This window comes from Heptranchias perlo, chromosome 4 (genome assembly GCF_035084215.1).
Source record: "Heptranchias perlo isolate sHepPer1 chromosome 4, sHepPer1.hap1, whole genome shotgun sequence".
In the NCBI taxonomy this organism is placed as follows: Eukaryota; Metazoa; Chordata; class Chondrichthyes; order Hexanchiformes; family Hexanchidae; genus Heptranchias; species Heptranchias perlo.
This window is the reverse complement of record NC_090328.1, coordinates 4,363,315-4,435,403: the sequence shown is the minus strand read 5'-3', so window position 1 is coordinate 4,435,403 and position 72,089 is coordinate 4,363,315. Positions and strand designations below refer to the sequence as shown.

The following is a 72,089-nucleotide window of genomic DNA, read 5'->3' as shown; positions in this document are numbered from 1 at the left end:
ATAATCGCTCCTGTGAAGCGCCTTGGGACGTTTTACTACCTTACAGATGCTATATAAATACAAGTTGTCTTGTTGTCGAAAGAACTTGCATTTATATAGAACCTTTCGCCACTTTAGGATGTCCCAAAGCGTTTCACAGCCGATGAATTACTTTTTGAAGTGTGGTCACTGTTGTAATGTAGGAAACGCGGCAGCCAATTCGCGCACAGCAAGATCCCACAAACAGCAATGAGATAAATGACCAGATAATGTTTATTTGTGATGTTGGTTGAGAGATAAATATTGGTCAGAACACCTGGGAGAACTCCCCTGCTCTTCTTCAAATAGTTCCATGGGATCTTTTATGTCCACCTGAGAGGGCAGACGGGGGCCTCAGTTTAGCGTCTCATCCGAAAGACGGCACCTCCGACAGTATTGTACTGAAGCCTCAGCCTAGATGGACATACTCAGTCACTGTGTGTGGGGTTTGAATCCACAGCCTTCTCACCCAGAGATAAGAGTGTGGCCACTAAGCCAAATAAAATGCCTTTCCCAACCTCAAATGTCAGTGTTTGTTTCAGAACTATCCAATGTCAACACTTACTTCTGCTCAAGTTCTCCTGCATGGTTTCAAATTCTCCACCATCACTAAATCTTTCTGTTATGAAACTGATCTTACAAAGGTTTTACTGTGTTGCTGACACATGTAAGATTAAAGCAAAGGCAGAGCACGGTCCCTCCTGCCCGGTGTTCTCATGTAACCTTATATTAAAGTGAGAGATGACACACTCTGAGATTGATTTTGTTTGCAGTTGGGATTATTCACAGTCGAGAGGGGTAAAAGTAGTGATCTGAAGCCCACCCTTTGGGGGTGGCATTGCACGGTGTGATACTCTAGTCATGGTACTTTAATGTCAGGACACTCTCGCCACTGAGTCAAAAGGTCGTCAGTTCAAGCCCCACTCCAGAGAACCAAGCACATCATCCTGGCTGACGCTCCCAGTGCAGTACCGAGGGAGCGCTGCACTGTCGGAGGTGCCGTCTTTCAGATGAGACGTTAAACCGAGGCCCCGCCTGCCCTCTCGGGTGGATGTAAAAAAATCCTACGGCCACTATTTGAAGAAGAGCAGGGGAGTTCTCATTGCGTCCTGGATAACATTTCTCCCTCAGCCAATGCCACTAAAAGAGATGATCTGGTCATTTATCTCCTTGCTGTCTGTGGGATCTTGCTGTGCACAAATTGGCTGCCGCGTTTCCCTACAAAACTGATGACAGTTCAAAATTACTTCATTAGCTGTGAAGTGCTTTGGGGCGTCCTTACATCATGAGGAGCACTGTATAGTGCAAGATCTTCCTTTACTGTAATGGGGTTTGATATCAGTCAATGACTAACACTGCAGTGGGACCACAGCCCAGTGTGCATTAGAACCAAACCCTAGAAAGGGCCAGCAACTGTGGACCAAACCCCAGGGAAGGAAATTATTTATAACTGAGAACAAAAGTAAGAGATTTCTTGAGGTCCAGGAACTGCACCTTAGTGTTGGCATCTGATAAATCCACAACCAGCTTGCCAAAACAAACTATCTTTGAGTCAAAATCTTCTATAAAAACCAGACAAACTAAGCTGCCAGTTGTTAAATCTGTGTATGTCAAATTATTTACTATTAGTTATTCAGGGACTGAATCGCAACAAAGATAAAGGAAAATCTCAAAGAAACTAATGTGGTTAGATTTTAGAAATGTCACAATACCTCTTGGTGAGTCTGACCGCAAGTTAAATAGGAAGGGGTTTGGTCCCTTGGGATTCTATACACTGCGAGTGAATTGGAATAGGTTTGGTCCATTAGGTTTCTGCACAAAGGGAACGAATGGGAAGAGATTGGGTCTGTTGGTTTTCTGCACAATGGGAGTGAATGGGGAAGGGGCTTGGTCCATTAAAATTATACATAGGAATTCAATACTGATCCATTATTTATTTATGGTCCCACCAGTAAAATTAAAGTCCCTCCAAAAGTGCACGGGAGGGAAAGAGTGAGCAATCATTCTCACAACCTGTCATATTACAGATTCCCATCGCCATCTGCACTTTGATTAATGATTAATTCAAACGAGACACTAAACTGGGGTCCATAATCCTGATCAGTGATTCACAATCCAACTAGAATCATAGAATCATAGAAGTTACAACATGGAAACAGGCCCTTCGGCCCAACATGTCCATGTCGCCCAGTTTATACCACTAAGCTAGTCCCAATTGCCTGCACTTGGCCCATATCCCTCGATACCCATCTTCCCCATGTAACTGTCCAAATGCTTTTTAAAAGACAAAATTGTACCCGCCTCTACTACTGCCTCTGGCAGCTCGTTCCAGACACTCACCACCCTTTGAGTGAAAAAATTGCCCCTCTGGATCCTTTTGTATCTCTCCCCTCTCACCTTAAATCTGTGCCCCCTCGTTATAGACTCCCCTACCTTTGGGAAAAGATTTTGACTATCGACCTTATCTATGCCCCTCATTATTTTATAGACTTCTATAAGATCACCCCTTAACCTCCTACTCTCCAGGGAATAAAGTCCCAGTCTGTCTAACCTCTCCCTGTAAGTCAAACCATCAAGTCCCGGTAGCATCCTAGTAAATCTTTTCTGCACTCTTTCTAGTTTAATAATATCCTTTCTATAATAGGGTGACCAGAACTGTACACAGTACTCCAAGTGTGGCCTCACCAATGCCCTGTACAACTTCAACAAGACATCCCAACTCCTGCATTCAATGTTCTGACCAATGAAACCAAGCATGCTGAATGCCTTCTTCACCACCCTATCCACCTGTGACTCCACTTTCAAGGAGCTATGAATCTGTACTCCTAGATCTCTTTGTTCTATAACTCTCCCCAACGCCCTACCATTAACGGAGTAGGTCCTGGCCCGATTCGATCTACCAAAATGCATCACCTCACATTTATCTAAATTAAACTCCATCTGCCATTCATCGGCCCACTGGCCCAATTTATCAAGATCCCGTTGCAATCCTAGATAACCTTCTTCACTGTCCACAATGCCACCAATCTTGGTGTCATCTGCAAACTTACTAACCATGCCTCCTAAATTCTCATCCAAATCATTAATATAAATAACAAATAACAGCGGACCCAGCACCGATCCCTGAGGCACACCGCTGGACACAGGCATCCAGTTTGAAAAACAACCCTCGACAACCACCCTCTGTCTTCTGTCGTCATAGAGTGTAATAGAGTGTAATGTCAGTCAGTGATTGATAGTCCAAATATAATGGAATATAATGTTAATCAGTGATTGATAGTCCAAAAATAATGTCAGTCAGTGTTGATAGTCCAAATATAATGTCAGTCAGTGTTAATAGTCCAAATATAATGTCAGTCAGTGATTGTTAGTCCAAATATAATGTTAATCAGTGATTGTTAGTCCAAATATAATGTTAATCAGTGATTGTTAGTCCAAATATAATGTTAATCAGTGATTGTTAGTCCAAATATAATGTTAATTAGTGATTGTTAGTCCAAATATAATGTTAATCAGTGATTGTTAGTCCAAATATAATGTTAATTAGTGATTGTTAGTCCAAATGGGGTGAAATATCAGTGAACACCAATGCAAATTAGCACCAAAGGTCCTAGACCCCATGAAACCCATATCCCAGCATGAGTCAACACCTGTGGAACTGAACCCATGCACAAATCAACACCAGTAGAACTGAACCCATCATGAATTAATGCCAATGAAACCTAAACCAAGCCGAGGTCAGTATCCATGGGACTGAACACACCAGCACCTGTAGAACTCAACCATTGCACGAGTCAATACACCCAGGGAACCAAACCCCAGTGCAACTGGACCAGACACGTGGAACTGGACCAGAGCACGAGTTAGTGCCTGTGGAACAAAACTGTAGGCCGAATAAGTGCCTGTACCCCAACACAAGTCAATGTCTTCACGAGAGTAGGGAGGGAGCAAATTAAATCAAGGAAATGAAACAATGAAACTTTCACTAGTTCCTTAATTGATTCACAGGAAGTGGGAGATGTATAACTGAGAGGTATAAACTGAAAGGATCTCATTCTACTCTCCTGGGACCATAGCTGCCGTCTATGTTATATTTGTAGAATTAAATTGAACTTTCATAGGAACATAGGACCAGGAGGAGGCCATTCAGACCCTCGACCCTGTTCCACCATTCAATTAGATCATGGCAGATCTGTACAACAACTCCATTTACTCGCCTTTGCTTCATGTCCTTTGATACCCTTACCTAATAAAAATCTATCGATCTCAGTCTTGAGAGCTCCAATTGTCCCCCCAGCATCCCCAGCCTTTTAGGGAGAGAGTTCCACATTTCCACGACCCTTGAACTGGTTTTGGTGATGTCATTTGAGGGAGGAATATTGGCCACGGCACCGGGAGAACTCCCCTGTTGTTCATCCAACAGTGTCATGGGATCCTGAACGTCCACCTGAACAGACGGACAAGACATTCCATCTCCGCCCCCACCTCAGCTTATCTGCTGCTGAAACCCTCATCCGTGCCCTTGTTACCTCCAGACTCGACTATTCCAGTGCTCTCCTGGCCGGCCTCCCATTTTCCACCCTCCATAAACTTGAGCTCATCCAAAACTCTGCTGCCCGTATCCTAACTCGCACCAAGTCCCGTTCTCCCATCACCCCCTGTGCTCGCTGACCTACATTGGCTCCCGGTCTGGGAACGCCTCGATTTTAAAATTCTCATCCTTGTTTTCAAATCCCTCCACGGCCCTCGCCCCCCTCCCTATCTCTGTGACCTCCTCCAGCCCTACAACCCTCCGAGATCTCTGCGTTCCCCCAATTCTGGTCTTTTGTGCATCCCCGATTTTAATCACTCCACCATTGGCGGCCGTGCCTTCAGCTGCCTGGGCCCTAAGCTCTGGAATTCCCTCCCTAAAAACCTCTCCGCCTCTCTACCTCTCTCTCCTCCTTTAAGATGCTCCTTAAAACCTACCTTTTTGACTTAGCTTTTGGTCACCTGTCCTAATGTCTCCTTATGTGGCGGCTACTAAATGGGTGCAAGTATCTGCCAGAAAGCGACCCCATGGTGCATGGTTGTGCAACTGGCTGGGAACGGCAGGTGTTCTCACTTCCCACGCCAGCATCTTAGGGTAGGACTACCACTTAGTGCCAAAACTACGCCAGGAAGAGAAAAGAAATAAGAAACCCACAATATCTGAAACAAAAGCAGAACAGACTGGAAATGCACCTCTGACAGTGCCTCACTCCCTCAGTACTGCACTCCGGAATGTCAGGGCGCATTAATTGCTGAAGCGGGCGAGTGGGGAGCAGTGAGCAATTCAGTGCCCCAATGAGGACAGGTAGGTCAGAGTTCAAAGGTGGCCTTGTATCGGGGGCCAGTGGAGATCTGGTGACGAGTCCCACCTGAAACGTCAACCCGTCTTTTTAATCTTTCAACACCAACTGACTTGTTGTGCATTTCCAGTCTGTTCTGCTTTTGTTTCAGATATTGTGGGTTTCTTATTTCTTTTCTCTTCCTGGCGTAGTTTTGGCACTAAGCGGTAGTCCTACCCTAAGATGCTGGCGTGGGAAGTGAGAACACCTGCCGCTCCCAGCCAGTTGCACAACCATGCACCATGGGGTCGCTCTCTGGCAGGTACTTGGGCCATTTTAGTAGCCGCCAGATAAGGGGCCTTTGATCCCCATCCGGACTAAAATGGATTTGTCCCGGGAGGCGGAGGTGAAACGGCAATGGGTCTCCTCCCTGCACTTCATGGTCTGCATGGTCCTTTAAAAACCCCTTCCCCTTGTACTCCCCAGTGCTCTGAACAGAACGCACCCAATTACTAATCTGCAGACGATTGTAGGAAAGTCCCCAAATCTCATTCAGCTGGCAAAATGTCAACAACTGCCGACAGTAAAGTGAAGACTGAGTAAGCAATGGAATCCTGCTGCAAAGCACTGGGGCTGCTTTGCAGATTTACAAAGACAGCGCAAAAACCCTCTGAGCATTTTAACCCACTCCTCGTAATACAAGCTCATAAAGGAATGCGGCCTGAACTCTCAGGTCTCAAGGCCAAGACACCTGACTCCTACAGAAACAAAACTGGAATCATGGAATCTTACAGCACAGAAGGAAGCCATTCGGCCCATCTTTGAAAGAGCTATCCAATTAGTCCCATTCTTTCCCCATAGTCCTGCAAATTTTTTCCCTTCAAGTATTTATCCAATTCCCTTTTGAAAGTTACTATTGAATCTGCTTCCACCGCCCTTTCAGGCAGTGCATTCCAGATCATCATAGCTGTATAGATATCTAACTGAAAAAGGATTAGAGGTTGTAGGAGAAGTCATAGACTGAGGTGTCCAAACCACAGCCCCTGGGTCATTTTCCAGCCCTCAAGTCCTCACCATTCAGGCCATGAAACCCAAGCAATTCAGGTCTGTTTCTGCTCTTTTCTGTTCTGCCCGGGTTTTAATTCTGTGCTCGCGAGCTGGCTTTAGGTGAATTCATTCAATGGTGGTGAGACAAGACACACATAAGCAAAGTTTCACACATTCAAAGTGTGATCCTCCAAATAAGGTGAAGTACTTACAAAATCGAGACAACCTGATTCTGGGAAACGAGGTCTATTGAGGATACAGCACCTTGAACTTAAACTTCCCGGGTCGAATCCAAAGTCCTGTCACAATTCACCACTTTTTATACCTTTCTGGGCTACAAATCACTCACCTAAATGCCCTTATAAGGCTTGCAGCTACCTCTAAACTACAAGATATATGACCAATGGGTAAAGTTATACCGTTGATTGATTGACACAGGTGAAGATGACTTCATTCCCACCTTCTCAACTTCCCGACCTCTCTCTAGTGCCAGGCTGCGTTCTTTCACAGGGTAAAGATTGCTTATCTTAAAAGAGGCTTCAAGGCCTTACTACTAATGAATGGAACCTTTCTTTCTCTCTATCTCTCTCTAGCTCTGGTGCAGAGGGAGCTTTTCTGCCTGTCTGTGTGTTGAAGTTAGTAACCCTTTCTTACCCATATTCCATTGACTCCTGGAGGATTGGAACGGGCCTGCTTATTGTTCTCACTGTTGCCTCATTGGTGGATCCTAAATCCAAACAGTTGGTATCAGCAAATATATGGAATAATGCAGGAAATTCACGAGAACATGGGTAAAATTCATTGGGACCTACAGATGTCAATCTATTCAAAGGGACCAACCAAAAAGGATATCATTAAAAGGGATCTACAGGTATGGTAATCATTAAAAGGGACCTACAGTATGGAAATCACTCAAAGGGATCTACAGTATGGAAATCACTCAAAGGGATCTACAGTATGGAAATCACTCAAAGGGATCTACAGTATGGAAATCACTCAAAGGGATCTACAGTAGGAAATCACTCAAAGGGATCTACAGTAGGAAATCACTCAAAGGGATCTACAGTATGGAAATCACTCAAAGGGATCTACAGTATGGTAATCATTAAAAGGTGTCTATAGGTATGGTAATCACTCAAAGGGATCTACAGATATGGTAATCATTAAAAGGGATCTACAGATAGGGAAATCATTAAAAGGGATCTACAGTATGGAAATCATTCAAAGGGATCTACAGTATGGAAATCACTTAAAGGGATCTACAGATATGGTAATCATTAAAAGGGATCTATAGATATGGATATCATTAAAAGGGATCCACAGTAGGAAATCACTCAAAGGGATCTATAGATATGGATATCATTAAAAGGGATCTACAGATCATGGTCGCTGACCTTTCTCTCTTCCTCAGGTACGGTAGTATAGTGGTTACGTTACTGGACTAGTAATCCAGAGGCCGAGACTAATAATCGGGAGTCGGGAGTTCAAATCCTGCCATGGTAGCTGGGGAATTTAAATTCAAGTAATTAAACAAAAAACCTGGAATAAAAAAAGTACTAGTATCAGTAATGGTGGCCATGAAACTACTGGATTGTCATAAAAACCCATCTGGTTCACTAATGTCCTTTAGGGAAGGAAACCTGCCGTCCTTACCCAGTCTGGCCTATATGTGACTCCAGACCCACAGCAATGTGGTTGATTCTTAACTGTCGTCTGAAATGGCCCAGCAAGCCACTCAGTTGTAAAATCTCGCTACGAAAAGACATAATAAGAATAAAACAGGACGGACCACTAGGCACCGGAGACGACAAAGGCAAACCAAGCCCAGTCGACCCTGCAAAGTCCTCCTCACTAACATCTGGGGACTTGTGCCAAAGTTGGGAGAGTTGTCATACAGATTAGTCAAGCAACATACTCACAGACTCATACCTTTCAGCCAACGTCCCAGACTCTTCCATCACCATCCCTGGGTATGTCCTGTCCCACCGGCAGGACAGACCCACCAGAGGTGGCGGTACAGTGATATACAGTCAGGAGGGAGTGGACCTGGGAGTCCTCAACATTGACTCTGGACCCCATGAATTCTCATGGCATCAGGTCAAACATGGGCAAGGAAACCTCCTGCTGATTACCACCTACCGCCCTCCCTCAGCTGATGAATCAGTCCTCCTCCATGTTGAGCACCACTTGGAGGAAACACTGAGGGTTGCAAGGACGCAGAATGTACTCTGGGTGGGGGACTTCAATATCCATCACCAACAGTGGCTCGGTAGCACCACTACTGGCTGATTCCTGAAGGACATAGCTGCCAGACTGGGGCTGCAGCAGGTGATGAGGGAGAAACCTATTTGACCTCGTCCTCACCAATCTATCTGTCGCAAATGCATCTGTCCATGACAGTATTGGTAGGAGTGACCACCGCACAGTCCTCATCGAGACGAAGTCCCATCTTCACACTGAGGATACCATCCAACGTGTTGTGTGGCACTACCACCATGCTAAATGGGATAGATTCAGGACACATCTAGCAGCTTAAAACTGGGCATCCATGAGGCGCTGTGGGCCATCAGCAGCAGCAGAATTGTATTCCAGCACAATCTGTAACCTCATGGCCCGGCATATTCCTCACTCTACCATTACCAACAAACCAGGGGATCAACCCTGGTTCAATGAGGAGTGTAGAAGAGCATGCCAGGAGCAGCACCAGGTGTATGAGGTGCCAACCTGGTGAACCAACAGCACAGGACTACATGCATGCTAAACAGCAGAAGCAACATGCTATAGACAGAGCTAAGCAATTCTACAACCAACAGATCAGATCAAAGCTCTGCAGTCCTGCCACATCCAGTCATGAATGGTGATGGACAATTAAACAAATAACAGGAGAAGGCGGCTCTTTTTTTTAATTCATTCACGGGATGTGGGCGTCGCTGGCGAGGCCAGCATTTATTGCCCATCCCTAATTGCCCTCGAGAAGGTGGTGGTGAGCCGCCTTCTTGAACCGCTGCAGTCCGTGTGGTGATGGTTCTCCCACAGTGCTGTTAGGAAGGGAGTTCCAGGATTTTGACCCAGCGACAATGAAGGAACGGCAATATATTTCCAAGTCGGGATGGTGTGTGACTTGGAGGGGAACGTGCAGGTGGTGTTGTTCCCATGTGCCTGCTGCTCTTGTCCTTCTAGATGGTAGAGGTCGCGGGTTTGAGAGGTGCTGTCGAAGAAGCCTTGGCAAGTTGCTGCAGTGCATCCTGTGGATGGTACACACTGCAGACATCCCCATCCTCAATGATGGCGGAGTCCAGCACGTGAGTGCAAAAGACAAGGCTGAAGCGTTTGCAACAATCTTCAGCCAGAAGTGCCGAGTGGATGATCCATCTCGGCCTCCTCCCGATATCCCCACCATCACAGAAGCCAGTCTTCAGCCAATTCGATTCATTCCACATGATATCAAGAAACGGCTGAGTGCACTAGATACAGGAAAGTCTATGGTCCCTGACAACGTCCTGGCTGTAGTGCTGAAGACTTGTGCTCCAGAACTATCTGCGCCTCTAGCCAAGCTGGTCCAGTACAGCTACAACACTGGCATCCACCCGACAATGTGGAAAATTGCCCAGGTATGTCCTGGCCACAAAAAGCAGGACAAATCCAATCCGGCCAATTACTGCCCCATCAGTCTACTCTCAATCATCAGCACAGTGATGGAAGGTGTCGTCGACAGTGCTATCAAGCGGCACTCACTCACCAATAACCTGCTCACCGATGCTCAGTTTGGGTTCCGCCAGGACCACTCGGCTCCAGACCTCATTACAGCCTTGGTCCAAACATGGACAAAAGAGCTGAATTCCAGAGATGATGTGAGCGTGATTGCCCTTGACATCAAGGCAGCATTTGACCGAGTGTGGCACCAAGGAGCCCTGGTAAAATTGAAGTCAATGGGAATCAGGGGGAAAACTCTCCAGTGGCTGGAGTCATACCTAGCACAAAGGAAGATGGTAGTGGTTGTTGGAGGCCAATCATCTCAGCCCCAGGACATTGCTGCAGGAGTTCCTCAGGGCAATGTCCTAGGCCCAACCATCTTCAGCTGCTTCATCAATGACCTTCCCTCCATCATAAGGTCAGAAATGGGGGGGATGTTCGCTGATGATTGCACAGTGTTCAGTTCCATTCACAACCCCTCAGATAATGAAGCAGTCTGAGCCCGCATGCAGCAAGACATGGACAACATCCAGGCTTGGTCTCATAAGTGGCAAGTAACATTCGCACCAGATAAGTGCCAGGCAATGACCATCTCCAACAAGAGAGAGTCTAACCACCTCCCCATGACATTCAACGGCATTACCATCGCCGAATCCCCCACCATCAACATCCTGGGGGTCACCATTGACCAGAAACTTAACTGGACCAGCCATAAGAGCAGGTCAGAGGCTGGGTATTCTGCGACGAGTGACTCACCTCCTGACTCCCCAAAGCCTTTCCACCATCTACAAGGCACAGGTCAGGAGTGTGATGGAATACTCTCCACTTGCCTGGATGAGTGCAGCTCCAACAACACTCAAGAAACTCGACACCATCCAGGATAAAGCAGCCCGCTTGATTGGCACCCCATCCACCACCCTAAACATTCACTCCCTTCACCACCGGTGCACTGTGGCTGCAGTGTGTACCATCCACAGAATGCACTGCAGCAACTCGCCAAGGCTTCTTTGACAGCACCTCCCAAACCCGCAACCTCTACCACCTGGAAGGACAAGAGCAGCAGGCACATGGGAACAACACCACCTGCACATTCCCCTCCAAGTCACACACCATCCCAACTTGGAAATATATCGCCGTTCCTTCATCGTCGCTGGGTCAAAATCTTGGCACTCCCTTCCTAACAGCACTGTGGGAGAACCGTCACCACACGGACTGCAGCAGTTCAAGAAGGCGGCTCACCACCACCTTCTCAAGGGCAATTAGAGATGGGCAATAAATGCCGGCCTCGCCAGCGACGCCCACATCCCATGAACAAATAAAAAAAATATATGGAAGTCATTCAAAAGGATCTACAGATATGGAAATCATTCAAAGGGAAATAGTGGAGGGAGAGGAGTCCATGAGACGGCAGTCTCCCTCCGTGGGGAGGGACCTCAGGATCGTTACTGATGCATCACGTGTCCTACTACCACCTTCCACATCGCAGCCTCAGAAAGCGCCAATTCGTGGGGCTGCCAGCAGGAATTTCCGCCCGAGATCTGGGACCCCTGCCCCCATTTTCTTGTGGTGGGAGGGGATTGAGAGGCCAGCGGCGGTGCCCACAATGGGTCGGAAATCTGGGTCAAGGTGGGTCTCACGGCCGTAATGTTTTCTAATTTTCTGCCACCCAATTTCAACTGGGGTCACAGATGGAAACCCAGCCCCAAGAGATGAGTTGACAAGAGAAAGAAAAAGAAAGCAGAAAGACCTTGTATTTCTATCGCGCCTTTCACCACTTCAGGACATCCCAAAACACTTCACAGCCAATGAAGAACTTTTGAAGTTGTAATGTAGGAAACGCAGCAGTCAATTTGTACACAGCAAGATCCCACAAACATCAATTAAATTAATGACCAAATGACCTGATTTAGTGATGTTGGTTGAGGGTTAAAAATTGGCCAGGACACTGGGTAAAATGCCCCTCCACGTCTTCGAAATAGTGTCCAGGCATCTATTACATCCACCTGAGAGGGCAGACGGGGCCTCGGCTTATTGCCTCATCTGAAAGACGGCACCTCGGACAGTTCAGCACTCCCTCAGTACTGGTGTGTCAGCCTGGATTATGTGCTTGGGTCTCTGGAGTGGGGCTTGAACCCATGACTTTCTGACTCAGAGGTGAGAGTGCGACCTCACTGAGCCACGGCTGGCACCAGGCTTGCTGCCTATTGCGTGCCATTCGTCTTTTTATAAAAAGTATACACATACGGGGCCAAAGCTGGACACTCTAGCCTGTGGTTTGACCAATGCTACTACAGACTGTCAGTGTGGAGCTCAGGCACCAAAAGCTAAATGGCATTGGTTGGGGCTGACATTCCCAAAATGGGATTTTTGACTTCCCTATTTTGCTGCGGCTCGTGCAGCTCCAATACTGTTGCCAACTTTGGTTGGACTGGATTCTGGGAGGTTTCATCACATGACCTCCACCTCCAACTGCCCCGCCCCCCCTCCCTCGCTCCCCGCCATTGGTCGTCTAACACATCAATCAACGTGGCGCTAATGATGGCTGCAATACCCACAATCCTCTGTGCTCCGGAAACCACTCTATCCATTGCGTGGTTTTTACTGGACAGAGCGTGCGTGCGCCGAGGCAACATTGCACCTTGGACGCATCGCAGCATTACTGAGCAGGAGCGTCTGGGACATTAATCCTTCATTCCAGGAGGCTCCAGGACAAACCCGGGAGAGCTGGCAACCCGATGCTTCGATGGTTGCCAGCTGCTGGTTAGCCTGGTGTGCACCTCTTTAAACCTGCGAGTCCCTCCGTTATTTGAGGTCTTGTGCCTGACTGGTCCCAGCACGTAACGTAACAGTCCAGCCTATCAGTTATCTGGACATACACTGGCAGTAATGTTAGTTGACTCTGACACTTCAATGTAAGGCTGATGCAACACTGTGTATGGAACCAGGTCTTTGAAAGGGGCAGGACAAGTTGATAAGCACATGGGATCCTTATAGGTATTAATAGAGGCACAGAGCACAAAAGCAAGGAAGTTATGCTAAACATTTGTAAATCACTGGTTAGGCCTCACTGGAGTATTGTGTCCAATTCTGGGCACCACACTTTAGGAAGGATGTGAAGGCCTTAGAGAGGGTGCAGAAGAGATTTACTAGAATGATTCCAGGGATGAGGGGCTTCAGTTCTGTGGAGAGACTGAAGAATCTGGGATTGTTCTTCTTCGAGCAGAGACGGTTAAGGGGAGATTTGATAGAGGTGTTCAAAATCATGAAGGGTTTTGATAGAGTAAATAAGGAGAAACTGTTTCCAGTGGCAGAAGGGTCGGTAACCAGAGGACACAGATTTAAGATGATTGGCCAAAGAACCAGAGGGGGAGATGAGGAGCATTTTTTTACGCAGTGAGTTGTGATGATCTGGAATGCACTGCCTGAAAGGGCGGTGGAAGCAGATTCGATAATAACTTTCGAAAAGGAATTGGATAAATACTCGAAGGGAAAAAAATTGCAGGGCTAATGGGAAAGAGCAGGGGAGTGGGTCTAATTGGATAGATCTCTCAAAGAGCCGGCACAATGGGCCGAATGGCCTCCTTCTGCGCTGATTCTATTTTCTCTCCAGCAATCCAAGAGTTAACTGGAATGTTTTGCCTTGTTTTTTTCTCTGTTCTTACTTTCTATTCCCTTAAGGCCACTGCTACCAGAGCTGGGGAATTCCACCACCATCTGGGAAACTTCTATTGATGGACCTGACCTGCGACCTTTAGCACCAAACAAGGAAATCTCATTTAATAGATGCAAAAAATAAACACAACAGCATGGGACATACTGAACAAAATGTTCTGCAAGCTTTATAGGGAAGTTAGCCAGAGTTTTGATGATTTTGTAACTTCTTTTTTAATTCATTGACGGGATGTGGCGATATATGTCCAAGTCAGGATGGTGCGTGACTTGGAGGGGAACTTGGCGGTGGTGTTGTTCCCATGCGCCTGCTGCCCTTGTCCTAGGTGGTGGGAGCTGTGGTTTTCATGTATTGTTGCTCAATTGAATTTCACCCACCACATTGTCAACCACCATAATGATATATTGGCCGCAGATTCAGCAGAATGCCAGCAGGGCATATGAGGATAAGTTGCTTAAACTTGGTTTTGTATTCCCTTGAGTTTTGAAGGTTGACAGGTGATCAAATCGAGGTCTTTAAAATGATAAAAAGGCTCGATAGGTGAGATGCGGAGAAGCTATTGCCTCCGGTGGGGGAATCCTCTCATGCTCCGACGGTTGTTTCGGGCATGTCTGGGGAGCGACCCGGCTAATTCTGGCCAAAGTGTGTCTGAGAGAAGGTGGTAAGTCCTGTTCAGGGCCTACTGAAGGACCCAACAGTGCACAATCCAACGATAATTGATCCCCGAGGAATCGATAACCGTTCCTCAATCACCCTTCGGGAAAACAAAAAAAAAAACACTTTTCTTCAGCCCGATGCGAGACTGAGGGCTCTCCCCGTCTCGGAGCAGCAGAGTTCCACTCCGAGGTCCCACTGCCTTGGCAAGACTAGTACCTCTCTTGCCTGACTATTATTTAAAAGGCCTCGTTGCCAGGATTTGGGATGGGGTACATTTAGTACCACGGCAACAGGCGGACGTTCATCCCTGCCGAACCTCCCACGGAGTAATGGCATCCATCGGATTTCTGAGCTATCAACTCCAGGTCTGACCCAGAGTAAAAATACTCACTTTTGGATGTCATTCTGCAGCTGTCCGACGCATTAATTATCTTTAACAAGGCCTTAACAAGTTAAATTAGACTCTCTTCTCACTTTTGACTGAACACGGGGAGCTGTCTCCCAACATTCCGCCATCCTTGATCAATGTCCACCTTTTCAGTTAGATCATCAAACAAAGGAACATCAACCCACAAAAAGCAAAGGAAACGAATTATTAACTGAGAATGAAAATAAGAGTTTTCTTGATGACCTGGAGCTGCACCTTAGTGTTGGCTTCTGATAAATCCAGAATTCGTTTGCCAAAATGAACCATCTCTGAATCATTACCTGTCTAAACACAAGACAAACGAGGCTGACAGCTGTTAGATCCGTGTTTGACAAACTATTAGTTATTTGCAGACTGAATCAAAACAAAGACAAAAGAAAATCTCAAAGAGAAACTAATGCGGTTAGATTTTGGAAATAGTAAAAATCTCTTGGTAATTATCACCTTTGTTAAATGGGATGGGGGTTTGGTCCATTGGGATTCTATACAATGGGAGTGAATGGAAAGGGTTTGGTCCATTGGGATTCTATACAAGGGAAGTGAATGGGAAGGGGTTTGGTCCATTGGGATTCTATGCATTGGGAGTGAATGGGGAGGGATTTGGTCCAATGAATGTCTATAGAGTAGGAGTGAGTGTAAAGGGATTTGGTTCAGTGAGGTTCTTTACAGTGGGGACAAATAAAAGGGATTTTTCCCAATGGAATTACGTTAACTACGATTCATTAGGAGCAGTTTTGCTGATTGGAATTCAATGCTATTTCATTATACAGTTCACTGGAGGGACCGGGAATGAACAGAGCTGGAACAAGGGATCAATAGATTCATACAGACTGCTGTATTACTGGTTCCCATCAGCAGGGCACCACTGCTCTCTGAGACATTAAACAGAAGCCCTGACGGCCTGGTCAGGTGGATCATAAAGATCTCATGGCCGCTATTCAGAGGAGAGCAGGGTAATTCCCCTGGTGCTGTAGCCAACATTTCTCCTTCAACCTATGCCACCAAGAACAAATTAATTTTCCATTCACCTCATGCGGTTTGTTGGCATTTCACTGCGCGTAAATTGGCTGCGGGGGGCCTACCTACATAACCGCAGTCACTGCACTTCCGAGTCATTTACTGTGCAAAGTGATTGAAGGCTGTATAAATACAAGTATTAGCATTACTGAGCACTTCAAGAGTTAACTCTCAGCTCTTTAAAAAGTCAAGATGGGAATCGAATTCTGCCAAGTTCAATTTGCATCCTCCTGAGCACCACCATTAAAGGCAATAATACAGGCCCTGGAATGTCGCAGCAAAGAGCCGCAGAGTAAAATTTCAACCTTAGCATTCCCCGGTCAGCGCTCCCCGCGCTGGGAGCTGGTATCGGGAATTCTGGCACATGTCCCCACCATTTTCAGCCCATTCTAAATAAAGATGGAAACTTGTGAGGGGGTGGGGGAGGTGAGGAAAGGTCCAGTCCACGACATCACTCCCCCCAACACTGTGTGTGTGAACATGTGTTGGTCCTCATGGACATGTCTACCCATGTGTTGGTATGTGTGGGCATCCGTGTATATGTGCATCTGTGTGTGTTTATGAGAATGTATGACTATACATATGAGTGTGTGTATATATGTGACTGCATCTAAGTATGTGTGTGCGAGAGTATGTGCACATATGAGATTTTGTGTGTGTGTGTGTGTATGTGTATGTGCAAATGCATATGTATGTGAATGTATGTCTATGTGAGTGTATGCATCTGTACACACTCACGTGTGTGTATACGTATATGAGGGTGTTTGTGTATGGTTGAGTGTGTGTGTTTGTGTGTAAGTGTGTATGTGTACGAGTATATGTGTGTCTCAGTGTGTGTGTCTATCAGTGTGTGAGTGTGTGTGAGTGTGTGTGTATGTGAGTGTGAGTGTGTGTGTCTATCAGTGCGTGAGTGTGTGTGTATGTGAGTGTGAGTATGTGTGTGAGTGTGTGTGTATGTGACTGTGAGTGTGTGTGTGTGAGTGTGTGTGTATGTGAGTGTGAGTGTGTGTGTCTATCAGTGTGTGAGTGTGTGTGTGTGTGAGTGTGTGTATGTGAGTGTGAGTGTGTGTGTGTGAGTGTGTGTGTATGTGAGTGTGAGTGTGTGTGTCTATCAGTGTGTGAGTGTGTGTGTGTGTGTGTGAGTGTGTGTGTATGTGAGTGTGAGTGTGTGTGTGTGAGTGTGTGTGTATGTGAGTGTGAGTGTGTGTGTGTGAGTGTGTGTGTATGTGAGTGTGAGTGTGTGTGTCTATCAGTATGTGTGTGTGTGTGTGTGTGAGAGTGTATGTGTGTGTGAGTGTGTGCGTCTATCAGTATGTGTGTGTGTGTCTATGTGTGTGAGTGTGTGTGTGAGTGAGTGTGTGCATCTATCAGAATGTGTGTGTGTGTGTGAGTGTGTGTGTCTATCAGTATGTGTGTGTGTGAGTGTGTGTGTCTATCAGTATGTGCGTGTGTGTCTATGTGTGTGAGTGTGTGTGTGAGTGAGTGTGTGCATCTATCAGTATGTGTGTGTGTGTGTGAGTGTGTGTGTCTATCAATATGTGTGTGTGTGTGTGAGTGTGTGTGTCTATCAGTATGTGTGAGTGTGTGTGTGTGAGTGTGTCTATCAGTATGTGTGTGTGTGTGTGTGAGTGTGTCTATCAGTATGTGTGAGTGTGTGTGTGTGAGTGTGTCTATCAGTATGTGTGTGTGTGTGTGTGAGTGTGTCTATCAGTATGTGTGTGTGTGTGTGTGTGTGTGTGTGAGTGTCTGTCAGTATGTGTGTGTGAGTGTGTGTGTCTATCAGTATGTGTGAGTGTGTGTGAGTGTGTGTGAGTGTCTGTCAGTATGTGTGTGTGTGTGAGTGTGTGTGTCTGTCAGTATGTGTGTGTGTGTCTATGTGTGTGTGTGTGTGAGTGTGTGTGTCTATCAGTATGTGTGTGTGTGTGTGTGTGTGTGTGAGTGTCTGTCAGTATGTGTGTGTGTGAGTGTGTGTGTCTGTCAGTATGTGTGTGTGTGTCTATGTGTGTGTGTGTGTGAGTGTGTGTGTCTATCAGTATGTGTGTGTGTGTCTATGTGTGTGTGTGTGTGAGTGTGTGTGTCTATCAGTGTGTGTGTGTGTGTGTGTCTGTCAGTATGTGTGTGTGTGTCTATGTGTGTGTGTGTGAGTGTGTGTGTCTATCAGTATGTGTGTGTGTGTGTGTGTCTATCAGTATGTGTGTGTGTGTGTGTGTGTCTATCAGTATGTGTGTGTGTGTGTGAGTGTGTGTGTCTATCAGTATGTGTGTGTGAGTGTGTGTGTCTATCAGTATGTGTGTGTGTGTGTGAGTGTGTGTGTCTATCAGTATGTGTGAGTGTGTGTGTGTGTGTGTGAGTGTCTGTCAGTATGTGTATGTGTGTGAGTGTGTGTGTCTGTCAGTATGTGTGTGTGTGTCTATGTGTGTGTGTGTGTGAGTGTGTGTGTCTATCAGTATGTGTGTGTGTGTGTGTGTGTGTGAGTGTCTGTCAGTATGTGTGTGTGTGAGTGTGTGTGTCTGTCAGTATGTGTGTGTGTGTCTATGTGTGTGTGTGTGTGAGTGTGTGTGTCTATCAGTATGTGTGTGTGTGTCTATGTGTGTGTGTGTGTGAGTGTGTGTGTCTATCAGTGTGTGTGTGTGTGTGTGTCTGTCAGTATGTGTGTGTGTGTCTATGTGTGTGTGTGTGAGTGTGTGTGTCTATCAGTATGTGTGTGTGTGTGTGTGTCTATCAGTATGTGTGTGTGTGTGTGTGTGTCTATCAGTATGTGTGTGTGTGTGTCTGTCAGTATGTGTGTGTGTCTATGTGTGTGTGTGTGTGTCTATCAGTATGTGTGTGTGTGTGTGTGTCTGTCAGTATGTGTGAGTGTGTCTATCAGTATGTGTGTGTGTGTGTGTGAGTATGTGTGTCTATCAGTATGTGTGTGTGTGTCTATGTGTGTGTGTGTCTATCAGTATGTGTGTGTGTGTGTGTGTGTCTGTCAGTATGTGTGAGTGTGTATGAGAGTGTATCAGTATGTGTGTGTGTGTGTGTCTGTCAGTATGTGTGAGTGTGTGTGAGAGTGTATGTGTGTGTGAGTGTGTGCGTCTATCAGTATGTGTGTGTGTGTCTATGTGTGTGTGTGTGTGTGTCTATGTGTGTGAGTGTGTGTGTGTGTCTATGTGTGTGAGTGTATGTGTGTGTGAGTGTGTGTGTCTATCAGTATGTGTGTGTGTGTGAGAGTGTATGTGTGTGTGAGTGTGTGCGTCTATCAGTATGTGTGTGTGTGTCTATGTGTGTGAGTGTATGTGTGTGTGTCTATGTGTGTGAGTGTGTGTGTGTGTCTATGTGTGTGAGTGTGTGTGTGTGTGTCTATGTGTGTGAGTGTATGTGTGTGTGTCTATGTGTGTGAGTGTGTGTGTGTGTGTCTATGTGTGTGAGTGTATGTGTGTGTGAGTGTGTGTGTCTAGCAGTATGTGTGAATGTGTGTGAGAGTGTATGTGTGTGTGTGTGTGTGTGTGAGAGTGTATGTGTGTGTGAATGTGTGTGAGAGTGTATGTGTGTGTGTGTGTGTGAGTGTATTTGCGTTCATGTCTGTCTGTCTGTCTGAGAGAGACAGTGAACCTTATCTGGCACCACATGTGTAGAAAACTTGCTCTCATTGAAAGAGTTACTAATAATATTTCAGTACAGTCAGAACCTTACATCGCTCAGTGTGCACAAATATCTCATTGAACTATGACCTGTTATATAAATTGCTTTTGGATGGAGGACTTCTTCCTAAGCTTATGGAATGTGGTTTTTGGTTTATTGCCAATATCCCCTGGTGGTCTCATGTAAGGCTATTAAAATATCGCAGAGTCCAATCAATATGGCATCTGGATTGGATACAACATACCCTTGTTGGAACTTGTGATCCCTTTCTCCACTCTCTGTTCCAGTTCAAAGCAGAAAGGCAGTTTCTCTAAGCAGATGGTATCTCTAATGAGCCGAAACGTCCAATCTGATTAATTTTGTGAACGGGATAGCTTTGCCTACAGCACCAACAATTATCCTTTCCACAGTGCCAGAGGCCCACACATGGGCTGCTTGTCTCACCTGCTCCTGCCAACTGCAAAAGGACGGAAAGGACCAGACCAGATGGTATAGGCTAAAACTAACAGCTGGATTTATTTACGAGAAAAAATGTTTACACAGAAGCAGACGACTACAGAACGAAACCAGTGCTGTAAATACTTACAAACACACAGAGACTGAAACAGTCCACAAGAGGATAAATATTTGCTTCACAATATATTTCTCACGTCATCCAATAGTAAGACTTGAGCAGACTTCCTGGTGCACTTGTTCATAGATGAAGTGAGAGTCCTGCTCTGGGTGCATGGAGTCTGGATCTCACCGTACACACCACTGAAGAGTGACCTGATAAAGCAAGGCAAAGATGCCACGACAACAACAACAACTACTACTACTACTACTGTCACTACGACGACGACAACAACAACAACAACAATTACTACTACTACTACTACTACTACTACCATTACTTGCATTTATATAGCGCCTTTAACATAGTAAAACGTCCCATGGCCCTTCACAGGAGCGATTATCAAACAAAATTTGACACTGAGCCACACGTGGAGATTTTAGGACAGGTGAAGAGGAAGGTTTTAAGGAGCGTCTTAAAGGAGGAGAGAGAGGTAGGGAGACAGAGGGTTTAGGGAGGGAATTCCAGAGCTTAGGGCCCAGGCAGCTGAAAGCACGGCCGCCAATGGTGGAGCGATTAAAATCGGGGATGCGCAAGAGGCAAGAATTGGAGGAGCGCAGAGGTCTCGGAGGGTTGTAGGGCTGAAGGAGGTTACAGAGATGGGGAGGGACGAGGCCACGGAGGGATTTGAACATGAGGATGGGAATTTTTAAATCGAGGCGTTGCTGGACCGGGAGCCCAATGTGGGTCAGCGGGTCACCCTGATGAAAGGGATCAAAGGAGTTATTTCCCACTAGACAGAAATTAGGGTACGGTAGCACAGTGGTTATGTAACTGGACCAATAATCCAGAGACATGAGTTCAAATCCCGCCACAGCAGCTGGAGAATTTAAATTCAATTAATTAAATAAAATCTGGAATCAGTACTAGTGACCATAAAACATCCGGATTGTCATAAAAACCCATCTGGTTCACTAATGTCCTTACCTGGTCTTGGCCTATATGTGACTCCAGACCCACAGCAATGTGGTTGATTCTTAATTGCCCTCTGAAATGGCCGAGCAAGACACCCAGTTGTAAAATCTCACTACAGAAAGTCATAAAAAGAATAAAAACAGACAGACCACTAGGCACTGGACACGACAAAGGCAAACCAAGTCCAGTCGCCCTGCAAAGTCCTCCTCACTAACATCTGGCGACTTGTGCCAAAATTGGGCGAGCTGTCCCACAGACTAGTCAAGCAACACCCTGACATAGCCATACTCACAGAATCATACCTTTCAGCCAACGTCCCAGACCCCTCTATCACCATCCCACTGGCAGGACAGACCCACCAGAGGTGGCGGTACAGTGATATACAGTCAGGAGCGAGTGGCCCTGGGAGTCCTCAACATTGACTCCGGACCCCATGGCATCAGGTCAAAGATGGACAAGGAAACCTCCTACCGCCCTCCTTCAGCTGATGAATCAGTCCTCCTCCATGTTGAACACCACTTGGAGGAAGCACTGAGGGTAGCAAAGGCACAGAATGTACTCTGGGTGGGGGACTTCAATGTCCATCTTACTCACCATCAACCTGCTCACCGATGCTCAGTTTGGATTCCACCAGAACCACTCAGCTCCAGACCTAATTACAGCCTTGGTCCAAACATGGACAAAAGAGCTGAATTCCTGAGGTGAGTTTTGAGTTGACTGCCTTTGACATCAAGGCAGCATTTGACCGAGTGTGGCACCAAGGAGCCCTAGTAAAATTGAATGGGAATCAGTGCCAGGCAATGACCATCTCCAACAAAAGGGCATCTAACCACCTCCCCATGATATTCAAAAGCATTACCATCGCCGTATCCCCCACCTGGGGATCACCATTGACCAGAAACATAAATACTGTGGCTACAAGAGCAGGTCAGAGGCTGGGAATTATGCAGTGAGTAACTCATCTCCTGACTCCCCAAAGCCTTTCCACCATCTACAAGGCACAAGTCAGGAGTGTGATGGAATACTCTCCACTTGCCTGGATGAGTGCAGCTCCAACAATACTCAAGAAGCTCGACACCATCCAGGACAAAGCAGCCCGCTTGATTGGCACCCCATCCACCACCCTAAACATTCACTCCCTTCACCACCGGCGCACTGTGGCTGCAGTGTGCACCATCCACAGGATGCACTGCAGCAACTCGCCAAGGCTTCTTCGACAGCACCTCGCAAACTAGCGACCTCTACCATCTAGAAGGACAAGGGCAGCAGGCACATGGGAACAACACCACCTGCACGTTCCCCTCCAAGTCACACACCATCCCAACTTGGAAATATATCGCCGTTCCTTCATCGCTGGGTCAGAATCCTGGAACTCCCTTCCTAACAGCACTGTGGGAGAACCTTCACCACACGGACTGCAGCGGTTCAAGAAGGCGGCTCACCACCACCTTCTCAAGGGCAATAAATGCCAGCCTCGCCAGCGACGCCCACATCCCATGAATAATTTTTTTTAAATTAATTTTACTATTTAAGTTGAAGAGTGTTGGTGTTGGTGGCCTCCATTTACGTTTGACGTTTGACTTGTATGTCAAATAGTTTGGTTTCAAGAAACAACTTTGGAGTGTCAGACAAATATCTGCAAGTTTTGCATGCATTTAAAGATTTCAAACATAAGAGGGAATCGCTAAAGCAATTAATGTCAGTGGGGGGAGGGAAACACTTTGACGATCTACCCCGTTTCCACCACCGAAAGCAATAGCTGTCACTGGGCAGATTTGTGTATTATCTTATTTCTTCACAAACCCCAAAAGAAATGATTTTTAAGAATGCAGATACATATTTATTCATTGGATGCGTGCATCGCTGGCAAGGCCAGCATTTATTGCCCATTCCTAATTGCCCTTGAGAAGGCTGGTGGTGAGCCACCTCTTGAACTGCTGTAGTTTATGGGATAAACTGAGTGGCTTGCTAGGCCATTTCAGAATCAACCACATTGCTGTGGGTCTGGAGTCACACATAGGCCAGACTGGGTAAGGACGGCAGGTTTCCTTCCCTAAAGGGCATTAGTGAACAAGAGGGATTTTTACAACAATCTGGTAGTTTCCTGGCCACCATTACTGATGCTAGTATTTTAATTCTAGATTTTATTTATTTAATTGAATTTAAATTTCCCCAGCTGCTGTAGCAGGATTTGAACTCATGATTCCAGGCCTCTGGATTACTAGTCCAATAACATAACCACTATGCTACTGTACCCATACTGTAATACTGATATTATTATTATATGAGGTATGCCAGGACCCTGCTTCCATCACCTTTCAGCAAAGAAAACTGGAAAAATGAGAACCATTCAATGGCACGGTGGGTGAATGCATGACATGGTGTGGTCCTGAGCCAAAGACTTGCTGAGATAGCGCTCCTACTCTGGCATTATCTTGTTCCTTAAAAAAAACTCTCAGTCTCTCCAGCTTCGCAAACTACAGCATTATGATTCTATGATTCTGTGATTATCTCTAGCCATCTCTCACTCTCTCTCACTCTCTCACTCACACTCTCGCATTCTCTCTCTCACTCTCTCACTCACTCACTCTCTTACTCACAATCTCTCATTCTCTCTCACTCACACTCTCTCACACTCGCTCACTCACACTCTCTCACTACTACCTGTGCTGAGTTTCTCCAATCAATTTGCCAACAACAACAACTTGCATTTATATAGCGCCTTTAACGTAGTAAAACATCCCAAGGCGCATCACAGGAGTGTAATCAGACAAAAATTGGCCGTGTGGTTGATAATGAGGAGGAAAGCTGTAGACTTCAGGAAGATATCAATGGACTGGTCAGGTGGGCAGAAAAGTGGCAAATGGAATTCAATCTGGAGAAGTGTGAGGTAATGCATTTGGGGAGGGCAAACAAGGCAAGAGAATACACAATAAATGGGAGGATACTGAGAGATGCAGAGGAACAAAGGGACCTTGGAGTGCATGTCCACAGATCCCTGAAGGTAACAGGACAGGCAGATAAGGTGGTTAAGAAGGCAAACGGGATACTTTCCTTTATTAGCGGAAGAGGGAGGTTATGCTGGAACTGTATAAAACACTAGTTAGGCCACAGCTTGAGTACTGCGCACAGTTCTGGTCACCACATTATAGGAAGGATGTGATTGCACTAGAGAGGGTACAGAGGAGATTTACGAGGATGTTGCCAGGACTGGAGAATTTTAGCTATGAGGAAAGATTGGATAGGCTGGGGCTGTCTTCTTCGGAACAGAGGAGGCTGAGGGGAGATTTAATAGAGGTGTATAAAATTATGAGGGGCCTAGATAGAGTGGATAGGAAGGACCTATTTCCCTTAGCAGAGAGGTCAATAACCAGGGGGCATAGATTTAAAGTAATTGGTAGAAGGATTAGAGGGGAGCTGAGGAAATTTTTTTTCACCCAGAGGGTGGTGGGGGTCTGGAACTCACTGCCTGAAAGGGTGGTAGAGGCAGAAACCCTCAACTCATTTAAAAAAGTACTTGGATGTGCACTGGAAGTGCCGTAACCTACAGGGCTACGGACCAAGAGCTGGAAAGTGGGATTGAGCTGGATGGCTCGTTTTCGACCGGCACAGACATGACGGGCCGAATGGCCTCCTTCTGTGTCGTAAATTTTTCTGTGTTTCTATAAGGAGATAATTGGACAGGTGACAAAGAGGTTTTAAGAAGCATCTTAAAGGAGGAGAGAGAGGTTGAGAGGCGGAAAGGTCTAGGGAGGGAATTCCAGAGCCTAGGACCTAGGCAGCTGAAGGCACGGCCGCCAATGGTGGAGCGAAGGAAGTGGGGGATGCGTAAGAGTCCAGGGTTGGAGGAGCGCAGAGATATCGGCAGTTACAGAGATAGGGAGGGGAGAGGCCATGGAGGGAATTGAACACAAGGATGAGAAATTTAAAAACAGGTCAGCAGGTCACCCTGATGAAAGTCAGGCTGTGTGACTCACCAATCCTCCTTGTCCTTGTCCACCTCCCTGCTGCCTTCACCACCATCAACCACTCCCATCTCATCCTCTATGGCCCAATCCTACCTGTCCTCACACCATCACCCTCAGTGTGCCACAGGGCTCCAGTCTCAGTTCCATCCTGTTCATCATCTGTTGCTGTTCCTCAGTATCAGCATTCACAAATATCGAGTCAGCTTTAGTATGTGTGCTGTGACACCAAACTCTAACTCTTTGCCATTGATATCGACCCCAAGGCTGTTGCTTTTGGCTGCCTGTCCAATGTCAGATCTTCGATTAGTTGAGGCCCCCCCGTGTGGATACGGTGACCTGGTGGTTATGGTACTGGACTAGTAATCCAGCGGTTGCGAGTTCAAATCTCCTTCATGATAAGTTGGGAAACTGAATTTGGTAAGTCATGGTCATTTATGGCCAGGCACCAAATACAATGACTATGAAATCTGTCCATTGCTGTAAAAACCCAACTGGTTTACTAAAGTTCTTTGGTGAAGGGAACCAGCCAACTCATCTCAGCCTTTACCTCAGGACAATAAGGGATGGGTGATAAACATTGCCTTGCCACTAGTGCCCACATCCCATGAATAAATGCACCTTGACTTTGGCAAAACTGAAGCCGTCCTGCCCAGCATTGCTGAGCCTCTAGGTCTGATTCCACCAACCTGCTCAGGTCAACCCTGATGATGTGTCACCTCGTTCAGCTCTTGAGTCGACCTTTCAACTCCACATCTAGCCCTTCACCAAAAATATCCTTTTTTCCACCTCTGGAGACCCTACCTCACTCCCTGACCCCGTACCAGGGGGTCATCACCTTGACGATCAAAACCTCATCGCCTTGACCATCAATTTTCCCACCGAGTCCCAAATTTTCCATTGAAGTTCCAGATGATAAATGTATTTGATAAAATGTATCACGTGAGCTGGTGGGGGGGGGGGAGGGGTGGTTGGGGATGGGGGTCTCCTGCTCTGCAACGCAGGTCCACGCTAAACGGGGGCGAGAACCAGTCAACATTAAGCCCTCCAGCTGCATCTGTCTTTGATCCATATCCCTTGATACCCTTCCTAACGTAAACCTGATTTTTCGGAGATATTGCTGCGACAACATTCTGGACCTCTCACCCGCTCTCACTTTGAGCGTGACTTCCCTTCTGGGAGCGCAGTGTCACTGAATTTTCCCGTGTCATATAACCTCAGAGAAAAAGAAACTTAAGCGCCCTGCAACGTCCAGGAATGCCTATCAGGAACCAGGAAACTATTGGCAGGTTCGGCACGTGGGAGATTTACCTGATATCTGCATTCTTGACTGGATCTGCAACAGCTGGCTCCTTCACAATAAAACATGATGTGGAGATGCCGGTGATGGACTGGGGTTGACAATTGTAAACAATTTTACAACACCAAGTTATAGTCCAGCAATTTTATTTTAAATTCACAAGCTTTCGGAGGCTTCCCCCTTCGTCAGGTGAACGATTTTCACATCGTTCACCTGACGAAGGGGGAAGCCTCCGAAAGCTTGTGAATTTAAAATAAAATTGCTGGACTATAACTTGGTGTTGTAAAATTGTTTACAACAATAAAACATGTGTGGGAAACAGCTGTTTGAAGCCTCCAGGCATTCCCCTGACCAACAAAACATTTTGCAATCACTGAAATGTTCCTCAAAGCTGTTTCGTACTCACTAACAGCTAAATCTCCCCAACAATATCACAAAGCAGATCTGCAGAGAGCACCAGTCTGTTGAAATCTAAACACTTTGGGATATAAATTTATCTCAAGCAGCAGCTCTAGAAAGAAAGACTTGCATTTCTATAGAGCCTTTCACTCCCTCAGGACGTCCCAAAACACTTTGCACCCAATTAAGTACTTTTTGAAGAGTTGTCACTGTTGCAATGTAGGAAACACGGCAGCCAATTTATACACAGCAAGATTAACAGTTTAACGTCTCATCCGAAAGGCAGCGCCTCTGACAGTGCAGCACTCCCTCAGAACTGCACTGGGATTTTGTGCTCAAGTCTCCGGACTGGGGCTTGGATCTATGACCGTCTGACTCAGAGGCAAGAGTGCGACCACTGAACCACGGCTGATGCCTCTAAACAGGCAACACCACACCGCATTGCACTCTGTCCGGTTTGCCAGAGTGAAACACGGCCTGCCGGTTCACTATCTTCCACTTTGCGCTGCAGCCCATATTGAATTTACACCCCTCTGTCAGTAGATTCAGGAGGTGCCGTCTTTTGGACGAGATGTTGAACCGAGGTCCCGTCTGCCCTCTCAGGTGGACGTAAAAGATCACATTTGAAGAGCAGTCCTCTTGGCCAACATTCCTCCCTCAACCAACACCTAAAAACAGATTATCAGCTCATGTGTTCATTTGCTGACCTTACATTTATATAGAATCTTATCACATCCTGTAAACAAAATGGCTGCTAGATTGGCCTACAGTGACTGCACCTTTAAAAAGATACCATTAGTTGTAACGTTTTATGAGACGTTCTTAGTATGTGATAATAGTATCATAGTACGTTACAGCATAGAAAGAGGCCATTCAGTCCATCCTGCCTGTGCCGACTCTTTGAAAGAGCTGTCCAATTAGTCCCATTTCTCCCCTGCTCTTTCCCCATAGCCCCTGCAAATTTCTTCCCTTCAAGTATTTATCCAATTCCCTTTTGAAAGTTATTATTGAATCTGCTTCCACCGCCCTTTCAGGCAGAGCGTTCCAGATCATCACAACTCGCTGCATAAAAAAATGTTTCCTCATGTCCCCTCTGGTTCTTTTGCCGATCACCTTAAATCTGTGTCCTCTGGTTACCGACCCTCCTGCCACTGGAAACAGTTTCTCCTTATTTACTTTATCAAAACTGTTCATGATTTTGAACACCTCTATCAAATCTCCCCTTAACCTTCTCTGCTCTAAGGAGAACAACCCCAGCTTCTCCAGTCTCTCCACATAACTGAAGTCCCTCATCCCTGGTACCATTCTAGTAAATCTCCTCTGTACCCTCTCTAAGGCCTTGACATCCTTTCTAAAGTGTGGCACCCAGAATTGAACACAATACTCCAGCTGAGGCCTAACCAGTGTTTTATAAAGGTTTAGCATAACTTCCTTGCTTTTGTACTCTATGCCTCTATTAATAAAGCCCAGGATCCCATATGCTTTTTTAACAGCCTCCTCAACTTGTCCTGCCACCTTCAAAGATTTGAGTACATCCACCCCCAGGTCTCTCTGTTCCTGTACCCTCTTTAAAATTGTACCAGTTAGTTTATATTGCCTCTCCTCATTCTTCCTACCAAAATGTATCACTTCACACTTCTCTACATTAAATTTCATCTGCCATGTGTCTGCCCATTTCACCAGTCTTTCTCTGTCCCCCTGAAATCTGTTCCTATCCTCCACGTTGTTTACTATATTTCCGAGTTCCATGTGATCTGCAAACTTTGAAATAATACCCTGTATACCTAGATCTAGGTCATTAATATATATCAAAAAGAGCAGTGGTCCAAATACCGACCCCTGGGGAACACCACTGTATACTTCCCTCCAGTCTGAAAAACAACCATTCACCACTACTCTCTGCTTTCTGTCCCTTAGCTAATTTCATATCCATGCTGCCGCTGTCCCTTTAATCCCATGGGCTTTAATTTTGCTAACAAGTCTATTATGTGGTTCTTTATCAAATGCCTTTTGAAAGTCCATATACACAACATCAACCGCACTACCCTCACCAACCCTCTCCGTTACTTCATCAAAGAACTCAATCAAGTTAGTCAAACACAATTTTCCTTTAACAAATCCATGCTGACTTTTATTTATTAGCCCATGCTTTTCCTAGTGCCAATTAATTTTGTCCTGGATTATTGTCTCTAAAAGTTTCCTCACCACCGACATTATGCTGACTGGCCTGTAGTTGCCGGGTTTATCCCTCTCCCCTTTTTTGAACAGGGGTGTAACATTTGCAATCCTCCAGTCCTCTGACAACCATATCTAAGGAGGATTGGAAGATTGTGGCCAGAGCTTCTGCAATTTCCACCCTTTCCTCCCTCAGTAACCGAGGATGCATCCCATCCGGACCGGGCGACTTTTCTACTTTGAGTACTGCCAACCTTTTAAGTACCTCCTCTTTATCTATTTTTATCCTATCCAATATCGCTACCTCCTCCTTTACTGCTACAATGGCAACATCCTCTTCTCTAGTGAAGGCCGATGCAAAGTATTCATTTAGTACCTCAGCCACGCCCTCTGCCTCCATAAAAAGATCTCCTTTTTTGTCCCTAATCAGTCCCACGCTTCCTTTGACTGCCCTTTTACTATTTATATGTTTATAAAAGCCTTTTGGGTTCCCTTTTATGTTAGTCGCTAATCTATTCTCATACTCTTTGCCCTTCTTATTCCCTTTTTTAGATCTCCTCTGTACTTTCTGTATTCAGCCTGGTTCTCTACTGTATTATGAGTCTTACATTTGTCATAAGCCTCCTTTTTCTGTTTCATTTTAATCTCTATATCTTTAGTCATCCCGAGAGCTCTAACCTTGGATGCCCTTCCTTTCCCCCCACATAGGGATGTGTCCACTCTGCACCCGGACCATCTCCTCCTTGAAGGCCTCCCATTGTTCAATTACTGTTTTGTCTGACAATTTTTGATTCCAATCCACCTGGGCAAGGTCCATTTTTAACTCACTGAAATTAGCCCTCCTCCAGTTAAGTGTTTTCACATTCGATTGTTCCTTGTCCTTTTCCATAACTATTCTAAACCTGATGATATTATGATCACTGTTCCCTAAATGCTCCCCCACTGAAACATGCTCCACCTGCCCCATTTCATTCCTCAGAACTAGATCCAGCACTGCTTCCATCTTCTTGGGCTGGAAACACACTATTCCAGAAAGTTCTCTTGTACACATTTCAGGAATTCCTCCCCCTCTTTGCCCTTTACACTGTTACTGTCCCAGTCTGTATTGGGATAATTGAAGTCCCCCATTATCACTACTCTATAGTTCTTGCATCTTTCTATAATTTGCCTGCAAATTTGCTGCTCTATCTCCTTCCCACTATTTGGTGGCCTACAGTACACACCCAGTAGTGTAATCGCTCCTCTATTGTTCCTTACTTCTAACCAAATAGGTTTTGTCTTTGACCCCTCAACTACATCATCCCTTTCCAGAGCTATAACAGATACTTTGATCAATACTGCAACCACCCCTCCCTCTTTCTTTCCTTCCCTATCTTTCCTGAATACCTTGTAGCCAGGAATATTAAGTTCCCAATCCCCCCCTTCTTTGAGCGGGGTCTCTGTTATTACCATTAAATCATAGTCCCATGTGGTGACTTGTGTCTGCAGCTCACCGACTTTATTTACCACACTCCGTGCATTTACCCACATGCACTCCAAACCCATCTTAATCTGCCTCACATTTGCCCCCTGTCTGATCCCTCCTATTTCTGAACTATTCTTTATTCTAGTGCTATTTGTCCCTCCCAGTCCTCTGTGCACCTTGTTTCTCCTCTCCAATGTTTCATCCATGACCCATCCCCCTGCCAAATTAGTTTAAACCCTCCCCCATAGCACTAGTTAACCTCCCCAGGAGGACATTGGTCCCAGCTCTGTTGAGGTGCAGCCTGTCCATCTTGAACAGATCCCTCCTGCCCCAGAACTGGTCCCAATGCCCCAGGAATCTGAAGCCCTCCCTCCTGCACCATTTCTCCAGCCACACATTAACCTGTCTTATCCCACTATTCCTATGCTCACCAGCACGTGGCACTGGGAGTAATCCAGAGATTACTACCTTTGATCTCCTGCTTTTTAACATCCTCCCTAGCTCCTGAAACTCTGACTGCAGGACCCCGACCCTTTTCCTTCCTATGTCATTGGTTCCCACATGGACCACAACTTCTGGCTATTCCCTTTCCCCCGTCAGAATGTTCTGCCCCCTCTCAGTGATGTCCTTTACCCTGGCACTATGCACACCAACACACCATGCGGACACACCTCAGCAGTTGCAGAGACCCCTGTCTATCCCCCTGACTATCGAATCCCCGATAACAACTGCATTTCTTTAGCCCCCCCTGTGCAGCCGAGTCTCCCACGGTGCCGTGGATTTGCTCCTGACTGCCCTCCCCCGAGGTTTCAGCACTCTCACTGGTATTCAACACCAAAGACCAGTTTGTGAGTGCCGCACTCCCAGGGGACACCTGCATTTTTTTTATTCGTTCGTGGGATGTGGGCGTCGCTGGCGAGGCCGGCATTTATTGCCCATCCCTAATTGCCCTTGAGAAGGTGGTGGTGAGCCGCCTTCTTGAACCACTGCAGTCCGTGTGGTGACGGTTCTCCCACAGTGCTGTTAGGAAGGGAGTTCCAGGATTTTGACCCAGCGATGATGAAGGAACGGCGATATATTTCCAAGTCGGGATGGTGTGTGACTTGGAGGGGAACGTGCAGGTGGTGTTGATCCCATGTGCCTGCTGCCCTTGTCCTTCTAGGTGGTAGAGGTCGCGGGTTCAGGAGGTGCTGTCGAAGAAGCCTTGGCGAGTTGCTGCAGTGCATCCTGTGGATGGTACACACTGCAGCCACAGTGCGCCGGTGGTGAAGGGAGTGAATGTTTAGGGTGGTGGATGGGGTGCCAATCAAGCGGGCTGCTTTGTCCTGGATGGTGTCGACTTTCTTGAGTGTTGTTGAAGCTGCACTCATCCAAGCAAGTGGAGAGTATTCCATCGCATTCCTGACTTGTGCCTTGTAGATGGTGGAAAGGCTTTGTGGAGTCAGGAGGTGAGTCACTCGCCGCAGAATACCCAGCCTCTGACCTGCTCTTGTAGCCACAGTATTTATATGGCTGGTCCAGTTAAGTTTCTGGTCAATGGTGACCTCCAGGATGTTGATGGTGGGGGATTTGGCGATTGCCTGCCTGTTCCTCCGAGCCTGTCTGGTGGTCACCCACTCCCTCCCCTCCTGAACTCTCTGTAGCTGCGGGGTGACCACCTCCTGAAACGTGCTATCCACGAAACTCTCAGCTTCCCGTATGCACTGTAGTGACGCCAGCCGCCCCTCAAGCTCAGAAACTCTGAGCTCGAGCAGTTGGCGGCACTTCCTGCACATGTGGCTTTCCAGGACACACAAAGTGCTCTGGAGTTCCGGGATGTGCAGGCGATGGGCCCCAGCTGTCCTGCCATGTCGGCTAACGGTTATTTAAAACTGTTTGTTTTGCTTTAAGGCAATTTAACTGTTTAGCTGACACTAAAACACTAAAAGTCTAACCACTAAAAAAAACCACTAACCACTACTAAAAACACCAACCAATAAACTACCTACTTATCTGTAAGTTACTCCCACCTCTCCTCGTTGTGTGGTGCCTTAACATTTTGCTATTTCTGTCTGTTTTTGCCACTTTATAGTCTCTCCTGTGCTATATTGATGCAAACTCCTTCGTTCATTGAAGGTGATAGTTCAATGATAGTGACCATTCCCCGGGGCACCCGGTGACGTCTCATCCAAAGGGCGGTGTGAGCCTAGACAGTGAGTGTTGTTAGGCTATTCAACTGTAAGAGCCATCACGGCCAAGCCTAATCTCAACCAATGCCAAACTGAAGTGAACACTTACCAGCCGCGGCCACTGGTCGGCTATCAGGGGCGGGTTCCCCGGATCGGTTTTCCGGTACCTTGCCTTGGGCTACTGGGGTCAACGTCAGTGCCTTGTACTGCCACCCCACCTGAGAGCGGCACACTCAGCACAGAGAGGGGTTTGAACCTGGCTCCTTCCTACTCTGTACAGCTCAGTGCCAGTGTATTTACCCACTCGGTGATTGTGTGGGGAGGGGGCTCTTAATATTCATTCTGGGGATGTGGGCGTCGCTGGCGAGGCCGGCATTTATTGCCCGTCCCCTAGTTTACCCCTTGAGAAGGTGGTGGTGAGCCGCCTTCTTGAACCGCTGCAGTCCGTGTGGTGAAGGTTCTCCCACGGTGCTGTTAGGTGGGGGGAGTTCCAGAATATTGACCCAGCGACAACAAAGGTTCATTGCTGCTCTTGTCCTTCTCGGTGGTGGAGGTCACAGGGGAGGACGGTGCTGTCGAACTGAGTTGCTGCAGTTCATCCTGTAGATGGTACGCACTGCAGCCACAGTGGCCAGGAGTGGAGGGAGTGGATTCTCAGTCCATTGGCAGAGGGCACCGATCAACTGAACTGATCTGGATGGTACGCCCAGTGAGAGTCAGCACCCCAGGGGACTGTACCCCCAGTGAGAGTCAACACAACAGGGACTGTACCCCAGTGAGAGTCAACACAACAGGGACTGTACCCCAGTGAGAGTCAACACAACAGGGACTGTACCCCAGTGAGAGTCAGCACCCAGGGGACTGTACCCCAGTGAGAGTCAGCACCCCAGGAGACTGTACGCCCAGTGAGAGTCAGCACCCCAGGGGACTGTACCCCCAGTGAGAGTCAACACAACAGGGACTGTACCCCAGTGAGAGTCAGCACAACAGGGACTGTACCCCAGTGAGAGTCAGCACCCAGGGGACTGTACCCCAGTGAGAGTCAACACAACAGGGACTGTACCCCAGTGAGAGTCAACACAACAGGGACTGTACCCCAGTGAGAGTCAGCACCCCAGGGGACTGTACCCCCAGTGAGAGTCAACACAACAGGGACTGTACCCCAGTGAGAGTCAACACAACAGGGACTGTACCCCCAGTGAGAGTCAGCACCCAGGGGACTGTACCCCCAGTGAGAGTCAACACAACAGGGACTGTACCTCCAGTGAGAGTCAGCACCCAGGGGACTGTACCCCAGTGAGAGTCAGCACCCAGGGGACTGTACCCCAGTGAGAGTCAGCACCCAGGGGACTGTACCCCAGTGAGAGTCAACACAACAGGGACTGTACCCCAGTGAGAGTCAACACAACAGGGACTGTACCCCCAGTGAGAGTCAGCACCCAGGGGACTGTACCCCAGTGAGAGTCAGCACCCAGGGGACTGTACCCCAGTGAGATTCAGCACCCAGGGGACTGTACTCCCAGTGAGAGTCAGCACCCAAGGGACTGTACGCCCAGTGAGAGTCAGCACCCAGGGGACTGTACCCCAGTGAGAGTCAGCACCCAGGGGACTGTACTCCCAGTGAGAGTCAGCACCCAGGGGACTGTACTCCCAGTGAGAGTCAGCACCCAGGGGACTGTACCCCAGTGAGAGTCAGCACCCAGGGGACTGTACCCCAGTGAGAGTCAGAACCCAGGGGACTGTACCCCAGTGAGAGTCAGCACCCAGGGGACTGTACTCCCAGTGAGAGTCAGCACCCAGGGGACTGTACTCCCAGTGAGAGTCAGAACCCAGGGGACTGTACCCCAGTGAGAGTCAAAACCCCAGGGGACTGTACTCCCAGTGAGAGTCAGCACCCCAGGGGACTGTACTCCCAGTGAGAGTCAGCACCCAGGGGACTGTACCCCGGAGAGAGTCAGCACCCCAGGGGACTGTACTCCCAGTGAGAGTCAGCACCCAGGGGACTGTACTCCCAGTGAGAGTCAGCACCCCAGGGACTGTACTCCAGTGAGCGTCAGCACCCAGGGGTCTGTACTCCAGTGAGCGTCAGCACCCCAGGCACTGTAATCCCAGTGAGAGTCAGCACCGCAGGGACTGTACCCCAGTGAGAGTCAGCACCCCTGGGACTGTACCCCAGTGAGAGTCAGCACCCAGGGGACTGTACCCCAGTGAGAGTCAGCACCCCAGGGACTGTACTCCCAGTGAGAGTCAGCACCCAGGGGACTGTACCCCAGTGAGAGTCAGCACCCCAGGGGACTGTACTCCCAGTCAGAGTCAGCACCCAGGGGACTGTACTCACAGTGAGCGTCAGCACCCCAGGGACTGTACCCCAGTGAGCGTCAGCACCCCAGGGACTGTACCCCAGTGAGAGTCAGCACCCAGGGGACTGTACCCCAGTGAGAGTCAGCACCCCAGGGACTGTACCCCAGTGAGCGTCAGCACCCCAGGGACTGTACCCAAGTGAGAGTCAGCACCCAGGGGACTGTACCCCAGTGAGAGTCAGCACCCCAGGGACTGTACCCCAGTGAGAGAGAGCACCCCAGGGACTGTACATAGGAACATAGGAACAGGAGTAGGCCATTCAGCCCCTCGTGCCTGCTCCACCATTTGATAAGATCATGGCTGATCTGTGATCTAACTCCATATACCTGCCTTTGGCCCATATCCCTTAATACCTTTGGTTGCCAAAAAGCTATCTATCTCACATTTAAATTTAGCAATTGAGCTAGTATCAATTGCCATTTGCGGAAGAGAGTTCCAAACTTCTACAACACTTTGTGTGTAGAAATGTTTTCTAATCTCGCTCCTGAAAGGTCTGGCTCTAATTTTTAGACTGTGCCCCCTACTCCTAAAATCCCCAACCAGCGGAAATAGTTTCTCTCTATCCACCCTATCCGTTCCCCTTAATATCTTATAAACTTCGATCAGATCACCCCTTAACCTTTGAAACTCCAGAGAATACAACCCCAATTTGTGTAATCTCTTCTCGTAACTTAACCCTTGAAGTCCGGGTATCATTCTAGTAAACCTATGCTGCACTCCCTCCAAGGCCAATATGTCCTTCCGAAGGTGCGGTGCCCAGAACTGCTCACAGTACTCCAGGTGCGGTCTAACCAGGGTTTTGTATAGCTGCAGCATAACTTCTGCCCCCTTGTACTCCAGTCCTCTAGATATGAAGGCCAGCATTCCATTAGCCTTATTGATTATTTTCTGCACCTGTTCATGACACTTCAATGATCTATGTACCTGAACCCCTAAGTCCCTTTGGACATCCACTGTTTTTAACTTTTTACCATTTAGAAAGTACCCTGTTCTATCCTTTTTTGATCCAAAGTGGATGACCTCACATTTGTCTACATTGAATTCCATTTGCCACAGTTTTGCCTATTCACCTAATCTATCAATATCGCTTTGTAATTTTATGTTTTCATACTCTCATTGGGACTGTACTCCCAGTGAGAGTCAGCACCCCAGGGACTGTACCCCAGTGAGAGTCAGCACCCCAGGGGACTGTACCCCAGTGAGAGTCAGCACCCCAAGGACTGTACCCCAGTGAGAGTCAGCACCCATGGGACTGTACCCCAGTGAGAGTCAGCACCCAGGGGACTGTACCCCAGTGAGAGTCAGCACCCCAGGGGCTGTACCCCAGTGAGAGTCAGCACCCCAGGGACTGTACCCCAGTGAGAGTCAGCACCCATGGGACTGTACCCCAATGAGAGTCAGCACCCCAGGGGACTGTACCCCAGTGAGAGTCAGCACCCCAAGGACTGTACCCCAGTGAGAGTCAGCACCCATGGGACTGTACCCCAGTGAGAGTCAGCACCCATGGGACTGTACCCCAGTGAGAGTCAGCACCCATGGGACTGTACCCCAGTGAGAGTCAGTACCCCAGGGACTGTACCCCAGTGAGAGTTAGCACCCCAGGGGACTGTACCCCAGTGAGAGTCAGCACCCCAAGGACTGTACCCCAGTGAGAGTCAGCACCCATGGGACTGTACCCTAGTGAGAGTCAGCACCGCAGGGACTGTACCCCAGTGAGAGTCAGCACCCCAGGGACTGTACCCCAGTGAGAGTCAGCACCCCAGGGACTGTACCCCAGTGAGAGTCAGCACCCCAGGGGACTGTACCCCAGTGAGAGTCAGCACCCCAGGGGACTGTACTCCCAGTGAGAGTCAGCACCCAGGGGACTGTACCCCAATGAGAGTCAGCACCCCAGGGACTGTACCCCAGTGAGAGTCAGCACCCATGGGACTGTACCCCAATGAGAGTCAGAACCCCAGAGACTGTACCCCAGAGAGAGTCAGCACCCCAGGGGCTGTACCCCAGTGAGAGTCAGCACCCCAGGGGACTGTACCCCAGTGAGAGTCAGCACCCCAGGGGACTGTACCCCAGTGAGAGTCAGCACTCCAAGGACTGTACCCCAGTGAGAGTCAGCACCCCAGGGACTGTACCCCAGTGAGAGTCAGCACCCCAGGGGACTGTACCCCAGTGAGAGTCAGCACCCCAGGGACTGTACCCCAGTGAGAGTCAGCACCCCAGGGGCTGTACCCCAGTGAGAGTCAGCACCCCAAGGACTGTACCCCAGTGAGAGTCAGCACCCATGGGACTGTACCCTTGTGAGAGTCAGCACCCCAGGGACTGTACCCCAGTGAAAGTCAGCACCCCAGGGACTGTACCCCAGTGAGAGTCAGAACCCATGGGACTGTACCCCAGTGAGAGTCAGCACCCATGGGACTGTACCCCAGTGAGAGTCAGCACCCCAGGGACTGTACCCCAGTGAAAGTCAGCACCCAGGGGACTGTACCCCAGTGAGAGTCAGCACCCATGGGACTGTACCCCAGTGAGAGTCGGCACCCATGGGACTGTACCCCAGTGAGAGTCAGCACCCCAGGGACTGTACCCCAGTGAGAGTCAGCACCATGGGACTGTACCCCAGTGAGAGTCAGCACCCCAGGGACTATACCCCAGTGAGAGTCAGCACCAATGGGACTGTACCCCGAGTAGATTAGAAGGTTAGACTGATGACTCTGGATTCTCATAGGCCTATTTTATACAGATGAACCCTGTATCAATGGGATTCACACACAAACACACATACACACAATCACACGTACTCACAGTAACACGAACACACAGGAACATGTACACATAGTAACGTACAAATAGTAACACGTACACACAGCAACACGAACACACAGGAACATGTACAAACAGTAACACATACATAAAGAAACACACACACGTACATACAATAATATGTACAAACTCTACAGTAATAGCAGTTAGGACTGAGCAAGTAACACTGGAGGAGCCTTCAGAGCAATTAAACCCATATCCAGCAGAGGCTGCTGCAGGACTGTGCAACACACAGCTGGTTTAACCAGCATCTGTTCTACCTCTAGATGGTGATCTCAGCAACAGCAAGGAGGAGATTTCAAAGGTCGAGAAACTGTTTAATGTACTCTGTATTTAATGTACTCTGTGTTTAATGTACTCTGTGTTTAATGTACTCTGCGTTTAATGTACTCTGTATGTAATGTACTCTGTATTTAATGTACTCTGCGTTTAATGTACTCTGTATTTAATGTACTCTGTATTTAATGTACTCAGCGTTTAATGTACTCTGTGTTTAATGTACTCTGTATTTAATGTACTCTGCGTTTAATGTACTCTGTATTTAATGTACTCTGCGTTTAATGTACTCTGTGTTTAATGTACTCTGTATTTAATGTACTCTGCGTTTAATGTACTCTGTGTTTAATGTACTCTGTATTTAATGTACTCTGCGTTTAATGTACTCTGTGTTTAATGTACTCTGTATTTAATGTACTCTGCGTTTAATGTACTCTGTGTTTAATGTACTCTGTATTTAATGTACTCTGTGTTTAATGTACTCTGTATTTAATGTACTCTGTGTTTAATGTACTCTGTATTTAATGTACTCTGCGTTTAATGTACTCTGTATTTAATGTACTCTGCGTTTAATGTACTCTGTATTTAATGTACTCTGCGTTTAATGTACTCTGTGTTTAATGTACTCTGCATTTAATGTACTCTGCATTTAATGTACTCTGTGTTTAATGCACTCTGTATTTAATGTACTCTGCGTTTAATGTACTCTGTGTTTAATGCACTCTGTATTTAATGTACTCTGTGTTTAATGTACTCTGCGTTTAATGTACTCTGTATTTAATGTACTCTGTGTTTAATGTACTCTGCATTTAATGTACTCTGTATTTAATGTACTCTGCGTTTAATGTACTCTGTGTTTAATGTACTCTGTATTTAATGTACTCTGTATTTAATGTACTCTGCGTTTAATGTACTCTGTATTTAATGTACTCTGCGTTTAATGTACTCTGTATTTAATGTACTCTGTATTTAATGTACTCTGTATTTAATGTACTCTGCGTTTAATGTACTCTGTATTTAATGTACTCTGCGTTTAATGTACTCTGTATTTAATGTACTCTGCATTTAATGTACTCTGTGTTTAATGTACTCTGTATTTAATGTACTCTGCATTTAATGTACTCTGCGTTTAATGTACTCTGTGTTTAATGTACTCTGCATTTAATGTACTCTGCGTTTAATTTACACTGCCTTTAATGTACTCTGCATTTAATGTACTCTGCATTTAATGTACTCTGTATTTAATGTACACTGTGTTTAATGCACTCTGTGTTTAAAGTACTCTATATTTAATGTACTCTGTGTTTAAAGTACTCTATATTTAATGTACTCTGTGTTTAATGTACTCATATTTTAATGTACTCTGTGTTTAAAGTACTCTATATTTAATGTACTCTGTGTTTAATGTACACTGTGTTTAATGCACTCTGCGTTTAATGTACTCTGTATTTAATGTACTCTGTATTTAATGTACTCTGCGTTTAATGTACTCTGCGTTTAATTTACACTGCCTTTAATGTACTCTGCATTTAATGTACTCTGTGTTTAAAGTATTCTATATTTAATGTACTCTGTGTTTAATTTACACTGTGTTTAATGCACTCTGTGTTTAAAGTACTCTGTGTTTAATGTACTCATATTTTAATGTACTCTGTGTTTATGTACTCTGTGTTTAATGTATCTGTGTTTAATGTACTCTTCATTTAATGTACTCTGCTTTTAATGCATCTGGGTTTAATGTACTCTTCTTTTAATGTACTCTGTGTTTAATGTATCTGTGTTTAATGTACTCTTCTTTTAATGTACTCTTTTAATGTACTCTGTCTTTAATGTACTCTTCATTTAATGTACTCTGTGTTTAATGTATCTGTGTTTAATGTACTCTTCTTTTAATGTACTCTTTTAATGTACTCTGTGTTCAATGTACTCTGCTTTTAATTTACTCTGTGTTTAATGTATTCTGCTTTTAATATACTCTGCGTTTAATGTACTCTGTGTTTAATGCACTCTGTATTTAATGTACTCTGTGTTTAATGTACTCTGTATTTAATGTATTTTGTGTTTAATGTACTCTGTATTTAATGTATTTTGTGTTTAATGTACTCTGTATTTAATGTATTTTGTGTTTAATGTACTCTGTGTTTAATGTACTCTGTGTTTAATGTACTCTGTATTTAATGTACTCTGCGTTTAATGTACTCTGTATTTAATGTACTCTGCGTTTAATGTACTCTGTATTTAATGTACTCTGCGTTTAATGTACTCTGTGTTTAATGTACTCTGCATTTAATGTACTCTGCATTTAATGTACTCTGTGTTTAATGCACTCTGTATTTAATGTACTCTGCGTTTAATGTACTCTGTGTTTAATGCACTCTGTATTTAATGTACTCTGTGTTTAATGTACTCTGCGTTTAATGTACTCTGTATTTAATGTACTCTGTGTTTAATGTACTCTGCATTTAATGTACTCTGTATTTAATGTACTCTGCGTTTAATGTACTCTGTGTTTAATGTACTCTGTATTTAATGTACTCTGTATTTAATGTACTCTGCGTTTAATGTACTCTGTATTTAATGTACTCTGCGTTTAATGTACTCTGTATTTAATGTACTCTGTATTTAATGTACTCTGTATTTAATGTACTCTGTATTTAATGTACTCTGCGTTTAATGTACTCTGTATTTAATGTACTCTGCGTTTAATGTACTCTGTATTTAATGTACTCTGCATTTAATGTACTCTGTGTTTAATGTACTCTGTATTTAATGTACTCTGCATTTAATGTACTCTGCGTTTAATGTACTCTGTGTTTAATGTACTCTGCATTTAATGTACTCTGCGTTTAATTTACACTGCCTTTAATGTACTCTGCATTTAATGTACTCTGCATTTAATGTACTCTGTATTTAATGTACACTGTGTTTAATGCACTCTGTGTTTAAAGTACTCTATATTTAATGTACTCTGTGTTTAAAGTACTCTATATTTAATGTACTCTGTGTTTAATGTACTCATATTTTAATGTACTCTGTGTTTAAAGTACTCTATATTTAATGTACTCTGTGTTTAATGTACACTGTGTTTAATGCACTCTGCGTTTAATGTACTCTGTATTTAATGTACTCTGTATTTAATGTACTCTGCGTTTAATGTACTCTGCGTTTAATTTACACTGCCTTTAATGTACTCTGCATTTAATGTACTCTGTGTTTAAAGTATTCTATATTTAATGTACTCTGTGTTTAATTTACACTGTGTTTAATGCACTCTGTGTTTAAAGTACTCTGTGTTTAATGTACTCATATTTTAATGTACTCTGTGTTTATGTACTCTGTGTTTAATGTATCTGTGTTTAATGTACTCTTCATTTAATGTACTCTGCTTTTAATGCATCTGGGTTTAATGTACTCTTCTTTTAATGTACTCTGTGTTTAATGTATCTGTGTTTAATGTACTCTTCTTTTAATGTACTCTTTTAATGTACTCTGTCTTTAATGTACTCTTCATTTAATGTACTCTGTGTTTAATGTATCTGTGTTTAATGTACTCTTCTTTTAATGTACTCTTTTAATGTACTCTGTGTTCAATGTACTCTGCTTTTAATTTACTCTGTGTTTAATGTATTCTGCTTTTAATATACTCTGCGTTTAATGTACTCTGTGTTTAATGCACTCTGTATTTAATGTACTCTGTGTTTAATGTACTCTGTATTTAATGTATTTTGTGTTTAATGTACTCTGTATTTAATGTATTTTGTGTTTAATGTACTCTGTATTTAATGTATTTTGTGTTTAATGTACTCTGTGTTTAATGTACTCTGTGTTTAACGTAGACTTCTTTTAATGTACTCTGCGTTTAATGTACTCATATTTTAATGTACTCTGTATTTAATGTACTCTGCGTTTAATGTACTCTGTGTTCAATGTACTCTGTGTTTAATGTACTCTTCTTTTAATGTACTCTGTGTTTAATGCACTTTTGTGTTTAATGTACTCTGTGTTTAATGCACTCTGTATTTAATGTTTCTGTGTTTAATGTACTCTTCTTTTAATGTACTCTGTGTTTAATGTATCTGTGTTTAATGTACTCTGCTTTTAATATACTCTGCGTTTAATGTACTCTGCGTTTAATGTACTCTTCTTTTAGTGTACTCTGTGTTTAATGCACTCTGTATTTAATGTACTCTGTGTTTAATGTACTCTGTATTTAATGTATTTTGTGTTTAATGTACTCTGTATTTAATGTATTTTGTGTTTAATGTACTCCACGTTTAATGTACTCTATGTTTAATGTAGTCTTCTTTTAATGTACACTGTGTTTAATGTACTCTGTGTTTAATGTACTCATATTTTAATGTACTCTGTGTTTAATGTACTCTGTGTTTAATGTATTCTTTTAATGTACTCTGTTTAATGTACTCTTCTTTTAACGTACTCTGTGTTTAATGTACTCTGCTTTTAATGTACTCTGTGTTTAACGTAGTCTTCTTTTAATGTACACTGTGTTTAATGTACTCATATTTTAATGTACTCATATTTTAATGTACTCTGTATTTAATCTACTCTGTGTTTAATGCACTTTTGTGTTTAATGTACTCTGTGTTTAATGTACTCTTCTTTTAATGCACTCTGTGTTTAATGTACTCTGCTTTCAATGTACTCGGTGTTTAATGTACTCTGTATTTAATGTACTCTGTGTTTAATGTACTCTGTGTTTAATGTACTCTGTGTTTAATGTACTCTTCTTTTAATGCACTCTGTGTTTAATGTACTCTGCTTTCAATGTACTCGGTGTTTAATGTACTCTGTATTTAATGTACTCTTTTAATGTACTCTGTGTTTAATGTACTCTGTGTTTAATGTACTCTTTTAATGTACTCTGTATTTAATGTACTCTTCTTTTAATGTACTCTGTGTTTAATGTACTCTGTGTTTAATGTACTCTTTTAATGTAGTCTGTGTTTAATGTACTCTTCTTTTAATGTACTCTGTGTTTAATGTACTCTTTTAATGTACTCTGTTTAATGTACTCTTCTTTTAACGTACTCTGTGTTTAATGTACTCTGCTTTTAATGTACTCTGTGTTTAACGTAGTCTTCTTTTAATGTACACTGTGTTTAATGTACTCATATTTTAATGTACTCATATTTTAATGTACTCTGTATTTAATCTACTCTGTGTTTAATGTACTCGGTGTTTAATGTACTCATATTTTAATGTACTCTGTATTTAATGTACTCTGTGTTTAATGTACTCTTCTTTTAATGTACTCTATGTTTAATGTACTCATATTTTAATGTACTCATATTTTAATGTACTCTGTATTTAATGTACTCTGCGTTTAATGTACTCTGTGTTTAATGTACTCTTCTTTTAATGTACTCTGTATTTAATGTATTTTGTGTTTAATGTACTCTGTATTTAATGCACTTTTGTGTTTAATGTACTCTGCGTTTAATGTACTCTGTGTTTAATGTACTCATATTTTAATGTACTCTGTATTTAATGTACTCTGCGTTTAATGTACTCTGTGTTTAATGTACTCTGTGTTTAATGTACTCATATTTTAATGTACTCTGTGTTTAATGTACTCAGATTTTAATGTACTCATATTTTAATGTACTCTGTATTTAATGTACTCTGTGTTTAATGTACTCTGTGTTTAATGCACTTTTGTGTTTAATGTACTTGACCTCCTCTTGGGAAATAAGGAAGGGCAGGTGACAGAAGTGTTAGTGAGGGATCACTTTGGGACCAGTGATCATAATTCCATTAGTTTTAAGATAGCTATGGAGAATGATAGGTCTGGCCCAAAAGTTAAAATTCTAAATTGGGGAAAGGCCAATTTTGATGGTATTAGACAGGAACTTTCAGAAGTTGATTGGGAGAGTCTGTTGGCAGGCAAAGGGACGTCTGGTAAGTGGGAGGCTTTCAAAAGTGTGTTAACCAGGGTTCAGGGTAAGCACATTCCTTATAAAGTGAAGGGCAAGGCTGGTAGAAGTAGGGAACCTTGGATGACTCGGGAGATTGAGGCCCTAGTCAAAAAGAAGAAGGAGGCATATGACATGCATAGACAGCTGGGATCAAGTGGATCCCTTGAAGAGTATAGAGATTGCCGGAGTAGAGTTAAGAGAGAAATCAGGAGGGCAAAAAGGGGACATGAGATTGCTTTGGCAGATAAGGCAAAGGAGAATCCAAAGAGCTTCTACAAATACATAAAGGGCAAAAGAGTAACTAGGGAGAGAGTAGGGCCTCTTAAGGATCAGCAAGGTCATCTATGTGCGGAACCACAAGAGATGGGTGAGATCCTAAATGAATATTTCACATCGGTATTTACGGTTGAGAAAGGCATGGATGTTAGGGAACTTGGGGAAATAAATAGTGATGTCTTGAGGAGTGTACATATTACAGAGAGGGAGGTGCTGGAAGTCTTAACGCGCATCAAGGTAGATAAATCTCCAGGACCTGATGAAATGTATCCCAGGACGTTATGGGAGGTTAGGGAGGAAATTGTGGGTCCCCTAGCAGAGATATTTGAATCATCCACCGTTACAGGTGAGGTGCCTGAAGATTGGAGGGTAGCAAATGTTGTGCCTTTGTTTAAGAAGGGCGGCAGGGAAAAGCCTGGGAACTACAGACATCTGTCGTGGGTAAGTTGTTGGAGGGTATTCTGAGGGACAGGATCTACAGGCATTTGGAGAGGCAGGGACTGATTAGGAACAGTCAGCATGGTTTTGTGAGTGGAAAATCATGTCTCATGAATTTGATTGAGTTTTTTGAAGGGGTAACCAAGAAGATAGATGAGGGCTGTGCAGTAGACGTGGTCTACATGGACTTTAGCAAAGCCTTTGACAAGGTACCGCATGGTAGGTTGTTACATAAGGTTAAATCTCACGGGATCCAAGGTGAGGTAGCCAATTGGATACAAAATTGGATTGACGACAGAAGACAGAGGGTGGTTGTAGAGGGTTGTTTTTCAAACTGGAGGCCTGTGACCAGCGGTGTGCCTCAGGGATCGGTGCTGGGTCCGCTGTTATTTGTTATTTATATTAATGATTTGGATGAGAATTTAGGAGGCACGGTTAGTAAGTTTGCAGGTGACACCAAGATTGGTGGCATTGTGGACAGTGAAGAAGGTTATCTAGGATTGCAACGGGATCTTGATGAATTGGGCCAGTGGGCCGATGAATGGCAGATGGAGTTTCATTTAGATAAATGTGAGGTGATGCATTTTGGTAGATCGAATCGGGCCAGGACCTACTCCGTTAATGGTAGGGCGTTGGGGAGAGTTATAGAACAAAGAGATCTAGGAGTACAGGTTCATAGCTCCTTGAAAGTGGAGTCACAGGTGGATAGGGTGGTGAAAAAGGCATTCAGCATGCTTGGTTTCATTGGTCAGAACTTTGAATACAGGAGTTGGGATGTCTTGTTGAAGTTGTACAAGACATTAGTAAGGCCACACTTGGAATACTGTGTACAGTTCTGGTCACCCTATTATAGAAAGGATATTATTAAACTAGAAAGAGTGCAGAAAAGATTTACTAGGATGCTACCGGGACTTGATGGTTTGACTTATAGGGAGAGGTTGGATAAACTGAGACTTTTTTCCCTGGAGAGTAGGAGGTTTAGGGGTGATCTTATAGAAGTCTATAAAATAATGAGGGGCATAGATAAGGTAGATAGTCAAAATCTTTTCCCAAAGGTAGGGGAGTCTATAACGAGGGGGCATAGATTTAAGGTGAGAGGGGAGAGATACAAAAGGGTCCAGAGGGGCAATTTTTTCACTCAAAGGGTGGTGAGTGTCTGGAACGAGCTGCCAGAGGCAGTAGTAGAGGCGGGTACAATTTTGTCTTTTAAAAAGCATTTGGACAGTTACATGGGTAAGATGGGTATAGAGGGATATGGGCCAAGTGCAGGCAATTGGGACTAGCTTAGTGGTATAAACTGGGCGACATGGACATAAGAACATAAGAACATAAGAAATTGGAGCAGGAGTATGCCAATCGGCCCCTCGAGCCTGCTCCGCCATTCAATAAGATCATGGCTGATCTGATCCCAACCACAAATCTAAAGAACACAAGAAGTCGGAGCAGGACCCGGCCACATAGCCCCTGGGCCCTCTCCGCCACCCACAGGGCATTGACCGATCCGAACTCAGCTTCATGTCCAATTTCCTGCCCGCTCCCCATAACCCCTAATTCCCTTTACTTCTAGGAAACTGTCTATTTCTGTTTTAAATTTATCTAATGATGTAGCTTCCACAGCTTCCTGGGGCAGCAAATTCCACAGACCTACCACCCTCTGAGTGAAGAAGTTTCTCCTCATCTCAGTTTTGAAAGAGCAGCCCCTTATTCTAAGATTATGCCCCCTAGTTCTAGTTTCACCCATCTTTGGGAACATCCTTACTGCATCCACCCGATCAAGACCCTTCACAATCTTATATGTTTCAATAAGATCGCCTCTCATTCTTCTGAACTCCAATGAGTAGAGTCCCAATCTACTCAACCTCTCCTCATATGTCCGCCCCCTCATCCCCGGGATTAACCGAGTGAACCTTCTTTGTACTGCCTCGAGAGCAAGTATGTCTTTTCTTAAGTATGGAGACCAAAACTGTATGCAGTATTCCAGGTGCGGTCTCACCAATACCTTATATAACTGCAGCAATACCTCCTTGTTTTTATATTCTATCCCCCTAGCAATAAAAGCCAACATTCCGTTGGCTTTCTTGATCACCTGCTGCACCTGCATACCAACTTTTTGATTTTCTTGCACTAGGACCCCCAGATCCCTTTGTACTGCAGTACTTTCCAGTCTCTCGCCACATGTTGGGCCGAAGGGCCTGTTTCCATGTTGTAAACTTCTATGATTCTATGATTCTATAAAATGGCAGTCGAGGACCTACTTGCGTCACAGGACCCCAATTTCCAGATTAAAAGGGGCCCATCTCCTGAAACAGGCGGGCGCTTTGGACACCCAGCGATAGGCCCCTTTCAGGACGGCACCGGCCGCATCTCCGCCGTTAACGGGGTCGGTGCGGTTACTGACCTCATTCTGAGACTGTTAACACCCCGTTAATGCCAGGCGAAGGCAGTGAATATCCCCCCCCCCCTCGAACGACCTCAGCTCTCTGAGTCGAGCCCACTACGGAAAGTTGTTGTTAACAAAAAAGAGCTTGCATTCATACAGCGCCTGTCACGAACTCAGGACATCCCAAAGCGCTTTACAGCCAATGAAGTACTTTTGAAGTGTCGTTGCTGTTGTCATGTAGGAAACATTGGGCCTGGTCATGGTCAGGTGCCTGTTTAAAGGCTGTATTGTGGGTGTGAGGTATGAGTGCGACTGGCAGGCTTTTGGACTCCAGCAATTTGATGCACCAAGATACAGGACAGTCAATGGATTCCAACTTTGAGAAAGTTGCAATAAAATCCTGAGTCTCTCAGTTCTCTTTTTGCTCACTGAGACATTGCAACAACTGGTGGAAGATTCCCACCGGTGATTTCACATTAAACAGAGTTTTTAAAGATATACTGAAAATAATTTTGACTCTTGTGAGTTTCGCCGGCGGACGGAGCCTCAGCACTTGTTACAGTCCCAGCGGACAGAGGCCGGCAGGGAATTCCCTCCCCCTCCGCCCGCAGGGAATTCCCTCCCCCTCCGCCCGCAGGGAATTCCCTCCCCCTCCGCCCGCAGGGAATTCCCTCCCCCTCCGCCCGCAGGGAATTCCCTCCCCCTCCGCCCGCAGGGAATTCCCTCCCCCTCCGCCCGCAGGGAATTCCCTCCCCCTCCGCCCGCAGGCTCAATGTTGCAAACTGAGCGACGCTCCCGGGGTAGAGGGGGGGGGGGGGAATCCCTACGCTGTGACGTCAGCGCGTCATGAACGTCGGCATGCAGCGTACGGAACTTACAGTCAAAAGCGGTGTAGAAGTGACTGCTGCCAGGGCCCGGATAGCTCAGTCGGTAGAGCATCAGACTTTTAATCTGAGGGTCCAGGGTTCAAGTCCCTGTTCGGGCGTTACATTTTTTCACCTCTGAAATGAAACTACAATTACATATTATTTGTATTAATTTGGTCCCATTGAAACTCAAGAACGTTAACATTTTTAATAGTTTTTGCAAATTTAATATTATTGGGTAAAAAATCCAGGGAAGAAATGAGAAAACATTTTTTTACGCCTGAAAGGGTGGCGGAAGCAAATTCAATAGTAATGTTCAAAAGGGGATTGGATAAGAACATAAGAAATAGGAGCAGGAGTCGGCCATACGGCCCCTCGAGCCTGCTCCGCCATTCAATAAGATCATGGCTGATCTTCGACCTCAACTCCACTTTCCCTCCCGATCCCCATATCCCTTGATTCCCTTAGAGTCCAAAAATTTATCTATCTCAGCCTTGAATATACCCAATGACTGAGCATCCACAGCCCTCTGGGGTGGAGAATTCCAAAGATTCACAATCCTCTGAGTGAAGAAATTTCTCCTCATCTCAGTCCTAAATGGCCGACCCCTTATCCTGAGACCCCCTAGTTCTAGACTCTCCAGCCAGAGGAAACAATCTCTCAGTATCTACCCTGTGAAGCCCCCTCAGAATCTTATGTTTCAATGAGATCAGCTCTCATTCTTCTAAACTCAAGAGTATAGGCCCATTCTACTCAATCTCTCCTCATAGGACAACCCTCTCATCCCAGGAATTAATCTAGTGAACCTTCGTTGCACCACCTCTAAGGCAAGTATATCCTTCCTTAGGTAATGAAACCAAACTGTAATGCCAAAGCCCTGTAAAATTGTAGTAAGACTTTGTTACTCTTGTACTCCAACCCCCTTTGCAATAAAGGTCAACATGTCATTTGCCTTCCTAATATCTTGCTGTACCTGCATGTTAACTTCCTGTGTTTCGTGTACAATGACACCCAAATCCCTCTGAACACCAACATTTAATAGTTTCTCACAATTTAAAAAATATTCTGTTTTTCTATTCTTCCTACCAAAGTGAATAACCTCACATTTCCCCACATTATACTCCATCTGCCACCTTCTTGCCCATTCTCTTAACCTGTCTATATCCCTTTGCAGACTCTGTGTCCTCCTCACAGCTTACTTTCCCACCTAGCTTTGTATCGTCAGTAAACTTGGATACATTACATTCGGTCTCTTCATCTAATCATTAATATAGATTTTTTTTAAATTCGTTCATGGGATGTGGGCGTCGCTGGCGAGGCTGGCATTTATTGCCCATCCCTAATTGCCCTTGTAAATAGCTGAGGCCCAAGCATTGATCTTTCCAGCACCCCACTAGTCACAGCCTGCCAATCTGAAAATGACCCGTTTATTCCTGCTCTCTGTTTTCTGTCCATTAACCAATCCTCCATCCATGCTAAATACTTGAAGGGAAAAAATTTGCAGGGCTGTGGGGAAAGAGTAGGGGGAGTGGGACTAATTGGATAGCTCTTTCAAAGAGCCGGCACCGGCATGATGGGCCGAATGGCCTCCTTCTGCGCTGTTAATGTGCATTCTGTATATATGAGAAAAGTTTTGTTTTTAAAGCAAAATTTTAAAAACTTACCTTTAGTTGAAGCTGCTAAAGAATCCTCAGCCCAATGCCTGTCCCACTCATCGGTAACAAATTTTATAGAGGTTTCTTAAACAGGCGCTAGGCCCTTAAATAACTTATACAAGGGTCCGAATGCCTGATTTAAGCGGCCGCCACGGACGCCTAAAAAAATGGGCCCAACAAATTTAGTCGTGGGCCCAGAGCCTGCGCAGATCGGGTGCTGGCCGTCCCACTGGTAAATTGGTAAGCTTTGTGCCCATTTCACACCCGATAAACAGGCGCTACTCAGATTATTTTCTTCCCCACTGTTTCTTCTGCTGGGGGAATCCAAAACAAGGAGGCAAAATCTCAAAATTAGAGCCAGGCCAAGTAGGATTGACATCAGGAAGCACTTTTTCACCCAAAGGGTAGTGGAAATCTGGGTCAGTTGAAATTTTCAAGACTAAGGTCAGTAGATTTTTGTTGGGTAAGGGTATCAAGGGATATGGAGCAAAGGCAGGTAAATGGAGTTGAGGTACAGGTCAGCCATGATCTAATTGAATGACGGAACAGGCTTGTGGGGCTGAATGGCCTCCTCCTGTTCTCATGTTCCGATGCAAGGGTGAGGTAAAAGGATCTGAGATTTTTAATGCTGCCCTGCGGTTTTCCATATCCTTCCTGCAGGTTTGTCTAAATAAAGGGGATCCAGGTCTCCCGACACACTTCCCGGTGGTAACATTTGCCAGGTGCCCAAGCAGAGGGACACCCAGAGAAAGCTCCTCTGGAACCCTTGTCGGCCAGAGGCTGGCTGACGGTGTGAAGCTAGGTCACAGATTGTATTTTTTTGCCGAACTCCCCTCCTCCTGGGATTTAATCAACAATCAGACCTCCTTTAGTAAGAGTTGTGGCTCATGGAGTAGCATCCTCACCGCTGAGTCAGATAGGCCATAGGTTCGAGCCCCACTCCAGAGACTTGAGCACAAAATCCAGACTGACACTCCCAGTGCAGTACTGAGGGAGTGCTACACTGTCATGAAGGTGCTGTCTTTCAAATGAGACATTAAACCGAGGCCCTCTCTGCCCTCTCAGGTTGGATGTAAAAGATTCTATGACATTATATCAAATAAGAGCAGGGGAGTTCTCCCCAGAGTCCTGGTCAACATTTATCCCTGAACCAACACCACTAAAACAAATTATCTGGTCATTATCTCATTGCTGTTTGTGGGATCTTGCTGTGCGCAAATTGGCTGCTGTGTTTCCCACATTACAACAGTGACCACACTTCAAAAATACTTCATTGGCTGTGAAGCACTTTGGGACGTCCTGAGGTTGTGAAAGGCGCTATATAAATGCAAGTTCTTCCTTTCTATCTTTCTCCTGGTTAATGTTCTACATCATTAGCCGGAAGATCCCAATCACTGAGGCCTGACACATAGCTGCCCCCACTGCTGGTGCTGGACCCTGGAAGGGAGAAAGTCTTTGCTTGGTTTGCCCTAGGCTATTTAAATAGCCCAGAACAGGAAATAGGGACTGAACAGCATTCCATTTATGCTGCTCATGTCAACCACCCAGGCAATCATTCCTTTTTATGTCTTAAATTGATTATCTTAAAATGAAGATCATTGTGAATAATTTGTGTGTATATACACACACACACACACACAAAATATTTATACATGTATAGATGTGTGCGTTTTCCGTGTGCTTGTCATATACATTTATTTAATATAATAAATAAGCTATTATGGTATTACCTTGATAATATTTTGACCATGTTAGAAAATTAGTGTGTGCACTTTTAACATACAAATGTTTCACTCATTTGTGTGAATTTATTATGCAAATTAATTTAACTGAGACATAAAAAAAGGAGTCAAACCCTCCGTTAAAACAAATGCAAAATACTGAGGATGCTGGAAATATAAAATAAAAACAGAAAATGCTGGAAATACTCAACAGGTCAGGCAGCATCTGTGGAGAAAGAAACAGAGTTAATGTTTCAGGTCGATGACCCTTCGTCAGACCTGGAAGAATTAAAGATTTAAGGGTTTTTAAGCAAGTACTTAAAATAGTGGCCAAAGGAATGTCATGGAATCGTGTTAGATGCTCATAGGCTAATATCGCACACAGCCCATCCGTGCTGCCAGTAGCCCTGACCCATTCCTTGGATCAGTAGAGAGGCACGAGCGGGCTGCTGGTGGGATTCCTGCCGCCAAAAAGAGGCCCACCCAGCGTGAGGGTGGAAAATCCCGATCGTGCAGCAGCGAAAACACTACTGAAGAACCAGCGAGAAACCTTAAAGGAGCAGTAATGTCCCAAATATCGGATTCCATGTTCCGAATGAGGCCTGGGTTTGGGCCTTTGTAGGCTTAAGTTCTGGTCCTTTAGAGTGACCTCTGGTTTATACAGAGATGCCTTTTAATCTTTTCAGCCTGGCATTATGGCCCTTTACTTTGGTTTCTAAATTTTAAAAAAAAATTCAAGTCACTATTCTACCCCCTACCCCTACCAGAAAAAAAAGAGATTGAGAGAATCAAAAGGGCCACCACCCAAACAAATCTACCACATTAATTTTCACATCAAGGTAACATAGGCTAACAACCTTGAATTTCTGAGTTCAAATCCCACCAATGAGAACTAATAAAATTTAATAATTCTGGTCATTTTCGTGCTGGCATCTGGAAAATGTTACGGTGAAAACTGCTGGATTGTTGTAAAACCCCATATGAGTTCACTAATGTCCTTCAGGGATTGGGACACATCACCTCTACCTGCTCCGTTCTACATGTGACTCCAGTCCCACACGATACACTTGACTCTTGATGCCCCCAGGGCAACTAGAAATGGGTAATAAATACTGCCTTGCCAGTGTCACCTACATTTTGAGAACAAAGTAAAAAAAAAATCTAATTGTAATTTGAATAATCCCACTGATTTACCTCTATTATTTTGGTTGGAAGATTATCGCAAAGTTTATCACTATTTTGGGGTGAAATCGTACGGTGCAAAATTAGCAATGAACGGGTTAATGCGCCTGCATGAAATCTCAATGCGCACAGTTGTTAAATAAAGGGGTTAATGCCTTTGTTAAAATAGTGGACTTCACTCCAGCATAAGGGTTGCCAACTCTGGTTGGACGTATTCCTAGAGGTTTCATCACATGACTCCCACCTCCAACAGCCCCACCCAGTCAAACAATCTTTTTGCCCCCATCTGCAACATTTTTATAGCTAATAAACAAAAGTGTTCAAAGAAAATGAAAATAAGAACACACTATTTTTTTAAATGCCCCTATGATTTTTCTCCTGGGTGTTGCTCACAGCAGTTTCCAGGAGATTAATCTTTGATTCCTGGAGACTCCAGGACAATCCAGGGCTGGCAACCCTACTCCCTGCTGGAAAGTGTACCTGTGTAAGACATTTGATGGAGGGGCAAGCTGGTGCTAACAAATAAATGAGTTAACACCTTTGTTAAAATGATGGACAAAGGGATTTCATTCCAGCAAATTAACATGTTTGTTACTAGCATGACACAGCATCATTTTGGACCTCTTTGAACCAATAAATTCCCCCCCACCCCATGATTATCTGCCTGTTCCAACTCCAATATTCACCAACCTCCATCCCCCCTCCGGTGCTGCTTGATGCTGGTGGGCACAGGTGAGGCTCTTGAAATGGACCTCCAGGTACCACCTGTAAAGGGTCATGTGACCCCCCCAGGTACCACCCGTATAGGGTCACATGATCCCCCTCAGGTATCACCTGTAAAGGGTCACATGGCCCCCCTCAGGTAACACCTGTAAAGAGTCACATGACCACTCCAGGTACCACCTGTAAAGGGTCACATGACCCCCCTCAGGTACCACCTGTAAAGGGTCACATGATCCCCCTCAGGTACCACCTGTAAAGGGTCACATGACCCCCCCCTCAGGTACCACCTGTAAAAGGTCACGTGACCCCCAGGTACCACCCGTGAAGGGTCACATGATCCCCCTCAGGTACCACCTGTAAAGTGTCACATGACCACTCCAGGTACCACCTGTAAAGGGTCACGTGACCCCCCTCAGGTACCACCTGTAAAAGGTCACGTGACCCCCAGGTACCACCCGTGAAGGGTCACATGATCCCCCTCAGGTACCACCTGTAAAGTGTCACATGACCACTCCAGGTACCACCTGTAAAGGGTCACATGACCCCCCTCAGGTACCACCTGTAAAGGGTCACATGATCCCCCTCAGGTACCACCTGTAAAGGGTCACATGACCCCCAGGTACCACCCGTGAAGGGTCACATGATCCCCCTCAGGTACCACCTGTAAAGGGTCACATGACCCCCAGGTACCACCCGTAAAGGGTCACATGATTCCCCTCAGGTACCACCTGTAAAGGGTCACATGATCCCCCTCAGGTACCACCTGTAAAGGGTCACATGATCCCCCTCAGGTACCACCTGTAAAGGGTCACATGATCCCCCTCAGGTACCACCTGTAAAGGGTCACATGATTCCCCTCAGGTACCACCTGTAAAGGGTCACATGATCCCCCTCAGGTACCACCTGTAAAGGGTCACATGACCCCCAGGTACCACCCGTAAAGGGTCACATGATCCCCCTCAGGTACCACCTGTAAAGGGTCACATGATCCCCCTCAGGTACCACCTGTAAAGGGTCACATGATCCCCCTCAGGTACCACCTGTAAAGGGTCACATGATCCCCCTCAGGTACCACCTGTAAAGGGTCACATGATCCCCCTCAGGTACCACCTGTAAAGGGTCACATGACCCCCTCAGGTACCACCTGTAAAGGGTCACATGATCCCCCTCAGGTACCACCTGTAAAGGGTCACATGACCCCCTCAGGTACCACCTGTAAAGGGTCACATGACCCCCTGTTCCGGTCAGGTGACCGATCGCTGGACAGATCGAGCGTCGATGGACGGGTGGCCATTTTGCCTGAGGTGTTTTTTTGTTTAATTCGATGTCCTGTTGGTTCTGGCGCGGGTTTTACCCTCTCCATTTACAGGGACGGTTCGTCGTTTATTTATTTTTGCCTCTTCCCTCCTTTTCCGTGGGTTTTTAAACTCTTCCTTTCCCCTCAGGCGGCCTTTCCCGCCCTCGGGCGCCACTTGGTTGCTGGAGTTTCCCTCAGGGTCTCGGGCGGGTGAGAAACGCGTGTTTGCAAAAGGATGTTACTGATTCCATCAATAATTGTCACTTATCTTCAGAAACCAGATGTTTAGGCATTGAAACTTGAATTGGTGGCTGGACCCACACAGTATCCTGGTACCAAACTTTATATAACCTGGTGTCAGACTCCCTCCATCCTGGTCCTCTGTGTTTCCTGGTGATTGTCACCCACCCATTCAGTATCCTGGTCTCAAAGACCCTGTTTTCCAGAGACTTGAGCACAAAATCTAGGCTGACACTCCCAGTGCAGTACTGAGGGAGCCCCGCACTGTCCGAGGTGTGGTGTTAAACCGAGGCTCCGTCTGCCCTCTCAGGTGGATGTGAAAGGTCCCACGGCATTATTCTGAAGACGACCAGGAGAGACCTGGCCGATATTTATTGCTCAACCAACATCACAAAATATAGATGATCTGGTCATTATCATATTTCTGTTTGTGGGATCTTGCTGTGCGCAAATTGGCAGCTGCATTTCCTACATTACAACAGTGACTGCATTTCAAAAGTATTTCATTGGCTGTAAAATACTTTGGGGCGTCCTGAGGTTGTGAAAGGTGCTGTAGTAATGCAAGTTCTTCCGTTGATTGGTCAGTGATAAAGCAGTAAGTGGTACAACATCTGCCTGTTTCCAGTGGTAAAGTGCCTAGTTACACCGTGAATTATTTCAAAATCTTTGTGTTTTTCAGGACCCTGTTTTGTGCCAGATTAAGTATAGGGAATTAACTTTCTGCAGCTGAAGATGGGTGTTTAACCTTTGGATGACATAATATATTGGGATCAGACAGTACGATAAAAACTGCACCGTATCCATCACTCATCACTGAGCAGCAGTGCATCGAGCAAGATCTCAGGTGATTAACATCTCGGGTAGTTAAGATAAACCGTCTGTACTCGACCTGCGAAATGTGGCTTTCCTTCTGCTTGGAAATATTAAAGACAAAACTGAATTAAACAATGCACTGAAGAATTGATTATGCAAATTTTGGATACACATTTGCCACAACCAAGAACATGAAAGTAGCTAAGAGAAATAATATACAGCATGTGAAAGCAATGGGTGCAAGTTATAAAGAACAATTAAAGCAGCTTGAAAGGGTAGGCTATGTCCAAGGCTGCTTTGTGTTTTTTTTTAGCTCGATGCCACTCGTATTTTCCTGCCGGTTAGGAAGGAAAACCAGAGATTACATGACGCTAGGGCTATAGAAACAAAGCAAATGGGTGTGTCTCTCTGCACTCAGTTCGGGTGTAATGAGTGGCTGCATAAACGTAGCATGCTTACCCAGGAGATTGAGGGGGGAATAATCGTAAGAAAAATGTATGTTTAAACAGAATAAGATTCCTGCACATTTTTCACGTTTGGGTTTTTGAATGTTGTAGTTCTCTCCTCCAGTGTTTTTCAATTTCACCTACTTTATCCATATACATACTTTAATCCAAATATTGATGTGTACAGTTCCATCTGTCAAGCCAGCTACCTCAGTTTCAAGGATATATTTTTGAAAGCTCCCAAAAACTGCATTATCCTGCTATGTTATAGAAGTGGATCTAAGTTGCAACCTTTTTCACAAAACCCCATACCATTTGTGATTTTAAGTAAAGTCCTGAAGCTGTCAAAACAGGACTTCGGAGGAAGCTGCTAATAAATCTGTTAATGTGTTAGATCCCAAGCTTGAAGTTCTTGCTCAACATCCAGTCATTTGCAAAGACTACCTGGAACATTGCTTGCTGGCCTACATTGGCTCCCGGTCTGGCTACACCTCAAATTTAAAATTCTCATTGTTTCCAAATCCCTCTATGCCCTCGCCCCTCTATATCTCTGTAACCTGGTCTGACCCTACAACCCTCCGAGATCTCTTCGCTCCTCCAATTCTGGCCTCTTGTGCATCCCTTCGCCCCACCATTGGCGGCTGTGCCTTCAGCTGGCCCCAAGCGCTGGAATTCCCTCCCTAAACCTCTCCGTCTCTCTGCCTCCCTCTCCTCCATTTAAGACGCCTCTTAAAACCTGCCTCTTTGACCAAGCTTTTGGACACCTGTCCTAATATCTCTGTGGCTTTTTTTCAAATTTGTTCGATAATCGCTCCTGTGAAGCACCTTGGGTCGTTTTACTACGTTAAATGCACTATATAAAAGCAAGTTGTTGTTGCTTAAGTCCATACTTGCTCCTGAAACCATGATTGATGCCTCCTTTATCTGGAGGATTGATTTCTCTAATGCTTTCCTAGCCGGCTTACATCCTTCACAAATTTCTGCTATTTCAGAACTCCTCACATACATCCCCTCCTAACACAAGTCGTCTGCACTTGGCACCCATGTCCATTACTAGCTTCCTGTGTCCCAGAAAATTAAATTGAAGGTCCTGCCTCGGCTCTCTCCCTGGCTTCACTCGACCTGGTCTGACCATCTCCAGCCGTCCCTGTACACTCCCCCTGCTTCTCTTGACAACTGATTACTGCTCATTTCTTGCTCCACATTGGAGGTGCTTCTTTCAGTCACTATACCCTTGATTTTCTCAACGCCCTTCCCGCCTTTAAAAGCCTCGTTTAAAGTCGTTTCTTCCCCCATCCTTGTTCCCCAATTTTGGTCCCCATTTTTCTGCCTTCAGTGCTTTCAGATACCTTCTTAATGAGGGATGCTACATAATTGCATGTTCTAAGTCACTGGGCAAAATATGGTTTTATGCAAGTGTAGAAAGTATCTGGGCAAGTATTTATAATAGATGCAATCAAGTTGTTGTGCACCCTGCTGATTCGCAATTATTAATTTAATAGGGGAAACCAGTTAATGGCCGAGTCAAATCAAAGAAATTACCCAGTCACAGGATTCATTCTTGTTGGATTTCCAGGACTTCAAGACTTGGAGTCACGCCTTTGCTCCCTGTTTCTGGTTGTATATATTTTAATAGTTGTTGGGAATGTTTTTGTACTGTACATAGTTACAACAGACAAACGTCTGCATGCACCCATGTACTTTCTTCTCGGTAACCTGGCAGCAATGGATGTGGTTTTGACGAGTTCAGTCATTCCTAGAATGCTAGCGAGGCTTATATCTGATGCTAAAATTATTGTATGGAGACACTGCTTTTTTCAGATGTATTTCTTCCACAGTATGTCAGCAGCAAAGATGTTCCTATTCTCACTGATGGCTTATGACCGTTCGGTAGCAATATGTAACCCTCACCATTATTTATCCCTCACAAGAGATGCTATTTTTGTCAAAATGGCAGGTCTTACCTGGCTTTTGGGCATGTCTTGCTATTTGCCTCCAGTAGTTCTAGCTTCCCTTTTTCCGTTTTGTGGGGCAAATGAAGTTTACAATTCCTTTTGTGAGTTGTTTTCAGTAATGAGCCTGATTTGCACAGACGCCGTTTCTGTCAAATTTTTAAACTTAGTTTTAAATGTGGTGTTAGTCTTGACAAATTTTGTATTCATTGTCTATTCCTTCATCAAAATAGCTAAATCAGTAAATAGAATTGTCCGCTCTGAGCGGAAAAAGGCTTTATCCACCTGTGTGGCTCTTATGGTGGTCATGAGCTTGTTTTTCCTCTCGGCGCTCCTTTATTCTACAATATTTTATATCAGCCGCATCCCCCCTATCATTGGCGTTGCATCTGGTATTTTGTATGTTACCTTAAGCCCTTTAGTGAGTCCGATTATTTACATTCTGACAGCAAAGGAAATAAAAGAACAGATTATTAAACTCATCAGAGTAAAAAAGATTTTTCCTCATGTTGGAAGCACTGTTGCTACTGAGAGCCATTGAAATTGAATAAAGAATCATTGAAGTAATAACCATTCTTACCACGTGTTCGATGCTCATCTTTGTGTTCATCAGTTGACTGAAATCTCAGATTTGTTTTTTTGTTAACTGTTTGCATCGAGCTGAACCAATATGGGTTGTTCCAATAGATGGAACAAGATAGTTGAATATACTGGGAAATAAAATTCACAATTCTAGACTCATCTTACAAGAACTTGCATTTATACGATGCCTTTCACGACATTCCCAAAGCACTTTGCAGCCAATTAAGTACTTTTGAAGTTTAGTCACTGTTGTAATCATAGAATGGTTACAGCATGGAAGGAGGCCATTCGGCCCATCGAGTTCCGTGCCGGCTCTTTGCAAGAGCAATCCAGCTATTCCCACTCCCCCTGCCCTTTCCTTGTAGCCCTGCAAATTTTTTCCCTTCAAGTACTTATCCAATTCCCTTTTGAAAGCCACAATTAAATCTGCTTCCATCACCCCCTCAGGCAGTGCATTCCAGATCATAATGTAGAAAATGCAGCAGCTGATTTGAACACCGTAAGGTCCCACAAACAGCAATGAAATAATGACCAGATAATCTGTTTGTAATGTTGGTTGAGGGATAAATATTGGCCAGGACACGGGAAGAACTGCTCTTCAAAATAGCACCAAGGGATCTTTTACGTCCACCTGAAAGGGTAGACGGGGCCTCGGTTTAACATCTCATCTGAAAGACAGCACCTCCGACAGTGTAGCACTCCCTCGCTACTGCACTGGCATGTCAGCCCGGATCATGTGCTCAAGTTCCTGGAGTGGGACTTGAACCCACTGCCTTCTGTCTGAGGTGAGAGTGCTACCCACTGAGGCATAGCTGATACTGACTAGGACCATCTCAAACATCCAGACTCACTTCACATGAATGAATTGCTATAAAATGCAGTCATTGTCAGGTAGATGAGACAGCCATTATGCACTTATCATAGATAAGCAATGGCAAACATGTAAAGAAATATTTCATAATTTTCAAGGAATATAGAATCATAGAATCATAGAAGTTACAACATGGAAACAGGCCCTTCGGCCCAACATGTCCATGTCGCCCAGTTTATACCACTAAGCTAGTCCCAATTGCCTGCACTTGGCCCATATCCCTCGATACCCATCTTCCCCATGTAACTGTCCAAATGCTTTTTAAAAGACAAAATTGTACCCGCCTCTACTACTGCCTCTGGCAGCTCGTTCCAGACACTCACCACCCTTTGAGTGAAAAAATTGCCCCTCTGGATCCTTTTGTATCTCTCCCCTCTCACCTTAAATCTGTGCCCCCTCGTTATAGACTCCCCTACCTTTGGGAAAAGATTTTGACTATCGACCTTATCTATGCCCCTCATTATTTTATAGACTTCTATAAGATCACCCCTTAACCTCCTACTCTCCAGGGAATAAAGTCCCAGTCTGTCTAACCTCTCCCTGTAAGTCAAACCATCAAGTCCCGGTAGCATCCTAGTAAATCTTTTCTGCACTCTTTCTAGTTTAATAATATCCTTTCTATAATAGGGTGACCAGAACTGTACACAGTACTCCAAGTGTGGCCTCAACAATGCCCTGTACAACTTCAACAAGACATCCCAACTCCTGCATTCAATGTTCTGACCAATGAAACCAAGCATGCTGAATGCCTTCTTCACCACCCTATCCACCTGTGACTCCACTTTCAAGGAGCTATGAATCTGTACTCCTAGATCTCTTTGTTCTATAACTCTCCCCAACGCCCTACCATTAACGGAGTAGGTCCTGGCCCGATTCGATCTACCAAAATGCATCACCTCACATTTATCTAAATTAAACTCCATCTGCCATTCATCGGCCCACTGGCCCAATTTATCAAGATCCCGTTGCAATCCTAGATAACCTTCTTCACTGTCCACAATGCCACCAATCTTGGTGTCATCTGCAAACTTACTAACCATGCCTCCTAAATTCTCATCCAAATCATTAATATAAATAACAAATAACAGCGGACCCAGCACCGATCCCTGAGGCACACCGCTGGACACAGGCATCCAGTTTGAAAAACAACCCTCGACAACCACCCTCTGTCTTCTGTCATCAAGCCAATTTTGTATCCAATTGGCTACCTCACCTTGGATCCCATGAGATTTAACCTTATGTAACAACCTACCATGCGGTACCTTGTCAAATGCTTTGCTGAAGTCCATGTAGACCACGTCTACTGCACAGCCCTCATCTATCTTCTTGGTTACCCCTTCAAAAAACTCAATCAAATTCGTGAGACATGATTTTCCTCTCACAAAACCATGCTGACTGTTCCTAATTAGTCCCTGCCTCTCCAAATGCCTGTAGATTCTGTCCCTCAGAATACCCTCTAACAACTTACCCACTACAGATGTCAGGCTCACTGGTCTGTAGTTCCCAGGCTTTTCCCTGCCGCCCTTCTTAAACAAAGGCACAACATTTGCTACCCTCCAATCTTCAGGCACCTCACCTGTAGCGGTGGATGATTCAAATATCTCTGCTAGGGGACCCGCAATTTCCTCCCTAACCTCCCATAACGTCCTGGGATACATTTCATCAGGTCCCGGAGATTTATCTACCTTGATGCGCGTTAAGACTTCCAGCACCTCCCTCTCTGTAATATGTACACTCCTCAAGACATCACTATTTATTTCCCCAAGTTCCCTAACATCCATGCCTTTCTCAACCGTAAATACCGATGTGAAATATTCATTCAGGATCTCACCCATCTCTTGTGGTTCCGCACATAGATGACCTTGTTGATCCTTAAGAGGCCCTACTCTCTCCCTTGTTACCCTTTTGCCCTTTATGTATTTGTAGAAGCTCTTTGGATTCACCTTTGCCTGATCTGCCAAAGCAATCTCATATCCCCTTTTTGCCCTCCTGATTTCTCTCTTAACTCTACTCCGGCAATCTCTATACTCTTCAAGGGATCCACTTGATCCCAGCTGCCTATGCATGTCATATGCCTCCTTCTTATTTTTGACTAGTGCCTCAATCTCCCGAGTCATCCAAGGTTCCCTACTTCTACCAGCCTTGCCCTTCACTTTATAAGGAATGTGCTTACACTGAACCCTGGTTAACACACTTTTGAAAGCCTCCCACTTACCAGACGTCCCTTTGCCTGCCAACAGACTCTCCCAATCAACTTCTGAAAGTTCCTGTCTAATACCATCAAAATTGGCCTTTCCCCAATTTAGAATTTTAACTTTTGGGCCAGACCTATCCTTCTCCATAGCTATCTTAAAACTAATGGAATTATGATCACTGGTCCCAAAGTGATCCCTCACTAACACTTCTGTCACCTGCCCTTCCTTATTTCCCAAGAGGAGGTCAAGTTTTGCCCCCTCTCTAGTCGGGCCATCCACATACTGAATGAGAAATTCCTCCTGAATACACTCAACAAATTTCTCTCCATCCAAGCCCCTAATGCTATGGCTGTCCCAGTCAATGTTGGGAAAGTTAAAGTCCCCTACTATTACCACCCTATTTTTCTTGCAGCTGTCTGTAATCTCCTTACATATTTGCTCCTCAATTTCCCGTTGACTATTTGGGGGTCTGTAGTACAATCCTATCAAAGTGATCTCTCCCTTCTTATTTTTCAGTTCTACCCATATGGACTCAGTGGGCGAACCCTCGGATATATCCCCTCTCACTACTGCCGTGATGTTCTCCCTAATCAAGAACGCAACTCCCCCTCCTCTCTTACCTCCTGCTCTATCTTTCCTATAGCATCTGTACCCTGGAACATTGAGCTGCCAGTCCTGCCCCTCCCTTAGCCATGTTTCAGTAATAGCTATAACATCCCAGTCCCATGTACCCATCCATGCCCTGAGTTCATCTGCCTTGCCCATCAGACTTCTTGCATTGAAATAAATGCAGTTTAATCTAGTCTTCCCTTGGTCTTTGCCCTGCTTTCTCAGACCATCTGTCCGGTCATGTTCTGTACACTCTCCCTTACTGCCTTTTGTTTCTGTCACCACTTTATTTCCCACTGATTTCCTGCATCGGTTCCCATCCCCCTGCCACATTAGTTTAAACCCTCCCCAACAGCACTAGCAAACACTCCCCCTAGGACATTGGTTCCAGTCCTGCCCAGATGCAGACCGTCCAATTTGTACTGGTCCCACCTCCCCCAGAACCGGTTCCAATGGCCCAGGAATTTGAATCCCTCCCTCTTGCACCATCTCTCAAGCCACGTATTCATCTTAGCTATCCTGTCATTCCTACTCTGACTAGCCCGTGGCACTGGTAGCAATCCTGAGATTACTACCTTTGAGGTCCTACTCTTTAGTCTAACTCCTAACTCCCCAAATTCAGCTTGTAGGACCTCATCCTGTTTTTTACCTATATCGTTGGTGCCTATATGCACCACGACAACTGGCTGTTCACCCTCCCCCTCCAGAATGTCCTGCAGCCGCTCCGAGACATCCTTGACCCTTGCACCAGGGAGGCAACATACCATCCTGGAGTCTCGGTTGCGTCCGCAGAAACGCCTGTCTATTCCCCTTACAATCGAGTCCCCTATCACTATAGCTCTGCCACTCTTTTTCCTGCCCTCCTGTGCAGCAGAGCCAGCCACGGTGCCATGAACCTGGCCACTGCCACCTTCCCCTGGTGAGCCATCTCCGCCAACAGTATCCAAAACGGTATACCTGTTTTGGAGGGAGATGACCGCAGGGGACCCCTGCACTGCCTTCCTACTCTTCCTCTGTCTGTTGGTCACCCATTCACTATCTCCCTCAGTAATTTTTATCTGCGGTGTGACCAACTCACTGAACGTGCTATCCACGACTTTCTCAGCATCGCGGATGCTCCAAAGTGAGTCCATCCGCAGCTCCAGAGCCGTCAAGCGGTCAAACAATAGCTGCAGCTGGACACACTTCCCGCAGGTGAAGGAATCAGGGATACAGGAAGGATCCCTGAATTCCCACATCCCACAAGAGGAACATGACACGGCGCTGGGATCTCCTGCCATGACTTAACCCTTAAATTAGCTTAAGAACAACTACAGTGTCAAGAGAAAAAAAAAGGAAAGAAAAACTACTTACCACTAACTTTAAGGAGTTTACTCCTTTAAATTGTTCTCAATTTATAGAATGTTAACTACACTAGGGACCTTGATTCACTAAAAAATAAACGCTACTTCCTATAAGACCTGCAGACCTTCCCTTTCTTTTTACTTCAGTTACTGCAGATAAGTAGAAATACTCACCTGAACCTACTCACCAATCAGGTGCCTCCCCTGTGTCGCGTCCCGATCTGATTCCTGACGTCACTTCGAACTCGGTCGCAGCTCCGCTCGGCTCCTCTCAGCGCTCTGAAATCCCGCCTTTTATCGGACGCTCCCTCCGCTCGGCTCGGCTCCTCTCAGCTGTTCTCAGCGCTCTGAAATCCCGCCTTTTATCGGACGCTCCCTCCGCTCGGCTCGGCTCCTCTCAGCTGTTCTCAGCGCTCTGAAATCCCGCCTTTTATCGGACGCTCCCTCCGCTCGGCTCGGCTCCTCTCAGCGCTCTGAAATCCCGCCTTTTATCGGACGCTCCCTCCGCTCGGCTCGGCTCCTCTCAGCTGCACTCAGCGCTCTGAAATCCCGCCTTTTATCGGACGCTCCCTCCGCTCGGCTCGGCTCCTCGCAGCTGTTCTCAGCGCTCTGAAATCCCGCCTTTTATCGGACGCTCCCTCCGCTCGGCTCGGCTCCTCGCAGCTGTTCTCAGCGCTCTGAAATCCCGCCTTTTATCGGACGCTCCCTCCGCTCGGCTCGGCTCCTCTCAGCTGTTCTCAGCGCTCTGAAATCCCGCCTTTTATCAGACCCTCCCTCCGCTCGGCTCGGCTCCTCTCAGCTGTTCTCAGCGCTCTGAAATCCCGCCTTTTATCGGACGCTCCCTCCGCTCGGCTCGGCTCCTCTCAGCTGTTCTCAGCGCTCTGAAATCCCGCCTTTTATCGGACGCTCCCTCCGCTCGGCTCGGCTCCTCTCAGCTGTTCTCAGCGCTCTGAAATCCCGCCTTTTATCGGACGCTCCCTCCGCTCGGCTCGGCTCCTCTCATTGAGAAATAAAAACTCCATGGGAAAAGTGATCTATCCGTGGCTAACTAAAGAAGTTAAGGATAGTATTAGATTAAAAGAAGAGGCCTATAATGTTGCCAAGAAGAGTAGTAAGCTCAAGGATTGGGAGAGTTTTAGAAACCAGCAAAGGATGACCAAAAAATTGATAAAAAGGGAGAAAATAGAATACGAGAGTAAACTAGCAAGAAATATAAAAACAGATAGTAAGAGCTCCTACAAGTATGTAAAAAGAGAGAGTAGCAAAAGTAAACATGGGTCCCTTAAAGGCTGAGACAGGAGAAATTATAGTGGGGAATAAGGAAATGACAGTTGCGTTAAACAAATATTTTGTATCTGTCTTCACAGTAGAAGATACAAAAAAAATGTCAGAAATAGTGGTGAATCAAGGGTCTAATGTGATTGAGGAACTTGAAGTAATTAATATTAGTGAACAGAAAGTACAGGAAAAATTAATGGGACTAAAAGCTGACAAATCCCCTGGACCTAATGACTTACAGCCTAGAGTTCTAAAAGAGGTGGCTGCAGAGATAGTGGATGCTTTGGTTGTGATCTTCCAAAATTCCCTAGATTCTAGAACAGTCCCAGAGGATTGGAAGGTAGCAAATGTAACACTGCTATTCAAGAAAGGAGGGAGAGAGTAAACAGGGTTCTACAGGCCAGTTAGCCTGACATCAGTCGTCGGGAAAATGCTTGAATCCATTATTAAGGAAGTGGTAACAGGGCACTTAGAAAATCATGATATGATTAGGCAGAGTCAACACTGTTTTATGAAAGGGAAATCGTGTTTGACAGATCTATTAGAGTTTTTTGAGGATGTAACAAGCAGGGTAGATAAAGGGGAACCAGTAGATGTAGTATATTTGGATTTTCAAAAGGCATTCGATAAGGTGCCACATGAAAGGCTGTTACACAAGATAAGGGCTCATGGGGTTGAGGGTAATATATTAGCATGGATTGAGGATTGGCTAAAGGACAGAAAACAGAGAGTAGGAATAAACGGGTCATTTTCAGGTTGGCAGGCTGTAACTCGTGGGGTGCCACAAGGATCAGTGCCGAGGCCTCAGCTATTTACAATCTATATTAATGACTTAGATGAAGGGGCCGAGTGTAATGTATCCAAGTTTGCTGATGATACAAAGCTAGGTGGGAAAGTAAGCTGTGAGGAGGACACAGAGTCTGCAAAGGGATAGAGACAGGTTAAGTGAGTGGGTAAGAAGATGGCAGATGGAATATAATGTGGGGAAATGTGAGGTTATTCACTTTGGTAGGAAGAATAGAAAAACAGGATATTTTTTAAATGGTGGGAAACTATTAAATGTTGGTGTGCAGAGGAATTTGGGTGTCCCCGTACAAGAAACGCAGAAACTTAACATGCAGGTACAGCTAGCAGTTAGGAAGGCAAATGGTATGTTGGCCTTCATCACAGTGTTTGCAGTACAAGAGTAAGGAAGTCTTGCTGCAATTGTACAGGGCTTTGGTGAGACCACACTTGGAATACTGTATACAGTTTTGGTCTCCTTATCTAAGGAAGGATATACTTGCCTTAGAGGCAGTGCAATGAAGGTTCACTGGATTGATTTCTGGGATGAGAGGGTTGCCCTATGAGGAGAGATTGAGTAGAATGGGCCTATACTCTGGAGTTTAGAAGAATGAGAGGTGATCTCATTGAAACATATAAGATTCTGAGGGGGCTTGACAGGGTAGATGCTGAGAGGATGTTACCCCTGGCTGGAGAGTCTAGAACTAGGGGGCACAGTCTCAGGATAAGGGGTCGGACATTTAGGACCAAGATGAGGAGAAATTTCCTCAGAGGGTTGTGAATCTTTGGAATTCTCTGGATGCTCAGTCGTTGAGAATATTCAAGACTGAGATATAGATTTTTGAACACTAAGGGAATCAAGAGATATGGGGATAGGGCAAGAAAGTGGAGTTGAGGTCGAACATCAGCCATGATCTGATTGAATGGTGGAGCAGGCTCGAGGTGCTGTGCGGCCTGCTCCTCCTATTTCTTATGTTCTTATGTTTCACTAATACTGATGTGAATGACCAGTTGATTTTTGGTGGTGTTGGCTGATGGAGGACAGTTGATCAGGACCCCTCCCTGCTATCTTTTTTTGAATAGTAGCTGTGGGAACTTTTAACATTCACCACTTAACCTCAGATTAGTCTCTCATCCAAAGGATAGCACCTTATTTCTGCACTTAAATGGCAGCCTGGATTATATACTCAAATCTACAGTGGAGTTTTCAGTGCAAAACCAGTTGATGTATTCTGCTCAAAGGTTGTCATTTAAATTTTTAAAAATTAACACATTTTCATTAACTCTGTTCAGGTGCATGTGTTTCTAATCTCACTGCATTCGCCATTTCATCTGTGCATGTTATGTAATGTAACTTGTGAATTATAATTAGTGAAGCATCTGTGGTGATTTTGCAATATACACATTTGATTGTCCCCTTAATAGCTACATGAGGAAAGTGTAACTTGTATATCTTAGAATTCAGTTTGTACCTTGAAACTAACTGGTAACAATTTCCATTTAAATAATCCAATTGAAGATTTTGCTTCATTGTTTACAGCTCTGCTTCACATCAATAGATGTATGTTACGGTCTAATGGAGTGGATTGCCTTCAATAATTTACATTGAGCTGGAATCAAGTGCGGCCTGTTTGTTCTACCACTACCCGTTGCAGACATAGGCAGCCTCATACTCGCCAGCCTAGTCCGCTACGGGAGAATCCTCTTGTGGGGATGTGGAAGCAAAGGCAATTCAAATATCAGTGGATTTCTGTCCTGAATTTCGGGTGCTAAATTCAAGTCGGAGTAAAGGACCTGGCATCTAACCTAGTTCTATACTTGCATCATTTATACTCATGGTCCCTGGCTCTCTAACCTATCCATCAACATTGACAGAGTTTAGTCCTTCAATTATTTTAAAGATCTCCATCAAATCTCCCTTTTTTGCTAGAGTGAAAAAAGACCCAGTTCTCTCGGCTGCTGTGGTGACTAGCGGTCTTTAAGCAATCTAGTGGCCCTCCTCTTAACCTTTTCCAGGACCTCTATATGACCCACTGTGTGAAGGGACCAAAAATGGATATAGTATTCTAGATAAGGCCTACAAGGTTTTTTTTACAAAGACAGAATAGTGCTTTTTGTTCTGGATTGTCCTGGCAGTACATCCTAGTACTCTTTTGCGTTTGCTATAGTCTCTCGGCACTGGTCATAGGAATTGCTGGACGACAAAAAAACAAGGTCCATCTAGTTCACCTTCTACCATCCTGTCTACTCGCATGATACAATGATAATGGAGTTGCTGAATAATCATGGTAATCAATCTCTATCAATTAGTCTACAGCAGACCCAGACATGAGGGGTGGAAAGCTTTGCTCATGAACCTTTAGAGATTAATACACTATAATACTTAGGTCTTTTTCCCACTCAACAGTCTTCAGTTCGGACCCCTACATGGTATACGCGCTTGGTGTTATCCGTACCCATGTGCATAGCACTACATTTATCTATATTAAATAACATCTGCCAGAGGTAGGCCTATTTCCCCCAGTGCAACTAGATCTGATTGTAGTCATTTTTTTTCTCATATAAGGTCCTAACACTCGCACAAATCTTTGTATCATCTGCAAACTTGCAAACACTTCCCCCAACCCCTTCATCCAGATCATTAGTAAAGATTGTGAAGAGCAGCGTTCCTAACGCCAATCCCTGCAGGACTCCACTAGGGTACTGGTCGTCACGCAGAACCGTGAGCATTAATGATGACCACCTACTTTTGTGAATAGAATTCTTTATCCAACCCAAGGTATGCAGGACTCTCATCCTAATTAAGTAGACTTTTGCGTGGCACCTTGTTAAAAACTTTTTGAAAATCGAAGTAAATGATGTCAGCTGGGCTAGCTACATTCACCAATCTAGTAACCTCTTCAAAAAAAATTCAATCAGGTTGATAAGACATGGGCCCAGAAATTCAGCCCCAAAATGGGCGCTAAACGGCCAACTAACATCCCAATGTGGCGGGCAGGAAGCGCATGTTTCCAGTCGGAAGTGCGCTGGCTCCCCCCCCCCCCCCCCGGCATACGCATAGCCTGTGCGTAGCGTGGGTAGTGCTGGCTGCACGCCTGCACGATTAAAATACTCAGACAGCACGAATTTTGCGTACTCCCTGGGTCAACACCAACAGGTGCGTGCAGTGTGCGGCCGGTTCCTAGCGTGAACAGATTTCTAGGCCATGACCTTTCTCAGAAGCCCTGTTGAGAGTCTCTAATATCCCCTTCCGTGTCTGGGAGTTCATACATCTAATGATCCCTTCTAGCAACTTGTCTGGCCGACCGTCTAACTGAAGTCAAGCTTAATGAGCCTATAATTTCTTGGTTCTGATTTCTTGCCCATTTTGAATATTGGCACCTCGTGGGCCGCCTTCCAGTCCAGGGAAACAGTCCCCGACCCAGTGAGCTGTTGAATATATGAGGAAGGGGTTTGCTGAGCACTGCCCCCATTTCTTTTTAACCCTCTGCTGAGTTCCGTCAAGTCCTGGAGTCCATTCTGTTTTGAGACCCCTTGCTCTAACACTGACTCTGCTGATATTACCAATTACTTTATTCATAGAGCTAGTGCCTCATTAGATCTAACCCTGATTCTACTCATCACCGAACAACATTCAATACCTTAGCTTGCATGTCTGGTTACCACAATGTGTACACCCAAGTGTTTATTTTGAAAATAAATAGATCAGAAATTAGCTATTTTACAGCCATAATTGGATTGGTCTCCAGTGGTGATTTTTGCTTCCCAGCGCTAACATTCTACAGTACCAGTCGCACAAGTCCGAGACTTCATCATGCAAGTCATATCTTGGTGCTGCAATGCCCATGTTCCATTACTTCCAGCAATTCATTGCCTGACAGCCTAGGTTTTAATGAAAGATATTATGCAGCACTGGCCAAAAAGGAATGCTTTTGTGAATTAGCAACCGGATCAAGCAACCGAAAACATGTTGGCAACTCTCCATGCTCATATCAATAGGAAAAGACTCTCATCACTCACCAGAGATACAAGTCAAAGACTGAGAGAAGATTGCCATGTGCATTGCCAACATGAGGTCCTACCTCAAAATAAATCTGATCAGAGAACCGAGGCAGATGTCTCTCAAGAAATGGTACTTAGCCTCTGCTCTTCTCCTTCCGTGACTTAGTACATGCCTGTCGAAAGTTATTTTTGCTGATTATCATCGTAACCAACACTGTAGTTAAGTCTTTACACAAAGAATTCTGACCAAATTAATGCACATGAAAAACAGACAGAATTGTCCACGAGTTCATTAATGGTGTGTTTTCCTCGGCCTTGAAAAGACCAGGGGCTAGAAATTACTGAGTACTCATTTTTTAAAAATAGTTTACATGTTTTGGTGAAATTGTTGAAAATAGAAAGATTGACCATGAAATTGCTGTTCTACCTCTACTCCATAAGATTATCATAGGAGGTACAGCACAGGAGGAGGCCATTCGGCCCATCCTGCCTGTGCCGGCTCTTTGAAAGAGCTATCCAATCAGACCCACTCCCCTGCTCTTTCCCCATAGCCCTGTAAATTTTTTCCCTTCAAGTATTTATCCAATTCCCTTTTGAAAGTTGCTATTGAATCTGCTTCCACCACCCTTTCAGGCAGTGTATTCCAGATCATAACAATTCGCTGTGTAAAAAAAAATGTTTCCTCATTTTGCCTCTGGCTCTTTTGCCGATCACCTTAAATCTGTGTCGTCTGGTTACCGACCCTTCAGCCGCTGGAAACAGTTTCTCCTTAATTACTCTATCAAAACCGTTCATGGTTGTCTGCAGTTACAAATGGTCCTGGTAATTGATTCCTAGAATATACTGAAAAGACTGATGAAGGTGCCTAGAAGAGTTGATAGGAGTGTAAGAAGCCTTGTTTACCTTGCTTAGTCAGAAAACATTGATGTCCAATCTTACATATTCGTAATGGGACATTCCAGTTCCTTGATCCAATAACCATCTCATGCTTCTGAACCACCAGCTGTGGCTAAGTGGTAGCTCTCTCACCTCTGAGTCTAAAGGTTGTGGGTTCAAGTCCCACTCCAGAGAATCTAGCCTGACACTCCAGTACAGCACTGAGGGATGAGAGGTTAAACTGAAGACCCGTCTGCCCCCTCAGATGGATGTAAAAGATCCCACGGCACTATTTCGATGAAGAGCAGGGGCATTCTCCCTGGTGTGCTGGCTAACATTTATCCCTCAACCAGCATCACTAAAACAGATTATCTGGTCATTATCTCATTGCTGTTTGTGGGATCTTGCTGTGCGCAAATTGGCTGGCGCGTTTCCTACATTACAACAGTGACTATACTTTGTTGGCTGTAAAGTGCTTTGGGACGTCCTGAGGTTGTGATAGGTGCTATAATAAATGCAAGTTCATAATTTCTTTCTCATGTCGAAAGCTATGCTGGCAATTACCCTTCTGCATCAGAGAGATGGGACTAATTTGTCATATCCTCATTAAAAGAGTTCCCGACACTTAGCTTTTGCAATCTATGTCATGCATACAAAAAATTGAGATCTTGGCAATCAATTGCTCTGAGATCAACTACAGATGGGAAACAACATTGTGCAGCTAGAATGATGCCAGCATACTTTAGTTTTGGTTTCCAAAGAGGTGGACGTTGTGGGATTTCTGGCAGGGGACACCATGCAGTCAGTCCTGAGTATTTCAATGACATAAGGATGGAAGAGAGTGAGTACAAGAAACACCGCCTACTCCATCTAAATTTCAGACCGGGGCAGAGACCTGGCGGAACTGGGTTCTGCCCCAAAATCCTCTCCCAGATTGTACAATTTTCACACTCAAAAGGCTGCAGTGTCCAGCCTCCTGTTACAGCACAAGGAAAGGCATCACACAGCTATATTCTGGGCGATTGTTCCCACAGCACATGCTCAGAGTGAAGCATCCTGAGCTAGCTGGAACAATCCCCACCACTCACACCATCCCCCCTTACCCTGGACAGTCGCCTATATCGGGCGAATGGTGCTTACCATTCATCATTGCCCTAGGCATCAATTACAACAGCGGTATTAAATGCGCTGATTATTGCGGGCAGTCCAAGCAGCTGTTTGCACCTTCTTAAAGTGCAATTACCTGTCATTAAGTCCAAAATCCCCATGGCCTCTAGATCTCCTGCCACTGCTGCGAGCCCTCCTTGCCGGCTTGCTGAGCTGGACACCTTCCGGCTCAGTTTTAAAATTAACACGACAGGCTGACTGCCTCTTCAACGGATCCAGGTCTCTAATCTATTTTCCGCTCACGATCACTCCCCTGCTCTTCTTCGAAATAGTTCCATGGGATCTTTTACATCCACCTGAGAGGCAGACGGGACCTTGATTTAACGTCTGATAGTGCAGCACTCCCTTAGTACCGCACTGGAATGTCACTTGCTGGAAATACTGGATGTCGGGTGGGGACAGGGTCAGCTTTAACAGTGGTTCCCTCCCCTCCCCACCCCCCCCACCCCACTCCGCCCCTCTCAACTGAATAACCTACTGACACCCACTGTCTGTAAGTTAACACGAGGAGAATGGGTTGAGTATCTGTGAGGTGCCATATCCGA

General features: G+C 45.2%; 1 protein-coding gene and 1 non-coding gene across 2 annotated transcripts; both read left to right on the top strand.

Moving 5' to 3' along the window:
• The first annotated feature begins 47,855 nt into the window (after positions 1-47,855).
• On the top strand, positions 47,856-47,928 carry trnak-uuu (transfer RNA lysine (anticodon UUU)). The gene has a single exon. It is a non-coding gene; the product is annotated as a tRNA-Lys (tRNA).
• A 6,424-nt stretch (positions 47,929-54,352) lies between these two features.
• LOC137320409 (olfactory receptor 6K3-like) lies at positions 54,353-58,397 on the top strand. Its single transcript, XM_067982106.1, has 3 exons — positions 54,353-54,394; positions 55,307-55,471; positions 57,389-58,397. Exon 3 carries the CDS (start codon positions 57,402-57,404, stop codon positions 58,377-58,379), a length of 978 nt encoding a protein of 325 aa, XP_067838207.1. The 5' UTR covers positions 54,353-54,394; positions 55,307-55,471; positions 57,389-57,401; the 3' UTR covers positions 58,380-58,397.
• Positions 58,398-72,089: the final 13,692 nt, after the last annotated feature.

Excerpts from the sequence above, each read along its gene's own strand:
- LOC137320409 (XM_067982106.1), top strand. The coding sequence starts at position 57,402 with ATGGCCGAGTCAAATCAAAGAAATTACCCAGTCACAGGATTCATTCTT.